The sequence below is a fragment of the Phragmites australis genome, chromosome 23 (assembly GCF_958298935.1).
Source record: "Phragmites australis chromosome 23, lpPhrAust1.1, whole genome shotgun sequence".
NCBI classification, from domain to species: Eukaryota; Viridiplantae; Streptophyta; class Magnoliopsida; order Poales; family Poaceae; genus Phragmites; species Phragmites australis.
The window spans coordinates 20,083,513-20,151,452 of record NC_084943.1 but is presented as its reverse complement, the minus strand read 5'-3'; the positions used below and the strand labels follow the sequence as shown (position 1 = coordinate 20,151,452).

At 44.5% G+C, this 67,940-nt stretch overlaps 4 protein-coding genes and 1 non-coding gene across 5 annotated transcripts; 1 reads left to right on the top strand and 4 right to left on the bottom strand.

Moving 5' to 3' along the window:
* Positions 1 to 8,911: 8,911 nt before the first annotated feature.
* LOC133906346 (metallothionein-like protein 4C) lies at positions 8,912 to 10,428 on the bottom strand. Its single transcript, XM_062348220.1, has 3 exons — positions 10,278 to 10,428; positions 9,791 to 9,871; positions 8,912 to 9,277 (listed from the first exon to the last, which is right to left on the bottom strand). Exons 1-3 carry the CDS (start codon positions 10,334 to 10,336, stop codon positions 9,181 to 9,183), a joined length of 237 nt encoding a protein of 78 aa, XP_062204204.1. The 5' UTR covers positions 10,337 to 10,428; the 3' UTR covers positions 8,912 to 9,180.
* A 15,376-nt stretch (positions 10,429 to 25,804) lies between these two features.
* On the bottom strand, positions 25,805 to 26,711 carry LOC133906348 (metallothionein-like protein 4C). The gene is made up of 3 exons (XM_062348222.1): positions 26,552 to 26,711; positions 26,265 to 26,345; positions 25,805 to 26,161 (listed from the first exon to the last, which is right to left on the bottom strand). Exons 1-3 carry the CDS (start codon positions 26,608 to 26,610, stop codon positions 26,065 to 26,067), a joined length of 237 nt encoding a protein of 78 aa, XP_062204206.1. The 5' UTR covers positions 26,611 to 26,711; the 3' UTR covers positions 25,805 to 26,064.
* Positions 26,712 to 41,386: 14,675 nt separating this feature from the next.
* Positions 41,387 to 46,570, bottom strand: LOC133906056 (uncharacterized). The gene is made up of 7 exons (XM_062347846.1): positions 46,454 to 46,570; positions 46,199 to 46,273; positions 46,015 to 46,089; positions 45,810 to 45,871; positions 42,371 to 42,539; positions 41,885 to 41,965; positions 41,387 to 41,764 (listed from the first exon to the last, which is right to left on the bottom strand). Exons 1-7 carry the CDS (start codon positions 46,501 to 46,503, stop codon positions 41,668 to 41,670), a joined length of 609 nt encoding a protein of 202 aa, XP_062203830.1. The 5' UTR covers positions 46,504 to 46,570; the 3' UTR covers positions 41,387 to 41,667.
* Positions 46,571 to 48,458: 1,888 nt separating this feature from the next.
* TRNAK-CUU (transfer RNA lysine (anticodon CUU)) lies at positions 48,459 to 48,531 on the bottom strand. The gene has a single exon. It is a non-coding gene; the product is annotated as a tRNA-Lys (tRNA).
* Positions 48,532 to 53,291: 4,760 nt separating this feature from the next.
* On the top strand, positions 53,292 to 58,468 carry LOC133905841 (protein spotted leaf 11). The gene is made up of 4 exons (XM_062347615.1): positions 53,292 to 53,686; positions 56,246 to 56,362; positions 56,452 to 56,886; positions 56,977 to 58,468. The coding sequence occupies exons 1-4, from the start codon at positions 53,393 to 53,395 to the stop codon at positions 58,168 to 58,170; spliced, it is 2,040 nt and encodes a 679-aa protein (XP_062203599.1). The 5' UTR covers positions 53,292 to 53,392; the 3' UTR covers positions 58,171 to 58,468.
* Positions 58,469 to 67,940: the final 9,472 nt, after the last annotated feature.

The window sequence follows — 67,940 nt, the reverse complement described above, 5'->3', positions numbered from 1 at the left end:
GTTTCACGCGTTGTGTAATTTGCGGTTGACCGCCCTAGCAAACCTAACCCCATCAGGCCGGGGAACTGTAGGTCATTTTGGAGCACCCCTCCCTCCCCGGGAGGAGCCTATTATGACCTGCCCAGCCTTGGACTGAACCTAGGTCGAGGTCGCCCGTGACCAGTGCTCTTCCTGCACCTGGTGGTCGTGGTGGTGTCTGAGGCCTTGTTGGGACCGAGCTACTCGAACCTTAGAGCACGTTCGTGGAACTCTTTGCCTGAGTTTTTATCTTCGTCCCCACCCAGCCACTTGGTCAGGCCCGGATGGCTAGCCGTTTGAGGCGGCCAGTGTGCGATTCCTAACTGGCGAATCGAGTTCCGTTGTTCGATTCTATGTGACTTGGACTGCCAAGTCGCACTACCTACGCTCGTATGGACCCTAATTGCAGTTGTGGCGGTGATCTCCTTAACGGGCTCGGGTTCGATCCATTTCGTGGACTTGTCGACTACCATGCGTAGGAAGTTAAAATTGCCTGGGGCTTTAGGGAATGGTCCTACGGTATCAAGCTCCTAGATAGTGAAAGGCCGAGAGAATGGTATGGTTTGCAGTGCCTGGGCTGGTAGGTTGGTATTTCGGTCGTGGTACTGGCATGACCCGCACCATTTCACCTGCTCGCAGGCATTGTAGAGGACAGTATGAGGTTCAACCTTCACGTATGCCTCCGAGGATGTTAGGGAACGCTGTGCTCCCCCATCCTGAGTGATGTATTTTAGTAAAGAGTCATTCCTCCCTTGGTGGCAGAGGTGTCCCTCTACCCATGAGGATTCTCATGGGCTGCCCGCGTGACCCTTTCTGCTGACATATTGTCATCAGGGTCTGCTTGATTCTGAAGGTAGTCTAAGATCTGATCCATCCAGTTCGTGCCTAAACTGAGTAGGGCGACCACATGATGGCCACCCGAGGTCGACGGCACCAAGGGAAGCATTGCCTCTAAAGGTGTTGCCTCTAGTGTTCCATTTCCCAGCGGAGCATCCCTTTCACGTTGGCCCGAGACCGTGGTGGGTGGTCGTATGAATATTTTTCTCAAAGACTCCGACCGGGGCGGGTTCGCAACAAGAGGCCAGACAAACCAGCCCATCGACCAAGGAAGTAGTCTTGGTGAGGGATGTGCGTGACTTCCTGGTCGACAGCGCGTCGCTCTAGCTTTCTTACTTCGGAGTAGTATGTCTCCATCGTCTGGTCCGAGCACTGGAAAACCCTTTGGCGTCAGGGTCACACCTAGTAGCGAGTCCCTCATCGCATAGGTGTGACACCCTCTGTGTGGGTGTTGCTTTCATTCCAGGTAAGAGGCCATCATACTCCACGATGTTATAATTAATTGGAAAAACATAATTGAACCATGTACCTGACGACGTAGGGTCTTGTGCTCGTTCTTGGTCGGTGGAAATCTATCTCGCATTAGGGACCAATACTGTGCCTGTGGCACCTTGAAATCCTGCAAGGTAGGACAAAGATTCCCCCTTCCTATCAATGGGTGGTCAGTAGCAGGGGAGGAGAGGATTACCTTTTTGAGGTCCTGGTCTCCAGTGGGGAGTGGTTGTTACCCATGTCAGCAAGAGGGACATCATCAGATTGAGTGTAGTAATGAACCTATTTGCTATAAATGCAAGAAGGCTCGACATATGGTGGCTGAATGTTGGGCTTTATATGTTAGGGAGAAGAAATTGAAAATGTATGGGTTTAGTATCCCTGAGGAGGGATTTTATTGTTTGAATATTCCTGAATCTCAAACTAAGGATTTTCATACTACTGGGGTAATTTCTGTTATCAAGGGTGAGCAAATAAGGAAAAATTAGAAGCTGAGCTTAAGAACCTTATTGATCCTAATTGGAAATGGAATGTTAGGATGATGGATAGGAAATAATTTCTTGTGGTTTTCCCTACAAAAGAATCTCTGGAAACATTTTCTAGGATCTCAATGGTTGAGTTGGCCTTGCATTCTCTGGTGGTCAAGATTTCCTAAAGTAATGTTGGTCCAAGTGTAACTAATGTTCCCAACTGCTTGGATTAAAATTTTTGGCATCCCTGTTTTTGCTAAAGAGGAGGAGTTGATCAAGGAGATCACCTCTCTTGTGGTAGAGCCTGTGGTGGTGGATGAGTTAAGTCTCTTGAAAGAAGGGCCAGTTAGAGTTAATGTGAACTGTAGGAACCCTTTGAAGATAAGGTCCACTATTGAGATTTTCTTCAACAAAATGGGCAAGGACATCACATTTGTGGTTGAAACCTTTGGTGGTAAAAAGCAGGAGGATGGGCCCTCCAAGCCTGACCCCAAAGACCAAGATGATGATGGAGAGGACAATGATATGGATGATCTCTCATCCAATGAGGATAATAATCCAAAGAGGGGATATAAGGGTGGATCTAAATCTGGGCAAGAAGTGACTTCTAAGGGAGGAAATGCTTCTAAAGGCAGGAAATGTCAGGATCTGGTGTCTACTGCTGAAAATATTTCATGTGAGGATGTGGTCCCTATTGCAGCTTATGATCCCAAGGAGGGAACTATATTGGCCTTTTTAGATTTTAAGAAACAAATTGTTGAGGGTGTTGTAGGCTTTCCTCTGAAGACTGACTCAAGTGAGAAATTGGAGTTTAGGAGTTTGTTGCAATAGGAGGGTGTGAATCTGGATATAGACATGGTGTCACAAAGTAATACAGGTAATCTTGAAAATAATCAGTAAGTTGTGGTTCTACCAGATTCTATTCTTGATAAAGGAGAGGTTAGTTCTGATAAGAATGTTCAAGCAAGGTTGCTTGATTGTCAGATTTTGGTTCACAACTTAGAGGGATCTTACCTTATGGAGGCTACAAAATGGCCTTATATGAATACTCAAGGTGAGAAGTTGTGGGTCTGGGAGATGGACACACTGCTGTTATATCTGAGGTGGAAACCCACAGCTTACAGAAATGTTCTACTCAGGATAGTAGTAAGATCATGAATGATTCAGATGATGGTTTGGTGGGTTTGGATTTGGAAGCTCAGATTGAGGATGCATTCGTTGATGAGACTAGTGAATTCAAGGATGATAAGGACCAAGGGTGGTCCATCCCTGTTGTCAAGAAGACCAGGAAAAAGGGCAAACATAATTTGGTTGCTACTAGATTTAGCTCAAGAGATCCTAGGGATGGTACCCCAATTCAAGAGAAGGCTATGGCAAGGATGAAGATCAGAAACCTGGAGGCTCAAGGTAATTCTTCCTCTTGTGATCCTTTCCCCCTTTTCCATTGAAGTAGGGAAGGGGGTGATTGATCTTTTTTGAATCAGGCCTTACTGACCAAGTGGTGAAGATCAACTTTTCCAATTGGACATAAACAAAAGCAACCAATAATATATATATAAACTTCCATAATATTTTCTCTATGGTGAAGTAATTTCATCTTATTATCCTCAATAATGCTTCTGATGAGCATATTAGATTAGTCGTTGATCAAGTAGATGTAGAAGTAGATGATATTAAGGATACTATTTCTGCTTTTAAAGCTGAAGAAATTGCTAGAGTTGCTATTGCTGAAGATAGTTATAAAGCTTACCTTCAATCTTTAGCTGACAAGGAGGTGAGAGTTGATGAAAATATTTTATCTGATTTGACCATGGAGGTTATTGATAACAGCAAAAGGGTTGTTTCTGAGGGTGATCAGACTGGTTACACAAGGAGTGTTCCAGATAGAGCCAAAAAGAAAGGGTTTGGTATTGTAGGGTTATTAAAATGAGATTTCTTTTCTAGAATGTTAAAGGGTTGGCTAAAAAGGCAAGAAAGGGTCAGGTTAAAGAAATTATCAAGCAAGAAAATTTGGATGGAATTGGGTTACAAGAAACTATGAAATCTGATTTTGATAGCAATGACCTATCTCAGTTGGTTTGGGGGGGGGGGCAGATTTTTCCCGGTGTTGGTTACCTTCCAGGGGTCTTTCTGGGGGTATATTGGTGGGTATCAAGGGGGAGATTCTTGACTTGAAGTTGAGGACCACTGGATTGGAGAATTATATGTTCAGGTAACCTTGAGAAATTGAATGTCAAATGTTAGATGGAGCATGGTAACAGTATATGATCCTGCAAACCATGAGTCATCTCAGGACTTTATTAATGAGTTATATGAGATTTGTGATAAGGAATCACTGCCTCTAGCAATAGGTGGTGATTTTAATCTAATTAGATCCAAGGAGGATATTAATACATGGCATATTAACCCTAGGCTGGTGGAATTGTTCAATGGTTTTATTGATTTTAACCATCTCATTGAATTGAAAAGGATAGGAGGGAGGTTTACTTGGACTAATAAACAGGAAAATTTGGTTATGGTGAACCTGGACAAAATTTTGGTTTCTTGTGAGTGGGAAATTACTTTTCCCCTCAGCACTGTGTCCAATCTGACCAGGGTTGGATCAGATCATACTTCTATTGTGTTGGATTTGGGGGTGAATCATATTCCTAGACATAAATATTTTTTTTCTTTGAGAAATAGTGGCAGCTGATTGAAGGTTTTAAAGATAAAGTTTTTCAAAAATAGGGTGAGTGGAAGGAGAGAATGCCTAATCAGATTTACTCCTTGGATAAGTGGCATGGGTGCTTGTCTAAGACTAGACAATTTCTTAAAGGTTGGCATTTGTCTCAGATTTGGGGTTAACAAAAAAAGGAGAAATGAAATCAATGTCCTTTTGAAGGATTTGGATCAAAAGGCAGAGCTTGGGTGTCTTAGTGTTGAAGAATGGGAATTTAGATATAAGTTAGAAGGCGAGATGGAACATTTATATCTCATGGATGAGATTTACTGGTAGCAGAGAGGGGATCAAGACTGGATTCTTCATGGGGACAGCAACGCTGGTTTTTTTTCTTATCATTGTGCTAATGGTAGAAGAAGGAAATACCATATTGTCTCTCTGGAACCTAAAAGTGGCCTGATATCAGAGCAGGGTGATTTGGAGAAACATGTTGTGGACTTCTACAAATCCCTGTTTGGTTCTAGTACAGAGAGACACATCCATATCAGAGATACATTTTGGGGATTGGAGCAGCAGATTCAAAGTCAAGATAGAGATTCCTTGATTAGAGAAATCACCGAGGATGAGATGAAGGGTGTAATGTTTAACATGAAGTCAAACACTACACCTGGTCCAAATGGTTTTGGGGTGACATTCTTCAGAAATTTCTGGGATATGATTAAAGGTGATATCATGGATATGGTGAGAGATTTTCAAATAGGGAGTCTTGATCTCAAGAGGCTGAATTATGGAGTTATTACTTTGCTTACTAAGGTTAAATAAGCAATTAAAATCAAACAATATAGGCCTATACGTTTGTTAAATATGGATTATAAGATGTTTACCAAGATGATGTCTGATAGAATCTGCCCCTTAGCTGATCATCAGATTAAGCAACAACAAACAACCTTCACCAAAGGGAGAAATATTTTAGAGGGTGGTGTAATTTTACATGAAGTGGTGCATGAGCTCAAGCTTAACAAAAAACAAGGTCTCATTCTAAAAATTGATTTTGAGAAGGCTTCTGATAAAGTTAAATGGAATTTCCTTCAGAAAGTGTTGGAGAGAAAAAGGCTTTCCAACATTATGGATTAAATGGGTTATGCAATCTGTCAAAGAGGGGCAGATTTGTATAAATGTTAATGGTCAAAGGAGTTCATATTTTAAGACTTATCAAGGTTAAGACAAGAGGATCGACTTTCACCGATCCTGTTCAATTTGGTGGTTGATATTCTTGGAGAACTGATTGATAAGGCAGTGGATAAAGGGTTGATCACTGGTGTGGTGGATCACTTAATACTAAGAGGAGTTTCTCACAAACAATACGATGATGATACTGTTATTATGGTTGATGGCAGTGACAAGTCAATCTTGAATTTGAAGATAATCCTTTATTGTTTTGAGTGGCTTTTAGGGCTAAAGATCAACTTTCACAAAAGTGAGGTGTATGTTTTTGGGTATGATCAAGATGGCAAGGAAAAAATTGCTAATATGCTGAATTGTAAGCTGGGTGTTTTTCCTTTTTGTTATCTGGGTATCCCCATCTCAGACCAACATGTTGGTGTGAGGGCTTTTGATTTAGTGAGCTCAAAGATGCATAAAAGGTTGGCACCTTGGAAAGGGAAGAATATGTCCTCTAGGGGACGATTGACCCTAATTAATACCAGCCTTAGTAGTCTCTCTATCTATAATATGGGTTTTTATCTCTTGCCGGTAGGGGTGCATGGCAAGATGGACTCTATTGGAGCAAAAAAAAATTTGGCAGGGTGCTAAGAATAAATCTAAATATCACATGATGAAATGGGAAGCAGTTTGTAGACCCAAGGTATTTAGTGGTCTGGGCATTGCCAATACTAAAAATCTGAATGATTGCCTGCTTGTGAAATGGATATGGAAAATCATTAGGAATAGTGAGGAAACTTGGTGTCAAATTATTAAAGCCAAGTATATGCCTGAGGGTATGTTCTTTAGCTCTAAGAGGAGAGGAGCTTCATAATTTTGGCAGGGTTTGCATAAAGTGAAGCATCTCTTTAAGTGGGGTGCTTATTATAAGGTCAATAGGGGGACAAGGTTGTCTTTTGGAAGGACATTCGGTAAGGAGATACTCCTCTTCATATCCAATATCCCGACTTATATAAGCTTTGTGATGATCCTGATATTTTAGTTTGGAATTGTGGTTTGGGTAACAACTGGAGGGTGCTGTTTAGAAGGACTTTGAACCAGAAGGAGCATGATAATTTTCAGAATTTGTATGAGAGGCTTCAAGAGGTGACCTTAAATGATACAAATGATGAGGTGCTCTGGGCCTTGGATAAGACTAGAATGTTCATAACTAGATCTTTATACGAGTTTATTACCTTTGGGGGTGCTATCAGCAAGGGGGCTTATGTGTTTTGGAAAAGCAAATTGCCTTTGAAGATTAAGACCTTCCTATGGCAGATTTATCATAATAGATTACTATCTGCTGTTACCTTGAAAAAAAGGGATTGGAAAGAAAGTGTTAATTGTGTTATCTATGGTCATTTGGAGACAGCTGATCACATTCTTTTTAATGTCCCTTAGCTATGTTTGCCTGGAGTTGTCTCAGGGAGTGTTTTGGTTGGAGGTCTCATCCCAAATCTATGGAAGAGTTCTTGTCTCTTTGGCTTGGTCAGAATTTTAAAGGTTCGGTAAAACTGGCTGTATTTCTTTTTCTAGGTTTAGCATGGGCAATTTGGAGAGCTCGTAATAGGATGGCGATAGAAAGGAAATTTCCTGCACTCCCCATTGATGTCATTTTCTCTAGGATTTCATACTTGCAGAAATGAAGGATTCTGCTTAAGTTGGAAGATAAGAAGACGGTGGAGACAGCGCTTTCCAGGATTCTGCAGTGGTCTTCAGCCTTCAAAGGGAATCAGTTGCTGGTATCTGATGTGGTGGAGATTTAAGCTTCGCCTTTCGAGCTCATATTAGTTATGTCTTCTGTGGTAGTCTGAGTTTACTTTTGGTTTTTCTTGCTCATGAGAGAGCTATTTTCTGTCCTTGTTAGGTTGATGGTTGTGGCTCTTTCCTGTTTTTCTGGTCTCTCCAGGTTTTCGTTTGGTTGTCTTTCTTAGTGAGCTCTGTGTGGTTGTTTGACTCTATATTGGCTTTCAATAAAAGCCGAGTGAATCTTGTTTCAAAAAAAGTCAACCCTCATTCCCCAAATCACTATCTATGGTATGTACGGTACTAGTGGTAATCTCCAAACAGAGACACCATAAGAGTACGTACAATAGGGTGCTTAGAGGAGGTATTTATGGAAAAAAAAAATCAGGGTTTTTTTTTTAGCCGCAGTAGCACAGGTGCTTAGGTGGAAGGCAATACAGTTATTTAAGTCCCGATGCTTATATTAGTGCTAACAAGATAGTTAATCATATTTAAGCACATGTAGTCTTTTTTTAATTGAAAATTATAATTTTTAAGTATTTGTAGCCTTTGTTTGTATTAAAAATTATAATTTTTATGTAGATGTTTAATACTCTTTTTTTTAAGCACTTAGCTATAAGCACTTAACATTATTCATGCCCTAAGAGCATGGACAATAGGGTGCTTATGAAAAAAAAATAGTTATCTTCTCAACTGCATTGTACCAGATGCTTACTAAAGCACCGCTATTTATATTAGTGCTACCAAGATAATTAATCATGTTTAAGCATATATAGTCTTTTTTTTATATTGAAAATTACATTTTTTATGTAGTTGCCTAACACTCTCTTTTTTAAAACACCTAGTAACAAAGATTAAATTTTGATTAACTTCACGTGAAGATTGAACGTGAATTAAACTCTATAGACCAGAGTAATGGAATTGGATCATAACCCAAACCCTATCAATTCTTGATCCAGAACCATCACCCGTACCTAAGGATACAAGTGAGTATTCAATAAATAGTTTTGAATCAGTGTTTAGTTTATTTTCTTCTTTAACTTAATTAGATAAGAGTAAATCTTTAGTTTTTTTTAAAAGTTTCGAATCGATCAAATGACCTATAAAATATAAAACTTACATTGATATCCTTATCAATGCCTTCCCTAGGTATTGTGCACACCTGCCGGTAGATAAGATCCACCGTGCGGGAATCATGAGACCCGGGATCGCCGGAGCCGTGGTCGTCAGCTGGGACGCGTGACGGACCACAAGTGTCAACCGTGTTATTTTTCATCGTCTCCACCGTGACACAGGCACACAGCGCAGTGCTCCCCTTGACCCATCCATGTGTCCACCACCATTGTCGGCTCGTCCTGCCGCCCTATAACCTCCCTCTAAGCAGGGCGACAGTGAATCCCCCTCCGTTAACCTTGTCGTCGCCGCGTTCACACACGTCAACCAAGAGAAACACTGATTTCAAGCACCTGAGCTCTAGGAGATGCGAAGAAGAAAAAAAAGCACAAATAAACCAGCTTATATATCACCTAACATCACACCATTACAGCACAGGAGACACTGATTGGATGAAACAGTAGCTTGGCAACCACATGATTCCCCAATCACAACATCAAACGCAGCTGATCACACAAGCCGCAAACTACAGCAGTGCAGGAAATAACATAGACGCTCTCATCCTCACACCGGATGGCTCTTTATTTACTGACACCCCCACACGCATACAGGCGTGCTACAGCATGCACACGGATCACCATGTCCTCAGCAGTTGCAGGGGTTGCACTTGCAGCCGGAGCCGCAGCTGCAGCCATGGCCAGCCTCGCCGGACTCGGCGGCCTTCTCGAACCCCTCAAGGGACCTGCGATAGAAGTAGGCGGGATTTCAGGCATGGATCTTGGCATAAAGCAGTTTAGGAATGGAGCTTGGAATGATAGAAGTATCCTGCTGCCGCCGCGCGCCTCGACAGCTGGCTCGTGTGGCCACTCTACTGGGCGGCGCAGGCCACAGTGTGTATTTTCCACACCTGCTGCAAACTGGCACCAGGATACTGGTTTGGGTGTCAGAGAAAATCTCAGAACGAGTGCTATGAACCTTTAGTCCTTGACAATAGCTGGCTCGATGCATTACTGGAGTAACTCTATACTTCAAATATTATTGTTGAGATGTTTCTCATATTTGTATTCAGTTGCACATTAGTTATTTGTTCATTGTATTGTCTTCTCAGGTCCTGCCTGTGCTCCCCAATATTGTTAATCTTCCTATGGATAAGTTTCAAACTGCCCTTTCACGAATCTTGCAGGTTAGTTTTGTCCTAGTATGACAATATGTGCATGTTTATGTGGATCTCGGATAAATTGGTGGAAGTTCATACCCCTTCTCAGGTGCAACACCGAGGACCACGGCCGCAGGGGAGGTGGCGGTGCTCTTCTCAGCCAAGTCAGGGTACATCTTTCTGCATCCAGCAAAAGCAGCATATAAGTTTCAGTAACTAGCTAGTGCTTGCGCTCTTTTGTCCTCGGCTACGAGGATGCGGTGTATTCTTTGGGACCTTTGTTCTGTTTTTCCGTCTTAATACAAAGATGCGTAGCTCTCCCGCGTATTCGAGAAAAAAAAGTAACTAAGAGAGATCATCTTTGCTCATATATTTCTCTAAAGAATTATACGTAGGTTTGCCTGAACATAAATCATCGGCAGTTACAGCTCCGAAGCAATGGGAGAGATCAGTTAAGTAGTCGCAAAGGCATGATTTTATCATGAAAACATGTTCAAATCACTCAAACAAGGTGTTATCTCTGAACAACTTATCTCAGTTTAGCTTGACATATTCATGATCAATGGGTTATGGCTGTCAAATGTACCCGCATCCGCCGCCGCAGCCGCAGCTCGAACCGCAGTTGCAACTTCCACCGCAAGACATCTTCTGAACTTTATTTCTCCTAAAGAACTCTTATGCAAAGAGAGAGGAAAGCTCGAGTTGATGAGCACAGAGCAATTGCCAAGCAGGGCACACATGTCCCTCCTATTTATAGAACTTGAGAGCAACCAAGCAACTGCATAACGTGTCACGGATTTACATGTCAAGATGCAATATAGGTCGGCTGAGAAAGTCATGGAAAATCCCAATACTCCAATGATGTCATTTTTAATGCGTTTTTCTCAGAGTGAGATAAAAGATTATGGTGGTGCTACGAAAACTGGAATGGAACGAAAATCCAATTAGTTGCCCGGTCAGTTTGGCTTTTGTAACAGAATTTATTTTTGCACTAGTTGCCTACTTCAAAAGTTGTGCTATTCTTTTATTTGAATCTGAATTAAATTCTTGTGCAAATGGGATCAGAATAAGTACTGTGCTGGTTCAAATCTTGCTTTCGCACCGTGATGCCAACTCTTTGCTTTAAAACAGATGCATTATTGCACAGATTTGAATCGAATACATAACATATGTTTTTCTTGCATGAATTGAATTCAAAATGTCTTGCACAACTTGCGTTGAATTTAGTAAAGTACTCAGCTGTTCAAAATCTCGCTTTCAGACCGTGATGCAAATCCTTGCTTAAATAGATGGCATTATTGCACATCCTCAAATCGAATACGTTTCTTGTAAGAGTTGAATTTAGATTTTCTGTACAACATGCATTGAATTTGATAAAATCTTTAGCTGTTCAGAATCTCTGTTTCAGACCGTGGTGCAACTCCTCCCTTAAATAGATGCATTATTGCACATATTCAAATTGAGTACTTTTCTTGTAAGAGTTCGATTCAAATTTCCTGCAGACATGCATCGGATTTGATCAAATCAAATCTTGCTTTTCAGATCGTGATGCCAACTAATTGCTATTCGAAAAAAAAAACACTCATGGCTTAAATTTATGCATTATGGCACATCTTCAAATTGAATACCTTCTTCTAATAGTTGAATTCAAATTTCCTGTACAGCATGCATTGAATGTGATAAAAAAAAATCCTTATCTGTTCAAATATTGATTTCAGACTCTGATGCAACTCATTGCTTAAATTGATGCCTCATTGCACAGCTTCAAATCGAATATGTTCCTTGTAAGAATTGTATTCAAATTTCTTGCACGAAATGCACTGAATTTGATCAAGTTCCCGGTAAAGTCAACCTCATACTAGTTCCATACCTAACGTAGACCACACTATTGTACAAAACTGGATTTAAAGAAATAAGTTCCGGTTTGAATAGACCATAGGTTTCTTTCGGTGAATAGAAGTACATGATTCAAGTTTCTTGCACGAATTGAATTCAAATTTGTTTAAGCCATTGACCAAACCAATGTTTATGCTTCAGCACCCACGGGTTGGCACAAGCCACAAACTTAAAGAAGTACATAGCCCGTATGAAAGTGAATTTGAAGAAGGCCCCTCCCCCAATTGAATTCAAACATGTAGCAAGAGCTGGATTGAGTTTGATTGATTTCTTTAATTCACATTCGAGCAAAGCAAAGCATTGCAACCGAAGATCCTAAGATCAGCAGACATGAGGTGAGTTTCCGATTGCCTAGCAGAGAAGCAGAAGTGGTGGAGTAGGAGGAAGAGATGGATGGACCCACCACCGCCAGCGTCTCTAACTCCGACCCGCCGACGTCGAACCACCTGCTGTTGCCTGTCGATGCTAGAGATGGGTCTCGTCCACGACGACTCACACTCATTCCCGGTGCGTTGGAGGAATCCAAAGGCGTCAACCTAGGGTTTCGGTGGACGGATCCGTCGGTTCACAGAGAAAAGTCATCTTCAAGCTCTTCACGTCAGGTGCGGGAGGATGATTGCGTTGTGTTGGGTGATGAAATTGGGAATTCACGGCTGCGTTTTGAGGTCCAGCGTGATGAGGATTTTAGGCGCATGGAACGCGAGATTCTTCACGCGCTTCGGAATCCGGCCCTCCCATTTGATTAAACCTTGTTGGATGATTGAGACGGAGAGGAGCGATTGTGCAAGGGTAATCCATGAGCAGTTATTTGTGCTTCCACCAAGGGACGTGGAGGAGGTTAAATTGGATAAGGCTGTGATTGAACTGGAAAATGCGATTGGGCGTATTCCAATCTCGGCACCACATTTTGATGGGGGTCTAGCTACGCGAGATGGTGTCCAGCAGTCTCCGGTGAGGAGTCCGGCATGGTTGCCGGAAAGCGGGAAGAGAAAGGGTGTTAGCTCTGATCCACAAGCAAATATGTCGAGGTTGCGCCAGGATGGGTCGCTGGTGGGCTATTTGTCTTCCAGGCCGTCGGCCCATTCTTGGGAAGGCATATACACACATTCTAGAAGACCACCACCAATGGAGGCATGGGTGTGGATATCCATATCGAGTGTGTTGAGAGGCCTAGGGTTTCCGGTGAGAGCGAGCGAGATCTGGTGATTTGGGGAGACTGCGCGTATGGTGTGGCGCATCGGCCCTCCTCCTCCACTCTCCCACTCTTTCGTGCAAGTGGTCCATGGAGAGGAGATGGCTAAGCGACCGGAGTAAAGCCAGGGCCGTGGTTGGGGAAAGCGACAATAAGAGGATGAATCGTGGATGGAGGAGGATGATCTTCTAGGCGGTGATTCCAATCAAGAGAGAGAGAGAGAGAGAGAGAGAGAGAGAGAGATCTACGCCTTGCAAGAGCGAAGGGGAACCCAGATTTATCTGCGTGAAGGCCAGCAATCGAGGAACCAAGGTGGTCGCTGGAGTTCTTCTCAAGAGTCAAGAAGGCAAGTTCTTGAATCAGCAGAGTGGGTGGGGCGGTAGGAATACACCTCAAGATACTTCTTGAGGGTAAATCCCTGATAATGATTTTGGGGTATGCTGGATAATGGGTGCGTGATCAGCGTCCTGGATGTGCCTATAGAATGTGTGCGTGTTTGCTACTCAATAACACTAGAGTTATCCAGGTTCAGCCCCTCATGAGGTAATAGCCCTAGATCCTATGTATTATTCTTCCTCCTCCCTTTTTTAAGAAGATATCCCCCCTTTATATACCAGGGGGAGAAGTCTTACAAGTGGACCCAGCCAGCAGGTCCATACATATCCTAAGAAACGATATAAGCAATCATTACAAGCCTACATTCATTGTGCCTGCCCTGGGTCCCTACGACAGCTGTCCTGTCGATCGGTCGCATCCCCATTTGTCGTGCCCGAAGTGCCCCGCTTGTCCTGTCTTGTTGCAGGCTTCCCCGCACACCTACTGCACCCCCTGTCACGCCTGCGCACCTGCCCCACAACAATTAATGTTTGCGGGATGGGATAAGGTAACTCTGCGCCGGCCATGCCGCCTCAGTTAGAGTGAACTGCCTGGGGAAGGAAAACGGCATGAGTAGTGATATTAAATGAGGTTTGACTAGCCTAGACGAGTATCTGCCCTGCAACTAGTAAGGACTGGTCGCGGAGAACCATGCGGAGGCAGGCCCTGGTTGTGGTCGCACTGGCGTCGACTGGTCGTGCGGAGGTCATGGGTCATAGAACGAAAGTGGGTACTACCCAAAGCTGACCGTTGCGGGCTATCCCGGCGGGGGACCCCTATATTTTTTACATCGACAGTAGCCCCCAAGCTCCCTCGTGGATGCGATGAGCTGAGCTGTTTTTTGTCATGTTGAGGTCGGGCCTAGTCGTACCACTCGGGCCCTAGCTGAACAAGAGCTTTGCCTTGGGAGTGGTCGGCGACATGGCCCACCATTGTGTCTGGCTTGGAAAACCTCATCCCGAGTGGAGGTTAAGCGTCAGAGAGAGAGAGAGAGAGAGAGAGATTGTGGGGGAGAGAAAACTTTGACGACTGTCGGTTCCAAGGCAGTAGAACCAAGCCAATCTTATAAATCGGAAGACAGAAACCGCAGAAACCCCTTCACACTCCAAGCTTCTGCGCCAAAGCCTATCACCTCCGACCACACCCCATCTTTCCTGCGAAAACCTCCGTTGAGCTCCCATGGCATCGCGCACCGGAAAGGAGCCTGACTTCCCCGAGTCAAAGTGCATCGTCGCGAAGCTGAAGCATATGTACGAGAATCGCCTGCTTCCACGCCGCATGTCTTTGGGATATCACCCTGGGAGGATGTCCCTGCTCACCGCCAGGGGGAGATTGTGCTCTTCGCCTCATTCTTCCTGGCAGGTCTCGTCCCCTCCTTCTCTGAGTTCTTCCTTGCTGTCATCTCCTTCTATGACATCTGCCACCTCCACCTCAACCCCAACTCCACCATCATGTTGAGAATCTTCGCTCACATGTGTGAGAACTTCATAGGGATCGAGCCATGCCTTGATCTCTTTCAGTTTTTCTACACGGTCCGGGTGTAGCCAGGGCCAGCCACTAGGAGCTGCGGTTGTCATCTCCATGACGGTGTCGCGAGCTCTTACCTGGAGATGAACCTCAAATCTCCGTGGCCGAGCTGGAGGGACGAATGGTTCTACCTCACGACCGATGACTCCCTGGACAACCTTCACGCGCCAGAGCTCTCCCAAGCCGATCGTCGAACTACTGCTCCTTGCCGGCCGAGTCAAGACGCTTGCTGAAGCCAGCATGTCGAGGTCAGATGTTGTCCGCGGCTTCATCAAGCGTCGGAGGTGTCCCTTGCGGCGGAGAGCCCACCCAGCATATCTGTATATCAGTAGTGATGATGACACCTGGGAGAGCTCCGCAGGTAACATCACAAGTCCTTCTTTCATTATCTGTTGGTCGAGCGATGTCTTATTCCCTTTGATCAGATCTTCCCGATGAGGTCATCAACCTGCGGGTAAGGAAACTGATGGTGGCGGTCGCCAGGAAGGGTGGCCCTCCGTGTGTCCCCCTGTGTGAGATCCCCCTACTGGCGAGGGCTCGGATGAAACTGGTATGTTTGGCATTTTTTCAAAATTTCCTGCTCGAGCCTTTTCCTAGGTCATGGTCTCATGGCTCAAAATATTTCCAGCATCTCCCCGAGGTAGATGTCCTGCGACCAATAATCGACGAGGTCAAGGAGGCCTTCCAGGAGATTGAACGTGAGGGCCGCCAGCCCTCACCATCGCCTATTGCTGCCTCGGACGCCCACCGACCTGGTCGCGACCCTAACCCATTAGGTCGGGGAAGCAACCAGTCTACTCGGGGTCAGGCGGCGATTGCGGGCAGCAGTTCCGTGAGTGGTGCCGGTCAGCAGGGGACCGACCCGCTAAGACCCGGCGCCCTGTGACCACTGGTGGACCCCTAGCGGAGCTGTCTTCCCCGACCGGTCGGTTCGACAGTTTTGTGAGGACCAGAGTTGTGCCTACCTCCCCGCTGCCGTGGTAAGTTTCTTTTGGGTAAGTACAGATGCTTTGGACTTCCGTTCCTTCCTGATCCAATAACTTTGTTGTTTGCCATAGGCCCGTGGTAGCTCCTGTGGCTCCAGTCGTGACCCCTCCGACGGCGCCCCCGCTGGACATCCCAACGCCTCTACCAGCCCTGGCTTTGCCCTCTGGGGCTTCGGCGGTGGTTCCGGTTCCTGTGGCGCCGGTTGAGGTGTCCGTGGTGGCCAATGACCTGCTTGCTCTGGTCAGCCGCCTCCCCACTTTTGTTCACAAGCTTGTCGAAGAGAAGGAAGCGGTGGCCAGTAGGTGTGCCAAGCTGGAAAAGCAGCTGGCCCAAGAAAGGGAGGCCGGGCACCTGCTGCAGCAAAGGTGTGGTGAGCTCCAACGGGAGAAGGCCGCGCTTACTGCCGAAAACTCCACGCTTTCTACTGTACACTCCCAGATCAAGGAGGACGAGTGTACCATGCTTCGCATTCTCTTCGATGCCTTCAAGGCGCTAGCAGATCCCCTGGTGAGCCTCGGGCTAGGATCCATCGAGCCCAAGAACAACCGCACTGTCCGGGCCTGGGCCTACGCCATCGGGGTCTTTGGCGGAAAACTTTTCTATGCTCCGAGCCACCCTGGAGATGAGGGGTGCCGAGGACGTGGCGTAGGCGGTGAGGTCAACTATGGAGTACATTTTTTGGTGCTACTGTAGTTGCGACCCCCATTTTAACCTGGACCTTATCCGGGTGGGAGCCGTGGTCGCCGGGCCCGAAGCTAAGGAGAGGCTGCAGTGGGAGTGTCAAGGAGCGATGGACCACATGACTTCTGTCTTTCGGGTGGAGGCCACAGAGGAGTAAAAAACTTGATTATAACTTTTGTCTTGTAATATATTCGAATGAGGCCTCTCATTTTTGTTCCCTGATGAGTTTGTGTTATTGTGGTCGTAGAGTTCCTGGAGTGTCCGAACCATCCATCTGTACCGAGCCCCCAATAATGTCGACCAGCCCCTGAGCTCTTGTCGATCCCTGATCCATCCTCCTAACGATCCCGCCAACCAACATATTTTGGAGGCGGTGGCTGAACGTGAGCTGGGGCTTGTGGTCGGGCAAGTGAGTACGCTGAGCAATTATCAAGGTGTGTTATTCCGATCATTTGAGACACGTGTTGGTCCTTGGTTACCCATGTAAGGCCCGACTAGCTGACTCCTATGTGGTTTATGACCTGTTTCTTGACTAGCCTGTCGGGAGGAGCTACTCGCGGTGTGGAGGGAACTAGAGTGAGTGACCTGAGAATGCGACCTGCAAAGAGAGGACTTCTGCAACTGCCTTCGCTGTTGTCGGAATGATCTGTTGGTGGCGCAGAAAGACCTAGAATAGCTGAGCAAGGAGAGCGATGAGCGGCGAGTGAAATTCTACGACCATCTTAGTCGGGCCTTTACCCCCTTTGACTCCATGCTCCGGTCTGCCGGTATTCAGGTTCGCCTGACACCTTGAAACACCGTGACTGGTCATATTAAGTGGCTTCTGGCGGCCTCCTAGGAGGCAGGAGGCCTCGAGCAAAGGATTCGCGAGGAAGTTAGCGGCCACCTTTTTGAGGTCGAGGTCTCTGGTGCCTACCTTGCCCTCGCCTACGTCCGCGCCCGTTTCCCTGATATGGACCTCTTGCCGGTAGTCGGTGCTGGTTTTGAAGGCACGCGGATGACCTCGGAGGAGCTTGACACCTGTGCTGATTCATTTTTGTATGTTGTTCGCTCCTGCCTTTGGACTGTCTGGTTCGACCTACTTAGGGGTATTTTTGGGTCCTAGGAGTATTGTCTAGAGGTCATCTAGGGCCAGTCTGGAGTCTCGTTTGAGTGGTCGCTTTGCAACGAAGGATACTTGTCTTTGTGTGGATTTTTTCTATGCTTGAGCAGTGACTAGCCTCAAAGTTCTCGTAATGCCCAGGGAGGATCGCGTTGACCCGCTTGCAAGCTAGGTCTCGTCACTAAGGATGACCTTTAGCCTGACAAGCCTTTCAGTGGTGACCAGTGCTTGACCCGAGTTAGGGCTTGTGGCATTGTGGTCATAAATCCTTGGGCGGCATCGCCCCAGCAGCGTGCAAGCGGTCAATTTTGGATCTCGTCCCATCAGTCATGAGCGAGTGGGCTAAACAGACCTGGCTACAAGAAAACAAAACACATATCCTAATCATTCTAGCCCCGATTGTCTGGTCGGTTAAAGAAGCTGCCGACCAGGCGGTCAAGTTCTTGAAATGGAAATGCTTACAATTTGGTGGGAGGTTGCGTTTGTCCATGAAGTCCTGCAACACAGAAATCTTGGTTTCTTGGATTTGAAAACACTTACAAGTCATGTCCACGTTTGTCCGGAAGGTCCTGCAAAATAGAAAAATCAGCTCATCGTCGAGCAGCCTTATACACAGAACCGGAGTTTCATGTGTTCTGTAATTTGCGGTCGACCGCCCTAGCAAACCTGACCCCATCAGGTCGGGGAACTATATGTCGTTTTGGAGCACCCCTCCCTCCCCGGGAGGAGCCTATTACAACCTGCCCAGCCTTGGGTTGAACCTAGGTCGAGGTCGCCCGTGACCACTGCTCTTCCTGCACCTGGTGGTCGTGGTGGCGCCTGAGGCCTTGTTGGGACCGAGCTGCTTGAACCTTAGAGCACGTTCCCAGAACTCTTCACCTGAGTTTTTATCTTCGTCCCCACCTAGCCACTTGGTTAGGCTCGGATAGCTGGCCATTCGAGGTGGCCAGTGTGCGATTCCTAAATGGCGAATTGAGTCATGTTGTCCAATTTTATGTGACATGGACTGCCAAGTCGCACTATCAACGCTCATATGGACCCTAATCGCAGTTGTGACGGTGACCTCCTTAACGGGCTCGAGTTCAATCAATTTCGTGGACTTGTCGACTACCATGCGTAGGAAGTTAAAATTGCCTGGGGCTTTAGGGAATGGTCCTACGGTGTCGAGCTCCCAGATAGTGAAAGGCCAAGAGAGTGGTATGGTTTGTAGTGACTGGGCTAGTAGGTTGGTATTTCGGCCGTGGTACTGGCACGACCCGCACCATTTTACCTGCTTGCAGGCATCCAGGAGGGCAGTATGAGGTTTGGCCTTCACGTATACCTCCGAGGATGTTAGGGAACGCTGTGCTCCCCCCCATCATGAGCAATGTATTTTAGTAAAGAGTCGTTTCTCCCTTGGTGGCAGAGGCGTCCCTCTACCCAGGAGGATTCTCGTGGTCTGCCCGCGTGACCCTTTCTGCGGACACATCGCCGTCAGGGTCTGCTTGATTCTGAAGGTAGTCCAAGATCTGATCCATCCAGGTCGTGCCCAAACTGAGCAGGGCGACCACATGATGGTCACCCGAGGTCGACGGCACCGAGGGAAGCGTTGCCTCCAAAGGTGTTGCCTCTAGTGTTCTATTTTCCAGCGGAGCATCCCTTCCACGTTGGCCCAAGATCGTGGTGGGTGGTCGTATGAATATTTTTCCTAAAGACTTCGACCGGGGTGGGTTCGCAAGAAGAGGCCAGACGGACCAGCCCACTGACCAAGGAAGTAGTCCTGGTGAGGGATGTGCGTGACTTCCTGGTCGACGGTGCGTCGCTCTAGCTTTCTTACTTCGGAGTAGTATGTCGCCATTGTCTGGTCCGAGCACTGGAAAACCCTTTGGTGTCAGGTTCACACCCAGTAGCGAGTCCCTCATAGCTAGTAGGTGTGACACCCTCCGTGTGGGTGCAGCTCGCGTTCCAGGTAAGCGGTCATCATACTCCACGAAGTTATAATTAATTGGAAAAACATAATTGAACCATGTACCTGACGACGTAGGGCCTTGTGCCCATTCGTGGTCGGTGGAAACCTATCTCGCATTAGGGACCAATACTGTGCCTGTGGCACCTTGAAATCCTACATGGTAGGACAAAGATTCCCCCTTCCTATCGATGGGTGGTCAGTACCTGGGGAGGAGAGGATTACCTTTCTTAGGTCCTGGTCTCCAGCGGGGAGTGGTTGTTACCCTTGTCAGAAATGCAAAGTGTGGACCCCTCGTTCGTCCTCGAGTTGAACCTGATCGAAGAAACAACACCCCTGATTAGTTTATGGGTACTCTTTTACCTGATCGGATCAAACATGGCCAATGGTATTGGTTTGCGCCACAGGGCTGAGTGTTGACCGTCCCGACGCGGTGAGCGCTCCTTCGAGTGGGGCTACCATTGATGAGGTTGGTTCCCCCTGGGACTTGCGGTCCGGGAGCCCCCGTCGTCGCCATGAATACGGATGCCTCTGCTGCTTTTTGTTGAACCCCGAGGCCTTCGGATCCCGGTCCAATATGCTGACTCTGGAACAAATTGGGTTTGTTTGGGTCGAATCCCATGGAGAACACCTCGCAGCGACTCGGATCCTCCAAGCCGGACTTGTCGGTCATTGGTGATTTGAGCATGGATAGCCCATAAGAAATTAATGGCACTTATCAGAACTCAAAAATGCACCCCTACTTGGCGTGCCAAATGTCGAGGGTAAACCCCTGACAATGATTCTGGGGTATGCTGGACAGTGGATGCGTGATCGGCGTCCCGAGTGTGCCTATGGAATGTGTGTGTGTTTGCTACTCAAGAACACCAGAGTTATCCAGGTTCAGGCCCCTCGTGAGGTAATAGCCCTACATCCTGTGTATTCTTCTTCTTCCTCCCTTTTTTATAGAAGATATCCCCCTTTATATACCAGGGGGAGAAGTCTTACAAGTGGTCCCAACCAGCAGACCCATACCTATCATAAGAAATGATATAAGCAATCATTGCAAACCTACATTCGCTGTGCCTGCCCTGGGTCCCTGCGGCACTCATCTCGTCCATCGGTCGCAACCCCATTTGCCGCGCCCGAAATGCTCGGCCTGCCTTGTCCTATTGCAGGCTTCCCACATGCATCTGTTGCGCCCCATGTCATGCCTGCGCGCTTGTCCCACAACAATTAATGTCTACTGGACGGGATAAGGTAACTTTGCGCTGGTCATGCGACCTCAACCGGAGTGGACTGCCTGGGAAAAAAATAGCATAGGTAGCGGCATTAAATGAGGTTTGAATGGCCTAGACAATTACCTGTCCCGCGACCAGTCCTTGCTGGTCACGGGGAACCCTACGGAGGCCCTAGTCGTGGTCGCGCTGGCGTCGACTGGTCGCACGAAGGTCATGGGTCAAAGAACAAAAGTGAGTACTGCCCAAAGCTGACCGTTGCGTGCCATCCCAGTGGGAGACCCCTATATTCTTTACATCGACAATGCTCATGGGGGAGCTCGGTTCCATAGGGTGGAGGATCCACAAAGGCAGGACTTCGTCGATGTGCGTCGTGATCCATCGAGAGGTAAAGCTTCTAAGCCCCAAAAACCTGAGATTATTATGTGTTTCTGCTATCAGCAAGAGGGACATCATCGGATTGAGTGTAGTAATGAACCTGTTTGCTATAAATGCAAGAAGGCTAGACATATGGTGACTGAATGTAGGGCTTTATATGCTAGGGAGAAGAAATTGAAAATTTATGGGTTTAGTATCCCTGAGCAGGGATTTTATTGTTTGAATATTCCTGAATCTCAAACTAAGGCTTTTCTTACTACTGGGGTAATTTCTATTATCAAGGGTGAGGCGAATAATGAAAATTAGAAGCTGAGCTTAAGAACCTTATTGATCCTAATTGGAAATGGAATGTTAGGATGATGGATAGGAAAGAATTTCTTGTGGTTTTCCCTACAAAGGAATCTCTGGAAACATTTTCTAGGCTCTCAATGGTTGAGTTGACCTTGCATTCTCTGGTGGTCAAGATTTCCAAAAGTAAAGTTGATCCAAGTGTAACTAATGTTCTTCAAACTGCTTGGATTAAAATTTTTGGCATCCCTGATTTTGCTAAAGAGGAGGAGTTGATCAAGGAGATCACCTCTCTTGTGGTAGAGCCTGTGGTAGTGGATGAGTTAAGTCTCTTGAAAGAAGGGCCAGTTAGAGTTAAGGTGAACTATAGGAACCCTTTCAAGATAAGGTCCACTATTGAGATTTTCTTCCACAAAATGGGCAAGGACATCACATTTGTGGCTGAAACCTTTGGTGGTAAAAGGCAGGAGGATGGGCCCTCCAAGCCTGACCCCAAAGACCAAGATGATGATGGAGAGGACAATGATTTGGATGATCTCTCATCCAATGAAGATAATAATCCAAAGAGGGGATATAAGGGTGGATCTAAATCTGGGCAAGAAGTGACTTCTAAGGTAGGAAATACTTCTAAAGGCAGGAAACGTCAGGATCTGGTGTCTACTGCTGAAAATGTTTCATGTGAGGAGGTGGTCCCTATTGCAGCTTGATCCCAAGGAGGGAACTATAATGGCCTTTTCTGATTTTAAGAAACAAATTGTTGAGGGTGTTGTAGGCTTTCCTCTGAAGACTGACTCAAGTGAGAAATTGGAGTTTATGAGTTTGTTGTAAAGGTGATATCATGGATATGGTGAGAGATTTTCAAATAGGGAGTCTTGATCTCAAGAGGCTGAATTATGGAGTTATTACTCGGCTTCCTAAGGTTAAGGAAGCAATTAACATCAAACAATATAGGCCTATATGTTTGTTAAATGTGGATTATAAGATGTTTACCAAGATGATGTCTGATAGAATCAGCCCCTTAGCTGATCATCTGATTAAGCAGCAACAAATAGCCTTAATCAATGGGAGAAATATTTTAGAGGGTGTTGTAATTTTATATGAAGTGGTGCATGAGCTCAAGCTTAACAAAAAACAAGGTCTCATTCTAAAAATTGATTTTTAGAAGGCTTATGATAAAATTAAATGGAATTTTCTTCAAAAAGTGTTGGAGAGAAAAAGGCTTTCCTACATTATGGATTAAATAGGTTATGCAATCTGTCAAAGAGATGCAGGTTTGTACAAATGTTAATGGTCAAAGGTGTTCATATTTTAAGACTTATTAAGGGTTAAGACAAGGGGATCCACTTTCACCCATCCTATTCAATTTGGTGGCTGATATTCTTGGAGAACTTATTGATAAGGCAGTGGATAAAGGGCTGATCACTGGTGTGGTGGATCACTTAATACCAAGAGGAGTTTCTCACAAACAATATGATGATGATACTGTTATTATGGTTGATGGTAGTGACAAGTCAATCTTGAATTTGAAGATAATCCTTCATTGTTTTGAGTGGCTTTCAGGGTTAAAGATCAACTTTCACAAAAGTGAGGTGTATGTTTTTGGCTATGATCAAGATGGCAAGGAAAAATTGCTAATATGCTGAATTGTAAGTTTGGTGTTTTTCCTTTTTGTTATCTGTGTATCCCCATCTCAGATCAACATCTTGGTGTGAGGGCTTTTGATTTAGTGAGCTCAAAGATGCATAAAAGGTTGGCACCTTGGAAAGGGAAGAATATGTCCTCTGGGGGCGATTGACCCTAATTAATACCAGCCTTAGTAGTCTCCCTATCTATAATATGGGTTTTTATCTCTTGCCGGCAGGGGTGCATGGCAAGATGGACTCTATTGGAGCAAAAAAAAATTTGGCAGGGTGCTAAGAATAAATCTAAATATCACATGATGAAATGGGAAGCGATTTGTAGACCCAAGGAGTTTGGTGGTCTGGGCATTGCCAATACTAAATATCTGAGTGATTGCCTGCTTGTGAAATTGATATGGAAAATCATTAGGAATAGTGAGAAAACTTGGTGTCAAATTCTTAAAGCCAAGTATATGCCTGAGGGTATGTTCTTTAGCTCTAAGAGGAGAGGAGCTTCATAATTTTGGCAGGGTTTGCATAAAGTGAAGCATCTCTTTAAGTGGGGTGCTTATTATAAGGTCAATAAGGGGGACAAGGTTGTCTTTTGGAAAGACATTTGGTTAGGAGATACTCCTCTTCATATCCAATATCCTGACTTATATAAGCTTTGTGATGATCCTGATATTTTAGTTGGGAATTGTGGTTTGGGTAACAACTGGAGGGTGTTGTTTAGAAGGACTTTGAACCAGAAGGAGCATGATGATTTACAGAATTTATATGAGAGGCTTCAAGAGGTGACCTTAAATGATACAGATGATGAGGTGCTCTGGGCCTTGGATAAGACTAGAATGTTCACAACCAGATCTTTATACATGTTTATTACCTTTGGTGGTGCTATCAGCAAGGGGGCTTATGTGTTTTGGAAGAGCAAATTGCCTTTGAAGATTAAGACCTTCCTATGGCAGATTTATCATAATAGATTACAATCGTTTGTTACCTTGAAAAAAAGGGGTTGGAAAGACATTTGGTTAGGAGATACTCCTCTTCATATGTTCTCCGTGGTCATTTGGAGACAACTGATCACATTCTTTTTAAATGTCCCTTAGCTATGTTTGCCTGGAGTTGTCTGAGGGAGTGTTTTGGTTGGAGGTCTCATCCCAAATCTATGGAAGAGTTCTTGTCTCTTTGGCTTGGTCAGAATATTAAAGGTTCGACAAAACTGGCTGTATTTCTTTTTGCAAGTTTAGCATGGGCAATTTGGAGGGCTCATAATAGGATGGTGATAGAAAGGAAATTTCCTGCACTCCCCATTGATATCATTTTCTCTATGATTTCATACTTGCAGAAATGAAGAATTTTGCTTAAGTTGGAAGATAAGAAGACGGTGGAGACAACACTTTCCAGGATTCTGCAGTGGTCTACAACCTTCAAAGGGAATCAGTTTCTGGTATCTGATGTGGTGGAGATTTAAGCTTCGCTTTTCGAGCTCATATTAGTTCTATTGTCTGTGGTGGTCTGAGTTTACTTTTGGTTTTTCTTGCTCATGAGAGAGCTATTTTCTGTCCTTGTTAGATTGATGGTTGTGGCTCTTTCCTGTTTTTCTGGTTTCCCCAGCTTTTCGTTTGGTTGTCTTCCTTAGTGAGCTCTGTGTAGTTATTTGACTCTATATTGGCTTTCAATAAAAGCCGAGTGAATCTTGTTTCAAAAAAAGTCAACCCTCCTTCACCAAATCACTATCTATGGTATGTACGGTACCAGTGGTAATCTGCAAACATAGGCACCATAAGAGTACATACAATAGGGTGTTTAGAGGAGGTATTTATGGAAAAAGGGTTGGGGTTTTTTTTTAGCTGCAGTAGCGCAGGTGCTTAGGTGGAAGGTAATACAGTTATTTAAGTCCCGCTGCTTATATTAGTGCTAACAAGATAGCTAATCATATTTAAGCACATGTAGTCTTTGTTTGTATTGAAAATTATAATTTTTAAGTGTTTGAAGTCTTTGTTTGCATTGAAAATTATAATTTTTATGTAGGTGTTTAGTACTCCTTTTTTTAAGCTCTTAACATTATTCATGCCCTTACAATAGGGTGCTTATGAAAAAAATAGTTATCTTCTCAACTGCACTGTACTTAAGCACCGCTATTTATATTAGTGCTAACAAGATAATTAATCATGTTTAAGCATATATAGTCTTTTTTTACATGGAAAATTACATTTTTTATGTAGTTGCCTAACACTCTTTTTTTAAAACACCTAGTAACAAAGATTAAATTTTGATTAACTTCGCGTGAAGATTGAACTTGAATTAAACTCTCTGGACCAGAGTAATGGAATCAGATCAAAACCCAAACCCTATTAATTCTTGATCCAGAACCATCACCCGTACCTAAGGATACAAGTGAGTATTCAATTAATAGTTTTGAATCAGTGTTTAGTTTATTCTCTTCTTTAACTTAATTAGATAAGAGTAATCTTTAGTTTTTTTTTAAGTTTTTTAATCGATCAAATGACCTCTAAAATATAAAACATACATTGATATCCTTATCAATGCCTTCCCTAGGTATTGTGCGCACCAGCCGGTAGAGGAGACCCACCGTGCAAGAATCACGAGACTCGGGATCACCGAAGCCGTGGTCGTCAGCGGAACACGTGACGGGCCACAAGTGTCAACCGTGTTATTTTTCATCATCTCCACCGTGACATAGGCACACAACGCAATGCTCCCTTGCGTCGTCCATGTATCCACCGTCACTGTCGGCTCGTCCTGCCGCCCTACAACCTCCCTCTAAGCCGGGCGACAGTGAATTCCCCTCCGCTAACCTTGTCGTCGCCGCATTCACACACGTCGACCAAGAGAAACACTGATTTCAAGCACGTGAGCTCTCGGAGATGCGAAGAAGAAAAAAATGCACAAACAAACCAGCTTATATATCACATAACATCACACCATTACAGTACAGGAGACACTGATTAGGTGAAACAGCAGCTTGACAGCCACATGATTCCCCAATCACAACATCACACGCAGCTGATCACACAAGCTGCAAACTACAGCAGTGTAGGAAATAACATAGACGCTCTCATCCTTACACCGGATGGCTCTTTATTTACTGACACCCCCACACACATACAGGCGTGCTACAGCATGCACACGGATCACCATGTCCTCAGCAGTTGCAGGGGTTGCACTTGCAGCCGGAGCCGCAGCTGCAGCCATGGCCAGCCTCGCCGGACTCGGCGGCCTTCTCGAACCCCTCGAGGGACCTGCGATAGAAGTAGGCGGGATTTCAGGCATGGATCTTGGCATAGAGCAGTTTAGGAATGGAGCTTGGAAGTGGATCTCGGATAAATTGGTGGAAGTTCATACCCCTTCTCAGGTGCAACGCCGAGGACCACGGCCGCCGGGGAGGTGGCGGTGCTCTTCTCAGCCAAGTCAGGGTACATCTTTCTGCATCCAGCAAAAGCAGCACATAAGTTTCAGTAACTAGAGAGGATCATCTCTGCTCATATATTTCTCTAAAGAATTACCCGGAAAGGCATGATTTTATCATGAAAACATGTTCAAATCACTCAAACAAGGTGCTATCTCTGAACAACTTCTCTCAGTTTAACTTGACATATTCATGATCAATGGGTTATGGCTGTCAAACGTACCCGCATCCGCCGCCGCAGCCGCAGCTCGAACCGCAGTTGCAACTTCCACCGCAAGACATCTTCTGAACTTTTATGTCTCCTGGAACCTCAAGAACTCTTATGCAAAGAGAGAGGAAAGCTTGAGTTGATGAGCACAGAGCAATTGCCAAGCAGGGCACACATGTCCCTCCTATTTATAGAGCTTGAGAGCAACCAAGCAACTGCATAACGTGTCACGCATTTGCATGTCAAGATGCAATATAGGTCGGCTGAGAAAGTCATGGAAAATCCCAATACTCCAATGATGTCATTTTCTGCGTTTTTCTCAGAGTGAGATAAAAGATTATGGTGGTGCTACGAAAACTGGAATGGAACGAAAGTCCAATTAGCTGCCCGGTCAGTTTGGCTTTTGTAACAAAACTTATTTTTGCACTAGTTGCCTACTTCAAAAGTTGTGCTATTCTTTTGTTTGAATCTGAATTAAATTCTTGTACCAATGGGATCAGAATAAGTACTGTGCTGGTTCAAATCTTGCTTTCGCACCGTGATGCCAACTCTTTGCTTTAAAACAGATGCATTATTGCACAGATTTGAATCGAATACAAAACATATGTTTCTTGCATGAATTGAATTCAAAACGTCTTGCACAACTTGCGTTGAATTTAGTAAAGTACTCAGCTGTTCAAAATCTCGCTTTCAGACCGTGATGCAAATCCTTGCTTAAATAGATGCATTATTGCACATCCTCAAATCGAATACATTTCTTGTAAGAGTTGAATTTAGATTTTCTGTACAACATGCATTGAATTTGATAAAATCTTTAGCTGTTCAGAATCTCTGTTTCAGACCGTGGTGCAACTCCTTTCTTAAATAGATGCATTATTGCACATATTCAAATTGAGTACTTTTCTTGTAAGAGTTGGATTCAAATTTCCTGCAGACATGCATTGGATTTGATCAAATCAAATATTGCTTTTCAGATCGTGATGCCAACTCATTGCTATTCGGAAAAAAAACTCATTGCTTAAATTTATGCATTATGGCACATCTTCAAATTGAATACCTTCTTCTAATAGTTGAATTCAAATTTCCTGTACAGCATGCATTGAATGTGATAAAAAAAATCCTTATCTGTTCAAATATTGCTTTCAGACCGTGATGCAACTCATTGCTTAAATTGATGCATCATTGCACAGCTTCAAATCGAATATGTTCCTTGTAAGAATTGTATTCAAATTTCTTGCACGAAATGCACTGAATTTGATCAAGTTCCCGGTAAAGTCAACCTCATACTAGTTCCATACCTAACGTAGACCACACTATTGTACAAAACTGGATTTAAAGAAATAAGTTCCGGTTTGAACAGACCATAGGTTTCTTTCGGTGAATAGAAGTACATGATTTAAGTTTCTTGCACGAATTGAATTCAAATTTGTTTAGGCCATTGATCAAACCAATGTTTATGCTTCAGCACCCACGGGTTTGCACAAGCCACAAACTTAAAGAAGTACATAGCCCGTATGAAAGTGAATTTGAAGAAGGCCCCTCCCCCAATTGAATTCAAACATGTAGCAAGAGCTGGATTGAGTTTGATTGATTTCTTTAATTCACATTCGAGCAAAGCAAAGCATTGCAACCGAAGATCCTAAGATCAGCAGACATGAGGTGAGTTTCTGGTTGCCTGGCAGAGAAGCAAAAGTGGTGGAGTAGGAGGAAGAGATGGATGGACCCACCACTGCCAGCGTCTCTAACTCTGACCCGCCGACGTCGAACCACCTGCCGTTGCGTGTCGATGCTGGAGATGGGCCTCATCCACGGCAACTCACGCTCATTCCCGGTGCGTTGGAGGAATCCAAAGGCGTCAACCTAGGGTTTCGGTGGACGGATTCGTCGGTTCACAGAGAAGAGTCATCTTCAAGCTCTTCACGTCAGGTGCGGGAGGATGATTGTGTTGTGTTGGGTGATGAAATTGGAATTCATGACTGTGTTTTGAGGTCCAGCGTGATGAGGATTTTAGGCGCATGGAGCGCGAGATTCTTCATGCGCTTCGGAATCCGCTCCTCCCATCTGATTAAACCACGTTGGATGATTGAGACGGAGAGGAGCGATTGTGCAAGGGCAATCCATGAGCAGTTGTTTGTGCTTCCACCAAGGGACGTGGAGGAGGTTGAATTGGATAAGGCTGTGATTGAACTGGAAAATGCGATTGGCCGTATTCCAATCTCGGCACCACATTTTGATGGGGGTCTAGCTATGTGAGATGGTGTCCAGTAGTCTCCGGCGAGGAGTCCGGCATGGTTGCTGGAAAGGGGGAAGAGAAAGGGTGTTAGCTCTGATCCACAAGCAAATCCGTCGAGGTTGCGCCAGGATGGGTCGTTGGTGGGCTATTTGTCTTCCAAGCCATCAGCCCTTCTTGGGAAGGCATATACACACATTCTAGAAGACCACCACCGACGAAGGCGTGGGTGTGGATATCTAGATCGAGTGCGTTGAGAGGCCTAGGGTTTCCGGTGAGAGCGAGCGAGATCCGACGATTTGGGGAGACTGAGCGTAAGGTGTGCCGCATCGTCCCTCCTCCTTCGCTCTCCCGCTCTTTCGTGCAAGTGTCCGTGGAGAGGAGATGACTCAGCGACCGGAGCAAAGCTAGGGTCGTGGTTGGGGAAAGCGACAACAAGGGGATGAATCGTGGATGGAGGAGGATGATCTTCTAGGCGGTGATTCCAATCAAGAGAGAGAGAGACAGAGAGAGAGACAGAGAGAGAGAGAGAGAGAGAGAGATCTATGCCCTGCAAGAGCGAAGGGTAACCCAGATTTATCCGTGTGAAGGCCAGCAATCGAGGGACCAAGGTGGTCGCTGGAGTTCTTCTCAAGAAGGCAAGTTCTTGAATCAGCAGAGTGGGTGGGGCAGTAGGAATACACCTCAAGATACTTCTCGAGGGTAAATCCCTGATAATGATTTCGGGGTATGCTGGACAGTGGGTGCGTGATCGGTGTCCCGGATGTGCCTATGGAATGCGTGTGTGTTTGCTACTCAACAACACTAGAGTTATCCAGGTTCAGCCCCTCCTGAGGTAATAGCCCTACATCATGTGTATTCTTCTTCCTCCTTCCTTTTTTATAGAAGATATCCCCCCTTTATATACCAGGGGGAGAAGTCTTACAAGTGGGCCCAACCAGCAGGCCCATACATATCCTAAGAAATGATATAAGCAATCATTACAAGCCTACATTTGTTGTGCCTGCCCTTGGTCCCTGCGGCGGCTGTCTCGTCGATTGGTCGCATCCCTGTTTGTCGTGCCTGAAGCGCTCGGCCTGCCCTATCCTGTCGCAGGCTTCCCCTCACGAGTACTGCACCCCCTGTTACGCCTGCGCACCTACCCCGCAACAATTAATATTTGCGGGACGGGATAAGGTAACTCTGCGCCGGCCATGCCACCTCAGCCGGAGTGGACTTCTTGGGGAAGGAAAACGGTGTGAGTAGCGATATTAAATGAGGTTTGACTGGCCTAGACGAGTATCTGCCCCGCAACCAGTAAGGACTGGTCGCGGAGAACCATGCGGAGGCCCTGGTCGTGGTCACGCTGGCATCGACTAGTCGCGAGGAGGTCATGGGTCAAAGAACGAAAGTGGGTACTACCCAAAGCTGACCGTTGCGGGCCATCCCGGCGGGGGACCCTTATATTCTTTACATCGACAGTAGCCTCCAAACTCCCTCGCGGATGCGATGAGCTAAGCTGTTTTTTGTCATGTTGAGGTCGGGCCTAGTCGTACCACTCGGTGGACAAGAGCTTTGCCCAGGGAGTGGTCGGTGACATGGCCCACCACCGTGTCTAGCTTGGAAAACCACATCCCAAGGGGAGGTTAACCGTCAGAGAGAGAGAGAGAGAGAGAGAGATTTTAGAGGAGAGAAAACTTTGACGGTCGCTGGTATCCGAGGCAGTGGGACCGATCCAATCTTATAAATCGGAAGACAGAAGCCCCGAAAACCCCTTCGCACTCCAAGCTTCTGCGCCAAAGCCCATCACCTCCAACCACACCCCATCTGGCTTTGCCCTCTGAGGCTTTGGCGGTGGCTCCGGTTCCTGTGGCACCGGTCATGGAGTCTGTGGCGGCCCCTGACCTGCTTGCTCTGGTCAGCCACCTCCCTGCTTCTGTTTGCAGGCTTGTCAAAGAGAAGGAAGCGGTGGCCAGTAGGTGTGCCAAGCTGGAAAAGCAACTGGCCCAAGAAAGGGAGGCCGGGCATCTGCTGCAGCAAAGGTGTGGTGAGCTCCAGCGGGATAAGGCCGCGCTTTCTGCCGAACACTCCGCGCTTTCTACTAAGCACTCCCAGCTCAAGGAGGACGAGCGCACCGCGCTCTGCATTCTCTAGGATGCCTTCAAGGCACTGGTGGATCCCCTGGGGAGCCTCGGGCTAGGATCCACCAAGCCCAAGAACAACCGCACTGTCCGGGCTTGGGCCTACGCCATCAGGGTCCTTGGCGGAAAAATTTTCTATGCTCCGAGCCACCCTGGCGATGAGGGGTGTTGAGGACGTGGCGTAGGCGGTGAGGTCAACTGCGGAGTACATTTTTTGGTGCTACTGCAGTCGTGACCCCCATTTTAACCTGGACCTTATCCTGGAGGGAGCCGTGGTCGCCGGGCCCGAAGCTAAGGAGAGGCTGCAGCGGGAGTGTCAAGGAGCGATGGACCACATGACTTCTGTCTTCCGGGTGGAGGCCACTGAGGTGTAAAAAACTTGATTGTAACTTTTGTCTTGTAATATATTCGAATGAAGCCTCTCATTTTTGTTCCCTGATGAGTTTGTGTTATTGTGGTCGTAGAGTTCCTGGAGTGTCTGAACCATTCGTCTGTACCGAGCCCCCACCTACGCCGCCCACCCCCGAGCTCTTGTCGAGCCCCGATCCATCCTCGTAATGATCCCACTGACTGACATATTTTGGAGGCGGTGGCCGAACATGAGCTGGGGCTTGTGGTCGAGCGAGTGAGTACGTCGAGCGATCGTCAAGGTATGTTATTCCGATCATTTGAGCCACGTGTTGGTCCTTGGTTACCCATGTAAGGCCTGACCAGCTGACTCCTATGTGGCTTACGACCTATTTCTTGACCAGCCTGCCAGGAGGAGCTACACGCGGTGCGGAGGGAACTAGAGCGGGTGACCCAGGAATACGTCCTACAAAGAGAGGACTTGTGGCGGTGATCTCCTTAACGGGCTCGGATTCGATCCATTTCACGGACTTGTCGACTACCATGCGTAGGAAATTAAAATTGTCTGGGGCTTTAGGGAACGGTCCTACGGTGTCGAGCACCCAGATAGTGAAAAGCCGAGAGAGTGGTATGGTTTGCTGTGTCTGGGCTAGTAGGTTGGTATTTCGGCCGTGGTACTGGCACGACCCGCACCGTTTCACCTGCTCGCAGGCATCTTGGAGGGCAGTATGAGGTTCGGCCTTCATGTATGCCTTCGAGGATGTTAGGGAACGTTGTGCTCCCCCCCCCCCCCCGCTCATCCTGAGCGATGTATATCAGTAAAGAGTCGCTCCCTTGGTGACAGAGGCGTCCCTCTACCCAGGAGGATTCTCGTGATCTACCCGCGTGACCCTTTCTGCTAACACATCGTTGTCAGGGTCTGCTTTATTCCGAAGGTAGTTCAAGATCTGATCCATCCAGGTCATGCCCAAACTGAGCAGGGCAACCACATGATGGCCACCTGAGGTCGACGACACTGAGGGAAGCGTTGCCTCCAAAGGTGTTGCCTCTAGTGTTCCATTTCCCAACGGAGCATCCCTTCCACATTGGCCCGAGACTGTGGTGGGTGATCGTATGAATATTTTTCCCAAAGACTCCGACCGGGGCGGGTTTGCAAGAAGAGGCCAGACGGACTAGCCCATCGACCAAGGATGTAGTCCTGGTGAGGGATGTGCGTGACTTCCTGGTCGACGGTGCGTCACTCTAGCTTTCTTACTTTGGAGTAGTATGTCACCATCGTCTGGTCCGAGCACTGGAAAACCCTTTGGCGTCATGGTCACACCTAGTAGCGAGTCCTCATCGCTAGTAGGTGTGACACCCTCCGTGTTGGTGTTTCTCGCATTCTAGGTAAGAGGCCATCATACTCCACAATGTTATTATTAATTGGAAAAATATAATTGAACCATGTACATGACGACACAGGGTCTTGTGCTCGTTCATGGTTGGTGGAAACCTATCTCGCTTTAGGGACCAATACTGTGCCTATGGCGCCTTGAAATCCTGCAAGGTAGGACAAAGATTCTCCCTTCCTATCGATGGGTGGTCAGTACCGGGGGAGGAGAGGATTACCTTTCTGAGGTCCTGGTCTCCAACGGGGAGTGGTTGTTACCCATGTCAGAAATGCAAAGTGTGGACCCCTCGTTCGTCCTCGGGTCGAACCTGATCGAAGAAACAACACCCTCGATTAGTTTCTAGGTACTCTTTTACCTGATCGGATCATACTTGGCCGATGGTATCGGTTTGTGCCACAAGGCTGGGTGTTGACCGTCCCAACACGATGAGTGCTCCTCTGGGTGGGGCTGCTGTTGATGAGGCTGGTTCCCCCCGGGACTTGCGGTCCGTGAGCCCCCATCGTCGCCTTGAATACAGATGCCTCTGCTGCTTTTTGTTGAACCCGAGGCCTTCGGATCCCGGTCCAATGTGCTGACTCTGGAACATATAGGGTTTGTTTGGGTCAAATCCCGTGAAGAACACCTCGCAGCGACTCGGATCCTCCGAGCCGGACTCGTCGGTCGTTGGTGATTCGAGCATGGATAGCCCATAAGAAATTAGCGGCACTTACTAGAACTCAAAAACGCACCCCCTACTTGCTGCACCAAATGTCAAGGGTAAACCCCTGACAATGATTCCGGAATATGCTGGACAGTGGATGCATGATCGGCGTCCCGAGTGTGCCTATGGAATGTGTGTGTGTTTGCTACTCAAGAACACCAGAGTTATCCAGGTTCAGGCCCCTCATGAGGTAATAGCCCTACATCATGTGTGTTCTTCTTCCTCCTCCTTTTTTACAAAAGATATCCCCCCTTTATATACCAGGGGGAGAAGTCTTACAAGTGATCCCAACCAGTAGACCCATACCTATCCTAAAAACTGATATAAGCAATCATTACAAGCCTATATTCACTGTGCCTGCCCTGGGTCCCTGCGGCAGTCATCCCGTCCATCGATCGCATCCCCGTTTGTCACGCCTTGTCCTGTTGCAGGCTTCCCACGCGCATCTGTTGCGCCTCCTGTCATGCCTGCGCGCCTGTCCCGCAACAATTAATCTCTACTGGACGGGATAACGTAACTCTGCGCCGGCCATGCCACCTCAACCGGAGTGGACTGCCTCAGGAAGAAAAATAGCATGAGTAGCGGCATTAAATGAGGTTTGAATGGCCTAGACATGTACCTGCCTCGTGACCAGTCCTTACTGGTCACGGGGAACCCTACGGAGGCCCTAGTCCTGGTCACGCTGGCGTCGACTGGTCGCGCGAAGGTCATGGGTCAAAGAACGAAAGTGGGTACTGCCCAAAGCTGACCATTGCGGGCCATCCTGGTGGGGGGACCCCTATATTCTTTACATCGACAATGCTCGTAGGGGAGCTCGGTTCCATAGGGTGGAGGATCCACAAAGGCAGGACTTCGTCGATATGTGTCGTGATCCATCGAGAGGTAAAGCTTCTAAGCCCCCAAAATCTGAGATTATTATGTGTTTTCGCTGTCAGCAAGAGGGACATCATCAGATTGAGTGTAGTAATGAACCTGTTTGCTATAAATGCAAAAAGTTTGGACATATGGTGGCTGAATGTAGGGCTTTATATGCTTGGGAGAAGAAATTGAAAATGTATGGGTTTAGTATCCCTGAGCAGGGATTTTATTGTTTGAATATTCCTGAATCTCAAACTAAGGCTTTTCTTACTACTGGGGTAATTTCTGTTATCAAGGGTGAGGCAAATAAAGAAAAATTAGAAGTTGAGCTTAAGAACCTTATTGATCCTAATTGGAAATGGAATGTTAGGATGATGGATAGGAAAGAATTTCTTGTGGTTTTCCCTACAAAAGAATCTCTGAAAACATTTTCTAGGCTCTCAATGTTTGAGTTGGCCTTGCATTCTCTGGTGGTCAAGATTTCCAAATGTAATGTTGATCCAAGTGTAACTGATGTTCTTCAAACTGCTTGGATTAAAATTTTTGGCATCCCTGATTTTGCTAAAGAGGAGGAATTGGTCAAGGAGATCACCTCTCTTATGGCAGAGCCTGTGGTAGTGGATGAGTTAAGTCTCTTGAAAAAGGGCCAGTTAGAGTTAAGGTGAACTGTAGGAACCCTTTGAAGATAAGGTCCACTATTGAGATTTTCTTCAACAAAATGGGCAAGGACATCACATTTGTGGTTGAAACCTTTGGTGGTAAAAGGCAGGAGAATGGGCCCTCCAAGCCTGACCCCAAAGACCAAGATGATGATGGAGAGGAGAATGATATGGATGATCTCTCATCCAATGAGGATAATAATCCAAAGAGGGGATATAAGGGTGGATCTAAATCTGGGCAAGAAGTGACTTCTAAGGGAGGAAATGCTTCTAAAGGCTGGAAATGTCAGGATCTGGTGTCTACTGCTGAAAATGTTTCATGTGAGGATGTGGTCCCTATTGCAGCTTATGATCCCAAGGAGGGAACTATATTGGCCTTTTTAGATTTTAAGAAACAAATTGTTGAGGGTGTTGTAGGCTTTCCTCTGAAGACTGACTCAAGTGAGAAATTGGAGTTTAGGAGTTTGTTGCAATAGGAGGGTGTGAATCTGGATATAGACATGGTGTCACAAAGTAATACAGGTGATCTTCAAAACAGTCAGTAGGTTGTGGTTCTGCTAGATGCTATTCTTGATATAGGAGAGGTTAGTTCTGATAAGAATGTTCAAGCAGGGTTTCCTGATTTTCAGATTTTGGTTCACAGCTTAGAGGGATCTTACCTTATGGAGGCTACAAAATGGCCTTCTATAAATACTCAAGGTGAGAAAGTTGTGGGTCTGGGAGATGGACACACTGCTGTTATATCTGGGGTGGAAACCCACAGCTTACAGAAATGTTCTACTCAGGATAGTAGTAAGATCATGAATGATTCAGATGATGGTTTGGTGGGTTTGGACTTGGAAGCTCGGTTTGAGGTTGCAGACGTTGATGAGACTGGTGAATTCAAGGATGATAAGGACCAAGGGTGGTCCATCCCTGTTGTCAAGAAGACCTAGAAAAAGGGCAAACATAATTTGGTTGCTACTAGATTTAGCTAAGAGCTCCTAGGGATGGTATCCCAATTCAAGAGAAGGCTATGGCAAGGATGAAGATCAAAAATCTAGAGGCTCAAGGCAATTCTTCCTCTTGCAATCCTTTTATTATCCTCAATAATGCTTCTGATGAGCATATTAGATCAATCGTTGATCAAGTAGATGTAGAAGTAGATGATATTAAGGACACTATTTCTATTTTTAAAGCTGGAGAAATTGCTAGAGCTGCTATTGCTGAAGATAGTTATAAACCTTACTTTCAATCTTCAGCTGACAAGGAGGTGAGAGTTGATGAAAATATTTTATCTGATATGACCATGGAGGTTATTGATAACAGCAAAAGGGTTGTTTCTAAGGGTGATCAGACTGGTTACACAAGGAGTGTTCCAAATAGAACCAAAAAGAAAGGGTTTGGTACTGTAGGGTTATTAAAATGAGATTCCTTTTCTAGAATGTTAGAGGGTTGGCTAAAAAGGCAAGAAGGGGTCTGGTTAAAGAAATTATCAAGCAAGAAAATTTGGATGGAATTGGGTTACAAGAAACTATGAAATCTGATTTTGATAGCAATGAGCTATCTCAGTTGGTTTGGGGGGTGGGGAAAAAAATTTCCCGGTGTTGGTTACCTTCCAGGGGTCTTTCTGGGGGTATGTTGGTGGGTATCAAGGGGGAGATTCTTGACTTGAAGTTGAGGACCACTGGATTGGAGAATTATGTGTTCAGGTAACCTTGAGAAATAGAATGTCAAATGTTAGATGGAGCATGGTAACAGTATATGATCCTACAAAGCATGAATCATCTCAGGACTTTATTAATGAGTTATAAGAGATTTGTGATAAGGAATCACTGCCTCTAGCTATAGGTGGTGATTTTAATCTAATTAGATCCAAGGAGGATATTAATACATGGCATATTAACCCTAGGCTGGTGGAATTGTTCAATGGTTTTATTGATTTTAACCATCTCATTGAATTGAAAAGGATATGAGGGAGGTTTACTTGGACTAATAAACAGGAAAATTTGGTTATGGTGAACCTGGACAAAATTTTGGTTTCTTGTGAGTGGGAAATTACTTTTCCCCTCAGCACTGTGTCCAGTCTGACCAGGGTTGGATCAGATCATACTTCTATTGTGTTGGATTTGGGGGTGAATCATATTCCTAGACATAAATATTTTTTTCTTTGAGAAATAGTGGCAGCTGATTGAAGGTTTTAAAGATAAAGTTTTTCAAAAATGGGGTGAGTGGAAGGAGAGAATGCCTAATCAGATTTACTCCTTGGATAAGTGGCATGGGTGCTTGTCTAAGACTAGACAATTTCTTAAAGGTTGGCATTTGTCTCTGATTGGGGTTAACAAAAAAAGGAGAAATGAAATCAATGTCCTTTTGAAGGATTTGGATCAAAAGGCAGAGCTTGGGTGTCTTAGTGTTGAAGAATGGGAATTTAGATATAAGTTAGAAGGCGAGATGGAACATTTATATCTCATGGATGAGATTTACTGGTAGCAGAGAGGGGATCAAGACTGGATTCTTCATGGGGACAGCAACGCTGGTTTTTTTTCTTATCATTGTGCTAATGGTAGAAGAAGGAAATACCATATTGTCTCTCTGGAACCTAAAAGTGGCCTGATATCAGAGCAGGGTGATTTGGAGAAACATGTTGTGGACTTCTACAAATCCCTGTTTGGTTCTAGTACAGAGAGACACATCCATATCAGAGATACATTTTGGGGATTGGAGCAGCAGATTCAAAGTCAAGATAGAGATTCCTTGATTCGAGAAATCACTGAGGATGAGATGAAGGGTGTAATGTTTAACATGAAGTCAAACACTGCACCTGATCCAAATGGTTTTGGGGTGACATTCTTCAGAAATTTCTGGGATATGATTAAAGGTGATATCATGGATATGGTGAGAGATTTTCAAATAGGGAGTCCTGATCTCAAGAGGCTGAATTATGGAGTTATTACTCTGCTTCCTAAGGTTAAAGAAGCAATTATCATCAAACAATATAGGCCTATATGTTTGTTAAATGTGGATTATAAGATGTTTACCAAGATGATGTCTGATAGAATCAGCCCCTGAGCTGATCATCTGATTAAGCAGCAACAAACAGCCTTCATCAAAGGGAGAAATATTTTAGAGGGTGTTGTAATTTTACATGAAGTGGTGCATGAGCTCAAGCTTAACAAAAAACAAGGTCTCATTCTGAAAATTGATTTTGAGAAGGCTTATGATAGAGTTAAAAGGAATTTCCTTTAGAAAGTGTTGGAGAGAAAAAGGCTTTCCTACATTATGGATTAAATGAGTTACGCAATATGTCAAAGAAGGGCATGTTTCTATAAATGTTAATGGTCAAAGGAGTTCATATTTTAATACTTATCAAGGGTTAAGACAAGGGGATCCACTTTCACCCATCCTGTTCAATTTGGTGGCTGATATTCTTGGAGAACAGGTTGATAAGGCAGTGGATAAAGGGCTGATCACTGGTGTGGTGGATCACTTAATACCAGGAGGAGTTTCTCAAAAACAATATGATGATGATACTGTTATTATGGTTGATGGCAGTGACAAGTCAATCTTGAATTTGAAGATAGTCCTTTATTGTTTTCAGTGGCTTTCAGGGCTAAAGATCAACTTTCACAAAAGTGAGGTGTATGTTTTTGGCAATGATCAAGATGGCAAGGAAAAAATGCTAATATGCTGAATTGTAGTTGGGTGTTTTTCCTTTTTGTTATTTGGATATCTCCATCTCAGATCAACATTTTGGTGTGGGGGCTTTTGATTTAGTGAGTTCAAAGATGCATAAAAGGTTGGCACCCTGGAAAGGGAAGAATATATCCTCTGGGGGACGATTGACCCTAATTAATACCAGCCTTAGTAGTCTCCCTATCTATAATATGGGTTTTTATCTCTTGCCGCCAGGGGTGAATAGCAAGATGGACTCTATTAGAGAAAAAAAAAATTGGCAAGGTGCTAAGAATAAATCTAAATATCACATGATGAAATGGGAAGCAGTTTGCAGACCCAAGGAGTTTGGTGGTCTGGGCATTGCCAATACTAAAAATCTGAACGATTGCCTGCTTGAGATGGATATGGAAAATCATTAGGAATAGTGAGGAAATTTGGTGTTAAATTCTTAAAGCCAAGTATATCCCTGAGGGTATGTTCTTTAGCTCTAAGAGGAGAGGAGCTTCATAATTTTGGCAGGGTTTGCATAAAGTGAAGCATCTCTTTAAGTGGGGTGCTTATTATAAGGTCAATAGGGGGACAATGTTGTCTTTTGGAAAGACATTTGGTTAGGAGATACTCTTCTTCATATCCAATATCCTGACTTATATAAGCTTTGTGATGATCCTGATATTTTAGTTTGGAATTATGGTTTGGGTAATAACTGGAGGGTGATGTTTAGAAGGACTTTGAACCAGAAGGAGCATGATGATTTACAGAATTTGTATGAGAGGCTTCAAGAGGTGACCTTAAATGAAACAAATGATGAGGTGCTATGGGCCTTGGATAAGACTAGAATGTTCAAATCTTTATACAGGTTTATTACCTTTGGGGGTGCTATCAACAAGGAGGCTTATGCATTTTGGAACAGCAAATTGCCTTTGAAGATTAAGACCTTCCTATGGTAGATTTATCATAATAGATTACAATCTGCTGTTACCTTGAAAAAAAGGGGTTGAAAAGAAAGTGTTAATTGTGTTCTCTGTGGTCATTTGGAGACATCTGATCACATTCATTTTAATGTCCCTTAGCTATGTTTGCCTGGAGTTGTCTCAGGGAGTGTTTTGGTTGGAGGTCTCATACCAAATCTGTGGAAGAGTTCTTGTCTCTTTGGCTTGGTCAGAATTTTAAAGGTTCGGCAAAACTGACTGTATTTCTTTTTGCAGGTTTAGCATGAGAAATTTGGAGAGCTTGTAATAGGATGACGATAGAAAGGAAATTTTGCTGCACTCCCCATTGATGTTATTTTCTCTAGGATTTCATACTTGCAGAAATGAAGGATTCTGCTTAAGTTGGAAGATAAGAAGACGGTGGAGATAGCGCTTTCCAGGATTCTGCAATGGTCTTCAGCCTTCAAAGGGAATCAGTTGCTGGTATCTGATATGGTGGAGATTTAAGCTTCGCCTTTCGAGCTCATATTAGTTCTGTCTTCTATGGTAGTCTGAGTTTACTTTTGGTTTTTCTTGCTCATGAGAGAGCTGTTTTCTGTCCTTGTTAGATTGATGGTTGTGGCTCTTTCCTGTTTTTCTGGTCTCCCCAGCTTTTCGTTTGCTTGTCTTTCTTAGTGAGCTCTGTGTGGTTGTTTGACTCTATATTGGCTTTCAATAAAAGCCGAGTGAATCCTGTTTCAAAAAAAATTCAACCCTCCTTCACCAAATCACTATCTATGGTATGTACGGTAGTGGTAATCTCCAAACAGAGGCACCATAAGAGTAGAGGAGGTATTTATGGAAAAAAAATCGGGGGTTTTTTTAGCTGTAGTAGCGCAGGTGCTTAGTGGAAGGTAATACGGTTATTTAAGTCCCACTGCTTATATTAGTACTAACAAGATAGTTAATTATATTTAAGCACATGTAGTCTTTGTTTATATTGAAAATTATAATTTTTAAGTATTTGTAGTCTTTGTTTGTATTAAAAATTATAATTTTTATGTAGATGTTTAATACTCTCTTTTTTAAGCACTTAGCTATAAGTACTTAACATTATTCATGCCCTAAGAGCATGTACAATAGGATGCTTATGAAAAAAATAGTTATCTTCTCAACTGCACTATACCAGATGCTTACTTAAGCACCGCTATTTATATTAGTGCTAACAAGATAATTAATCATGTTTAAGCATATATAGTCTTTTTTTACATTGAAAATTACATTTTTTTTATGTAGTTGCCTAACACTCTCTTTTTTAAAACACCTAGTAACAAAGATTAAATTTTGGTTAACTTCATGTGAAGATTGAACATGAATTAAACTCTCTGCACCAGAGTAATGGAATCAGATCATAAACCAAACCCTATCAATTCTTGACCCAGAACCATCACCCGTACCTAAGGATACAAGTTAGTATTCAATAAATAGTTTTGAATCAGTGTTTAGTTTATTTTCTTCTTCAACTTAATTAGATAAGAGTAAATCTTTAGTTTTTCTTAAGTTTTGAATCCATCAAATGACCTCTAAAATATAAAACTTACATTGATAACCTTATCAATGCCTTCCCTAGGTATTGTGCGCACTTGCCGGTAGAGGAGACCCACCGTGCGGGAATCACGAGACCCGGGATCGTCAGAGCCGTGGTCGTCAGCTGGGACGCGTGATGGGCCACAAGTGTCAAGCGTGTTATTTTTCACCATCTCCACCGTGACACAGGCACACAGTGCAGTGCTCCCTTGCCCCGTCCATGTGTCCACCATCACTGTCGGCTCGTCCTGCCGCCCTACAACCTCCCTCTAAGCCGGGTGACAATGAATCCCCCTCCGCTAACCTTGTTGTCACCGCGTTCACACACGTCAACCAAGAGAAACACTGATTTCAAGCACGTGAGCTCTAGGAGATGCGATGAAGAAAAAAAATGCGCAAACAAACCAGCTTATATATCACTTAACATCACACCATTACAGCACATGAGATACTGATTGGGTGAAACAGCAGCTTGGCAGCCACATGATTCCCTAATCACAACATCACAAGGTGTTGACACTTGATAGTAGATAGTACATCACACGCAGCTGATCACACAAGTCGCAAACTACAGCAGTGCAGGAAATAACATAGACGCTCTCATCCTCACACCGGATGGCTCTTTATTTACTGACACCCCCACACGTATACATGCACACGGATCACCATGTCCTCAGCAGTTGCAGGGGTTGCACTTGCAGCCGGAGCCGCAGCTGCAGCCATGGCCAGCCTCGCCGGACTCGGCGGCCTTCTCGAACCCCTCAAGGGACCTGCGATAGAAGTAGGCGGGATTTCAGGCATGGATCTTGGCATAAAGCAGTTTAGGAATGGAGCTTGGAATCTGTTTCAAGTTTGAAGTGGATCTCGGATAAATTGGTGGAAGTTCATACCCCTTCTCAGGTGCAACGCCGAGGAACACGGCTGCCGGGGAGGTGGTGGTGCTCTTCTCAGCCAAGTCAGGGTACATCTTTCTGCATCCAGCAAAAGCAGCATATAAGTTTCAGTAACTAGCTAGCGCTTGCGCTCTTTTGTCCTCGGTTACGAGGATGCGATGTATCCTTTCGCACCTTTGTTCCGTTTTCCCGTCTTAATACAAAAATGCGCAGCTCTCCTGTGTATTTGAGAAAAAAAATAACTAGAGAGGATCATCTCTGCTCATATATTTCTCTAAAGAATTATGCGTAGGTTTGCCTGAACATAAATCATCGGCAGTTACAGCTCCGAAGCAATGGGAGAGATCAGTTAAGTAGTCGCAAAGGCATGATTTTATCATGAAAACATGTTCAAATCGCTCAAACAAGGTGTTATCTTTGAACAACTTATCTCAGTTTAGCTTGACATATTCATGATCAATGGGTTATGGCTGTCAAACGTACCTGCATCCGCCGCCGCAGCCGCAGCTCGAACCGCAGTTGCAACTTCCACCGCAAGACATCTTCTGAACTTTTATGTCTCCTGGAACCTCAAGAACTCTTATGCAAAGAGAGAGGAAAGCTTGAGTTGATGAGCACAGAGCAATTGCCAAGCAGGGCACACATGTCCCTCCTATTTATAGAACTTGAGAGCAACCAAGCAACTGCATAACGTGTCACGCATTCGCATGTCAAGATGCAATATAGGTCGGCTGAGAAAGTCATGGAAAATCCCAATACTCCAATGATGTCATTTTTTTATGCGTTTTTCTCAGAGTGAGATAAAAGATTATGGTGGTGCTACGAAAACTGGAATGGAACGAAAATCCAATTAGTTGCCCGGTCAGTTTGGCTTTTGTAACAGAATTTATTTTTGCACTAGTTGCCTACTTCAAAAGTTGTGCTATTCTTTTGTTTGAATCTGAATTAAATTCTTGTACAAATGGGATCAGAATAAGTACTGTGCTGGTTCAAATCTTGCTTTCGCACCGTGATGCCAACTCTTTGCTTTAAAACAGATGCATTATTGCACAGATTTGAATCGAATCATAACATATGTTTCTTGCATGAATTGAATTCAAAACGTCTTGCACAACTTGCGTTGAATTTAGTAAAGTACTCAGCTGTTCAAAATCTCGCTTTCAGACCGTGATGCAAATCCTTGCTTAAATAGATTCATTATTGCACATCCTCAAATCGAATACGTTTCTTGTAAGAGTTAATTTAGATTTTCTGTACAACATGCATTGTATTTGACAAAATCTTTAGCTGTTCAGAATCTCTGTTTCAGACCGTGGTGCAACTCCTTGCTTAAATAGATGCATTATTGCACATATTCAAATTGAATACTTTTCTTGTTAGAGTTGGATTCAAATTTCCTGCAGACATGCATTGGATTTGATCAAATCAAATCTTGCTTTTCAGATCGTGATGCCAACTCATTGCTATTCGGAAAAAAAAACTCATTGCTTAAATTTATGCATTATGGCACATCTTCAGATTGAATACCTTCTTCTAATAGTTGAATTCAAATTTCCTGTACAGCATGCATTGAATGTGATAAAAAAAATCCTTATCTGTTCAAATATTGCTTTCAGACCGTGATGCAACTCATTGCTTAAATTGATGCATCGTTGCACAGCTTCAAATCGAATATGTTCCTTGTAAGAATTGTATTCAAATTTCTTGCACGAAATGCACTGAATTTGATCAAGTTCCCGGTAAAGTCAACCTCATACCAGTTCCATACCTAACGTAGACCACTATTGTACAAAACTGGATTTAAAGAAATAAGTTCCGGTTTGAACAGACCATAGGTTTCTTTCGGTGAATAGAAGTACATGATTCAAGTTTCTTGCACGAATTGAATTCAAATTTGTTTAAGCCATTGACCAAACCAATGTTTATGCTTCAGAACCCACGGGTTTGCACAAGCCACAAACTTAAAGAAATACATAGCTTGTACGAAAGTGAATTTGAAGAAGGCCCCTCCCCCAATTGAATTCAAACATGTAGCAAGAGCTGGATTGAGTTTGATTGATTTCTTTGGCAAAGTCAACCCTCCTTCGCCAAATCACTATCTATGGTATTGTACGTTACCAATGGTAATCTCTAAGCAGCAGCACCATAAGAGTAAGTACAATAGGATGCTTAGAGGAGGTATTTATGGAAAAAAATCGGGTTTTTTTACCGCGGTAGCACAGGTGCTTAGGTGGAAGGTAATACGGTTATTTAAGTCCCGCTGCTTATATTAGTGCTAACAAGATAGTTAATCATATTTAAGCACATGTAGTTTTTGTTTATATTAAAAATTATAACTTTAGAAAATTATAATTTTTATGTAGGTGTTTAACATTTTTTTTTAAGCACCTAGCTATAAGCACTTAATATTATTTATGCTCTAAGAGCATGTACAATAGGGTGCTTATGAAAAAAATGGTTTTCTCTCAACTGCAATTCGTCCAGTTGCTTCCCGCGGGTTTTCATGCTTACTTAAGCACCGCTATTTATATTAGTGCTAACAAGATAATTAATCATGTTTAAGCATAGGCAGTCTTTTTTTATAGTGAAAATTACAATTTTTATGTAGTTGTCTAACACTCTTTTTTTAAACACATAGTAACATAGATTAAATTTTAATTAACTTCACGTGAAGATTGAACTCGAATTAAACTCTTGGACCAAAGTAATGGAATCAGATCATAACCCAAACCCTATCAATTCTTGAACCAGAACCATGACCCGTACCTATGGATACAAGTAAGTATTAATGAATAGTTCTGAATCAGTGTTTAGTTTATTTTCTTCTTTAAGTTAATTAGATAAGAATAAATCTTTAGTTTATTTTTAAAATTTTGAATCAATCAAATGACCTATAAAATATAGAACTTACATTGCTATCCTTATCAATGCCTTCCCTAGGTATTGTGCGCACGTGCCGGGAGAGGAGACCCACCGTGCGGGAATCACAAGACCCGGGATCACCGGAGCCGTGGTCGTCGGCGGGGGCGCGTGACGGAAAAGGAAATTCTATGAGACCCTTCACCGAAAGATCTTTACGAGATCCTGATTCAAACTGTATTTCTCTGATCTAACGCTAAGTACGTGCAACTGAGAGGAATAAGGACATATGACATGCACAAAAGAATTTTTTTTATAAGATAGGCTCTTATAAAATTTCTTTCCACGTGACAGGCCAGAAGTGTCAACCGTGTTATTTTTTTGATTCGCGGAGGATTACCGCCACCCAATCTGCGATCAGAAGCCGTCCGATCAATTCTGCACGGACCTGGTTGGAGGTAGGATTACTTTTGCATGGGGACCCATTGAGTCTATAATATTTTTGTCCGGAGAACTAGAGATCGAGTAGGGAAGTGTGATAGTTTCGGAGCGGCCCTTCCCTTCTATCGTATTATGCTATGTACCCAAGCTGCTCTGTTCCCATACGCGAACGTACCATATCGCTGCCCGCCGTGGATGGCATTGGCGGCCAGTGAAACCACGGTGAACCGAAGCAGTCAGAGGAAAAGTCGCTGTTTCTTGGCATAAAAGACTCGTTTTCTTTCTTCTTCTGATTCTCATTTCTCAGTTGGAATCAACACTTATGATTTTGAGAGCATTAGTATCCAGATTTGTGAGACTATGCATGTTCATCTTCACGCCATAATCTGCTTCCTGAATGCGCAGTTGTGCACCTGCAAAAATTTAGAACTAGCAACTTGATTCCTAGTTGCCTTATTGGTTACACTTTTAAAATTACTTTTTAGTATTAATTTTCACCAAGTTCGTCTCAGCAGAAGAAGCAAGACCGAGGGAACATTCACAAGCAAACCAGTATATTAATCTCACTCCACAAATTTCACAGCAACACATGAAAACACAAGGATACTAGTAGCTTGGAAACCTAACATTTTCCTTTCCCAATCACAAGGCCACATGGTAGCCTGAATGGTTCTGATCAGTCCACTGGTTTCACAAGCCACAGTAGCACAGTAACAGGAGACCATCAAGCAGCCAAGCTCTGACATAGTATTGAGCCATTGCATCGATCGAATGGCTTCTTATTTACTACTAGTAGTCGGCCCCTTCAGCAGTTGCAGGGGCTGCACTTGCAGCCGGAGCCGCAGCTGCAGCCATGGCCGGCCTCACCGGACTCGGTGGCCTTCTCGGACGCTTTTACGCTTCTGGGAAGAACAGTAGATCAGTTTAAAATGAAATTTGGATGTGTTTTTGTTGAGTCAAGCGTAATTTGGAAAATATTTTGGGTGAAGGAGTCATGGTGAAAATTTATACCCCTTCTTAGTTGAAACACCAAGGACCAAGGTTCCTGGGGTGTCAGTGTTCTCTGCCAAGCCATGGTACATAACACTGTGCCCAGAAAAATGAATAGAATTGAAAGGTTTCAGTTTTTGCTGGACCAATAAATGGAAGAAAAATGAGCTTACTGTCACACCCTCTGTAGAATTGTGTTTGAGCATACTTTCATACTTCATATTGATAAATTGAAACATGTATGATTAAAGAACCAAAGATAAGTAGCAGATATACCCACAGCCGCAGCTCAAACCGCAGTAGCAGCTTCCGCCACAGCAAGACATCTTCTAGCTAGTAGCTGGAGTTCTTGTTACCTCAAGTGCTTCTCTGAAGATTGAAGATGAGCTTGAGGAGTGGGTTGCATTTGCCCAACAAGTTTGCCCCCTATTTATAGTAGTGTTGCTTCAATCCAATAGGCTGATTGGAATTTAGTTTTTTAAATAATTATATTGAAGTTTTGTAGACAAAAGTTACATATGTCTACTCAATCATGTGAGTATCAAACAGATAATCCAACAAGAAATTGTTCACTCTTCATGTATGATCTACGGAGAATCTGATGCGATGTTTTAATGTAAATATGAAAGCAAAAGAATGATATTGTGAGGCATCTTTTTCATGGTAGCAGTGATATCGTTTCAGTGTCGTTAGGAATGAAAAGATTTTTATCCTGCGATGAACTTACTTCGGGCGGTCTAAAAAGGAAAATGGCCATATTTTTTGCCTTTGAAAGAGTTTGATCTATCAAATAACTATGCAAGTTGGATTGCATCTTGAATCAAGTTCAAAGTTTATCTTGTTCCAATCTTATTTTACACCAAATCTTTATTCAAAGAAGATGAAGTACTGCACAAACTGAATTTGGATGAAGCTCTTGTATGGAGTTGATTATAGTAGATTAAGTATTGCACAATTTATTTTTAGTTTGTTCGCTTTTGATTGAATTTCAGTTCGGCGCCTTGACAGATGGCTCAAGTTGGCATTGTAAGGTTACATGAAGCTTTCTTTTTTTTTTCTCGAAAAAGTCCATGAAGCATTCTGTATGGCTTAATTTAAACATATAGAAACAGAGAGAATGTTGCTTTCAGTTTTAACGTTGTTTCCAGAACTCCTTTATAGTAACTATTGACATCAAATTCTTTTTTTTTTTTTTGCTAATGATGCATGTTAGGGAAGGTTTGTGTCGTGCTTTGCAAGAGACTAAATTTCCAATTTTTGTGATAAAAGTCCCATTTCTACCAGGTTAGGTTTCATATATGTGTTTCTTCATGATTTGTTCTCAGGAAAAAAAGTTCATTTTGCTTGCAGGGAAAGAAAGGCCTTCATGATTTAATTCAAAAACAAGCAAAAATTAATATGATTGCTTTCGGTTTGAACATTGTTTCCACGGCATCTTGTATAGTTTTAAGAAAATTGGGGTTTGCAGTTGGTCCAAGTTCGGACAGATTTTGTCCAAACTTGGGTGTACTTTTCCACACATCACATTGAGAAACATCAAAAGCAAGAGCCTCGTTTTGAATTCTTGTGATAAGGGCGTCCTTTCCATCACATCAAACATAGATATGTTTCCTTTTTCAAAATATAAAAGTTTCTTGCTCCTCACGGAGCTAACAATAAGAAATTTAGGGTGTAGTTTCTGATTCAAACAAAAAGAGGGTTCCTTTCAGTTCTGCATACCAAAACAAATTCATAAAATTTAGGACAGATTTTGTCAAAGTTAGGCGCGTTGTTTCAGAAATCGCAAGACGAGACAGCAAACACGACAGCCTAATTTTCATGCTTGTGAACGGAAGTCCTTGTTTCCACCATATTACATCTTGAAACATCGAACAAGGGGTTTGAGTTCCTTGCTCTCTCCGGAGCAGTAAGAAATTTAAGATGTGTTTTCCACAGCTGAATTCAAGTATACGGAGACAAAGCTCTAGTTGCTTTCAGTTCAACGTTGCTTCCACGGCTTGTACTATATTTTTTTCTATTTTCGATTTCATGAAAACATGGGTTATTTAAAATCTCCAAATTTAGATTACGTGAAGAGCTAGTTTGGAAGCATCTAACTATTTGTCTTTTGAGACTGAATTATTCAAAAAAGCTACTTGATTCAGGGAAAAGAAGAAAAAAGGAAGACAGATTAGTTGCATTTGAAATGAAAATTAAACTATGGAACCATGGAATTGGGTAACTGTGCAGCGGAAAGAGGTAGAAAATTTATTGAAGAGGAAGAAAAAACAAAAAAAAATATCGCCCACCGTGGGGCTCGAACCCACGACCACAAGGTTAAGAGCCTTGCGCTCTACCAACTGAGCTAGACGGGCTTTGCGTAAAAATTTCTGAATTTGTTATAAATACTAAAAGTGACGTGCTAACTCAATGGTACATCTTTCTACCAAAATAGTGTGCATGATAATACCGCACTAAACTGATCTCTTCAATATATTGTACCAATTCAAGAGACACTGCATAGTGGAAAAATGGGATCCTGTAACATCCTGATTCAAACATTGAACCTGAACTTCACATGACCCCTACAACATGTCAAATTGCTGAAAGTTCTGCCTAAAAAGGAAGCACCTTTACACACAAAAGCATCCGTTTGAAGCCACAATGATCCAGTGGAAGTAATAGGACATAACATCCTGCAGTCTTGCACCCCTCCTCTTCAGTTTTCCAGACATTGAACCCGAACTTCACAGAACCTCTACAACCTGTCAAATTACACAAAAGCACCTTTGCCTAGTAACTCAAGAAGATTGTGAGTACAGATTCATGTACAATATTTGATGAGATCCACCAAAAGGATATGCATATTCACTATTCACTTATATAGAAGAAACATAATACTTTTTGCGCTTCCAGAAATGTGCCTTTCACATATTCATGAACAGAGGATGAACACCAGAAATTTTAGGAGAGTCACGAGTTAGATATGTACCAGAATTGACTATCAAGAACTCATGCCAGTTTAGTTACAATTCGCAGGTATATGATACAACAAGTAGAAATCAAGCACATCAGAAAGGTTTGCCTGTCAGATGTTTTATTCAGGCATCTGCTACCTATTTCCTGTCTAGTCTCTACTTTCTGTTTCCAACAATATCTATGCATTGCTAACATCTACTAGTTCATTTTAGGGGACTAACATCTACCACATTTGATAACTGCCAGAATGGCAATTCTGGTAAAATGATCTTCACAGTAAGTGTAGCACAATGCTCCACCAATGATCCATATATTAGGGTACCTTTCTTCTTTTTTCGATAAAGGAAGTTTTTATTGAACTCAGATAATTACATCAAAGTGATACAATCGAATTAAGAACACTCCCAGTCTCTGTATAGCCAAGATACACACAACTCAAAAAGAAAAGAAAAAATATAAAAGGACCCCCCTTGGTATAGCAAAGAAAGACATCATGTACATGGGCAGGCTGCTAAGCACTGAATTTATCAATGTCAGTCACCCACCTGTTGAAAGGTGTTTTCCTTTCCAACTTCTAAGTCTCCTTTCCAACCGTTCCTCGACCCCTTTCCAATCAACATTCCTTAGTTTTCTAAAATTAATAGGAACGCCTAAGTATCACAAAGTGAATAGTTAGATGCTTCTTGGACGTCACCAAATCAAAACAATTCACTCTTATGAAAATTGATCTTAAGACCCGATAATTGCTCAAAAGCACAAAGCAATAGCTTCATATTGCGAGTTTTTTCAAGGTCATGATCCATAAAGAGTATCGTGTCATCGACATATTGTAGAATAAACATATCATCATCTATAAGATGAGGCACCACTCCACCTATTAGCCTGTCTGCTTTGGCCTTTTTGATAAGAAGAGCTAGCATGTTAGCAACAATATTGAACAACATTGTTAAAAGTGGGTCTCCCTGCCGGAGTCCTTTTTTCGTTTGAAAGAAAGTTCCGACGTCATCATTCACTTTGATTACTACACTACCTCCTAATACAAAAGTCTCAATCTAAGTGATCCACTTAGACGAGAATCCTTATATCCGAAGAGTCTGTAGTAGGAATGGTCATTTGACCTTGTCATAAGCTTTTTTAAAATCTACCTTAAAAATAACACCACACAATTTCTTTCTGTGCAATTCGTGAATGGTTTCATGTAAGATGACGACTTCCTTTAGGATATCTCATCCTCGCATGAAAACAGTTTGAGTTGGACTACATGGTCCGCAATAGAATTTATCTGATTTGTGGCCACCTTTGTGAAGATCTTAAAACTGACATTCAACAAACAAATAGGTCTATATTGCTGAATCCGGTTTGCCTCTTTGATTTTCGGCAGCAAAGTTATCATCCCAAAATTGAGGATAAATAATGGGAGTTCGCCCACATATAAATCCGGGAATAAATTCATCAAGTCAAACTTGATGACATCCCAGAACTCTTGGTAAAATTCTACCGGAAACCCATCAGAACTGAGCATTTTATTATGTTCCATATTGAACACAGCATCTCAAACTTCCTTCTCTGAAAATGGTGCCGTGAGGAAATGATTCTCCACCTCGAAGACCTGAGGGACATCCTCTTTCCTAGACTCATCAAGAGAGAAAGAATTGTCCTCAGACGGTCCAAACAAGACTTATAATCATTAGTTATGTAGGCCTTTAGAGCGATCTCGCCTTCTATTTTACCTTCCTCTTCATCTAGGTAAAATATCTGTTTCTTCCTATGTTTTTCATTGGCAACCATTTAGATGTACTTGGTGTTATTATCACCAATTAAGACATCCATCACCTTTGCCCGCTAGTACAACTTGAGTTCTTCTTCACGAAGAAGTCTGGCCAACTAATCTCTAGATTGAGCCAACCTCTCTCAACGAGGTCAGGCCGCATACTTCAGCGATAATATCCAATTCATCTATGGTGGACTGGAGGTTACACTATTCTTGTTTATACGTGCCACTGGGTTGGAGGTGAGGTGTGGGATGTGGGTCAAGCTGAAATGGGTGTGTGTTGGCTTACCTAGGAATGCAGAGGTGCGGGCGCCAATTCAAAATAGCCCAAAATTTTTGGTCGGAACCAAAATTTACCAGGCCCCACCGGTAAACACGAAAATTGGATTTATCGGCATCTTTGTCAGCGATAATTTTTTCATTGGTCCGAGCAGCACTTTGACAGCCTCCAAGTGTTCGGCCTCTGCCCTGACCTCCTCACCAACCGCCTCCACTTGGCATGATGTATGGTCGAAACAACAGTTTGGTGCAAAAAATTAAATTTTCAGATATACTTTTGAATAAGTTGTTGTGTAATACTCCTCCATTCAAAAATGTAAGACGTATTTTGTTTTGAAAAGTCATTAAAAGTAAACCTCACGATGCTCCAGGACCTTGAGCCATGGTGATACTCCGTCCATCCAGATCCGGTGAGGTGGCGTCATCTTGCCACAACATCGATCTTCAGCGAGGTCGCATCGCTTTCTTAAAACCTTGATTTTCTCTTCCTCTCTTTCTCCTTCTCTTCCCTCGAACATATATCCTGATATTTTTTCATGTGAGCTGATTATTTTGTTGAATCAATCAAAAGTTCTTGGAGTTGAAAGTTCTGTTGTGAATCCGTGGTTGTTCTTCCTGAATCCAAAGTTTGTGCTCGTGAGTTCTATGTTTTCCGCCAAAAATCAGAAGTTTTCCCCCAAAATCCAAAGTTCTCTCACCCAAATTGAAAGTTCCATAAGCTGAAAGTTTCTCTCCCAAATCGAAAGTTTTTCGGGATGGATCAAAAGTTTTCGGGCATTGAATCCAAAGTTCATTTAAATTCCCAACGTTCATATATATGGGCTTGGGCTTGGTCATCTAGGCCCAACTCATTTGGCTACAAAGCCCGTAACTACGTTGGCCTCATTTAAATTCCCGTTTCATAATTGTACAGCCCCAAAGGCCCAAACTCAAGAGCTCATCTTGAGCCCATTTCTTTCCTCGGTCGTCTCGTCTGCCTGTTCGCTTCGACTTGGAACTTTTGAAACCGCGTGCGTATATATGCTGTTCGTTTCCTTTCCTTGTGGTGAGATGAGAGTTTGTATTGTCAGATGATCACTAGTCACATCACATGTAATAGTTCATTTGTTTTAATTTAGCCATCCATCAAAAAGAATTCGAGAAATTTAGATGGCGATGAGGACGTCTGATCCGAGAGGCATGCACTTCTTGCCTGTCTACATGCATGGTTCCTAGTCACAGGCATGGAGGGCAAAATTCCACTTGGACTTGCGCACGAATGGGTTATGAAAAATATTTATTTATATTGAGATTCGTGTTAAAAAATTAGCTAAAAAAATTATTAGTAGATAAGATTAACATATAGATAAATATTAAATGAGAGATGAATATTCGATATTATTAATATATGCACAAGACATGAAATTGCATTTCCCTCACAAGCATGGATGGCCATCGATTGATGTACTCATAAGCAGCATGCATAGCCTATTGGTGTCCACCAATGCGTGTTTGGCACCACTTTATAGCGACACCCCAACCAACCCATTCAACCATGTGAAAACAAGAAGTAGTGCAGGTTATTGATTTATCTCCTTACCATTAAGATCAGCGTTTGTTCTAACTGCCATAGCATACATACTACGTAGTTGATCGCTTAGACGTTTATTTGTCGTGTTCTTACGAGAAAATTTTGGTGTCATATAATTTGATCTTATTGGTAGGCACAACGATTCCATGTTAACATGGATTAGCACCATTTTACGGTATGGATGAGCACCATTTTACTTACCGTATATCATCAACAATTAGATTATTATAGTAACTTATCAATCTTTGAATTTAAAATACGCTCGGCTACTCGGTAGACTCACCCATCACAAAAACGTTTTCATATTAGGACTATCGGTCCAGAATCATTCACAAACATCTTACACATGTTTCACTCTTGACTCTACATAATTCGCCATGACATAGCGGTCAGAGATCACCAGTTGGTTCGGTTGGTCGCCAGCACCAAACGGAGACGGAGGCGAAAATCTGCCGTGGAAGCGTGGGAAACGACGCGACCCAGCCCAAGCAAGACGCTGACCCAACCCCATGGCTCAGTAGCTCACGACGGAGCCAATAACACGCCTCCACCCGCCACTCTCGCCCGTATTTACCACCCTTGCCACTAGGAGTAGCTGCAGCCAGAGCCGACGCGGTCCGGTCCACGCGGCCTCGCCATGGCCGGCGACCGCAGGGGGGAGCCGCCCGTGGCGGCCGCGAAGGAGCGGGTGGCCGCGGCGGTGGAGGCGGTGGCGTCGGGCGGCTGGGAGTTCCGGAACGCGTACCGGCGCCAGCTGCTGGCGCTGTCCCGCCGGATTCGGCTCCTGGGTCCCTTCTCCGAGGAGCTCCGGGAGGCGCGCCGGGCGCCCGCAGATGAGGAGGAGGAGAGGGCGCTGGCGCCGCTCGCCGAGGCGCTGGAGAAGGCGCTGGAGCTGCTCCGGCTCGGCCGCGAGGGGAGCAGGATCTTCTTGGTACGCGCTTGTTACTGAGCTAGTTCTTGGTTTTTGCTAGATTCGTGATACTTAGCTGCCTTTGCGAGCAAATATGGAGTTGCGATTTGCTTTTTTTCCCGTCTTTTTGGGATGAAATGTTGCACCCTTAAGCTTTACTCACTTTGTACTAAATTAAACGCCTGAATATTAGATACTTGATTTTGATCTGCCTGTACTTTGTATTCTTGGTTATCCTGGCGGCAGCATCCGTTGTGTCACCTAGTGTATAGTTTTATGCGCCTGTTATTTCTGAAAAAGAATTGCTGTGGTTCTAGTTTTAGCTGCCTTGTCTATTCTCTGAGGGTGGCAAATGAGCAAATATCCCGCTCTTTTTTTAGATCGATTGTGTGACCTCTCATGTGTGCTGATGCTGATATGGATTGGCTAGGTAGATAGAATAGCAGGAAGAAACATGCTAGCCGCCCTCCTCTCGGAGGCTCCAACTGCTCTTTAGGTTTTTTCTTGTTTGATTACAATGGTCGATACGCCCTCCTTTATACAGGAGCCAGTCCTAATAGCCTAAACTAACAAATCTTATCTTTAACTAATCCCTGATCTTATCTATAACCCGGGCTACAGTACCGTGCAGCTACAATACCCATAGGTGAATAAGTAATTCCAGCCCATAACAAATTAACTAACAAACTATATCTCTATCTAATTTGATTCTCCTCCTGTCGAAGATATTCTCCATAACACTTCATCCCCCTCGACTTGCAGCTCGTCCTCGAGCTACTAGGTGGCTGCAGTGCGTACTCCGTGTCCCGCTCTTTAACCTTCTTCTTGTAGAACTCATCGATTGGAAGGCCTTGAAATATCTGCCATGCACCACCACAAGCAGAGCGGGCAGCATTGAGAGCATTGGCGAGATCGCTTGCTGTGATGCGTGTAGCCCCACGCCACTGGACCAACCCCACACTAGCAAGAGCTGGACCAACCCCACACTAGCAAGAGCTGCAACTTTGGATGAGGCAACCTCCGCACGGATCTCCGGGAAGGTAGCCTTGATGAAGATGCCGGCAGCAGCAGACTCAAGAGTGTCAATTTGCTCAACAGCAGCGACCTCCTGGCTCCTGTAGCTCCTCCCTGGAAGAAGCGATAACAGGTGGAGCGACGAGGGCTTCCAAGATGGTCTCTGATACCAAATGATATAGATTTGTTAGGTAGATGGAATAGCAGGAAGAAACAGCCTAGTCGCCCTTCTCTCGGAGGCTCTGACTGCTCTTTAGGTTTCTTCGTGCTTGATTACAATGACCGATGCGCCCTCCTTTATATAGGAGACAGCCCTAACAACCTAAACTAATAAATCTTATCTCTAAGACTTATCTCTAACCAATCCCTGATCTTATCTCTAACCTGGGCTACAGTACCGTGTAGCTACAGTACACTTGAGGTGTTTCAACCTTTGTTAGCATGAGTTGAATTTGTCATAGATTCCTGAACACGTTGTAGCTTTCTCATTTCTGTGACATAAATGCGTGGACTGATTCTTCTCTTGTTTCTGGTCAATTTTGGTTCTTAGTTTGCTTGTTGAAATGTTGACTGTCTATGTCTTAAAGCCTTCGTTGCATCTATGTCATTATTAGTTTCTTTCACCTACGAATCTAGCTATTCCATTAGACCATTTGTTGTTCCATGGGAAAAACTCTAGGTCTTGTTAAATTGGGACTAGTTGCTGAGCAATATTACCATTTCTTTACCTTTTTAAGTGTAGTATAGGATTTTAGTGGATAGTGTTCATACTTGTGAAATTTTCCTTTTGGTCAAACCTGTGATCTTTTGGGCTTGAGAAATTTTATGGTTTCAGTTAATTCTTCTCTCTACGAATATTTGCATCGTTAATCCTGTATTATGTTAAAGTTGCAACCTTTACCTCTTCTTTTGTATCATAATTTTAACCTTATGAGACCTTAAGCACAAAGTACCTGGAGTGGATGCTGCCCGACCAGGGGGAGCAAGGCTAGTGGACCACATCTGTGGCTATGAGTCTTATTGTTTGACTGATGGAGCATGGGAATTTGTTTTCCTTTGTTGACAATTGATTTCCAACACAATTTCTTCTACGCAAGTATTGACTTAAGGGTTTTCCTTACTAAAATTTGTCCTGAGATGTTTTCTTTTAGTTTGAACTTGAAGATTATTGGATTGCATGGTGTAAAATATGGATTATTTCCTGACTATGTGCTGTACCATTGCTTTTAGATTCTATTTTAACGAATATTAAAAGCACAGTGAGAAGATAGACAAAGTATAGTTTATTTATTCTATCTGCTTATTGGACCGCAAATTTCTTGAATCATTTATCTTACAACTTGAAACATTTATTTACAATGCCTATTTATGTTATTGCCATTTTGTTGCCAATATCTAGTTTCTTGTTGACCTTGAAATAGCCTGTGACAAATTGTATAGTTCATCTTCTCAAGAGCATGCTTTTCAGAACACTACTTACTCTTCTGTTGTCACCTCACCTTCCAAATTCCAACCAGTTACTTGGTTAAATTTCCTTTCTGTTTTCTTTTCGTGTGTGCTTTGCAGGTCCTTCAGAGGGATAATGTAATGAAGAAGTTTCAAGAAGTAATTGCTCAGCTGGAGCAAGCTTTGAGTGATTTTCCATACAATAAATTGGATATATCAGATGAAGTTAGAGAGCAGGTAACGTTAATACCACAATTGAAAAGAATCATTTGCTATTGTTGTTAAGCACTTAAATGCAGGAGATACTTAGCAAAATCACTCTCCAGGTTGAGCTAGTGCTTGCACAGCTCAGAAGAGCAAAAGAACGGGTTGATATGCCTGATGATGAGTTCTATAATGACCTACTGTCTCTGTATAACAAGAGCTACGACCCAAGTGCTGAACTGGCTATCCTTGAAAGATTGTCAGAAAAGTTATACCTGATGACCATCACCGATCTCACACAAGAATCTCTTGCTTTGCATGAGATGGTGGCATCCGGTGGTGGTCAGGACCCAGGAGAACACATTGAGAAAATGTCGATGCTACTGAAGAAGATCAAGGACTTTGTGCAAACCCAAAACCCTGAGATGGGCCCGCCAATTGCTTCCAAGCTAATGGATTCCAACGGGGACCCAAGACCTGTAACCATTCCTGATGAGTTCCGGTGTCCAATTTCTCTTGAGCTGATGAAAGATCCTGTTATCGTTGCTACTGGCCAGGTGGCTATATCTAATTCAGTTCTTTCATACATAAAATACAATGCAACTTCAATAGATATTCTAAGGTGTGCTTTATTTTTCAATTTATAGACATATGAGCGGGCGTGCATCGAGAAATGGCTAGGTTCTGGGCATCACACTTGTCCAACTACACAACAGAGGATGGCAAACACGACATTGACACCAAACTACGTTCTTAGAAGTCTTATCGCCCAGTGGTGTGAAGTCAATGGGATGGAGCCACCCAAGCGCTCGTCGCAGCCTAACAAGCCTACATCCGCATGCTCTTCGAGCGAACGTGCTAACATCGATGCTCTTCTGTTCAAGTTATGCTCTCCAGATCCTGAGGAGCAGAGGTCAGCTGCTGCAGAGCTTCGCCTTCTAGCAAAGCGGAATGCAAGCAACCGGATCTGCATTGCTGAGGCCGGTGCCATCCCCTTGCTATTGAGTCTACTGTCGTCATCTGACCTGCGGACTCAAGAACATGCTGTTACTGCACTTCTGAACCTCTCCATACATGAGGATAACAAGGCAAGCATCATATCCTCTGGTGCTGTGCCGAGCATAGTTCATGTTCTGAAGAATGGCAGCATGGAGGCACGGGAGAATGCTGCAGCCACGCTTTTTAGCCTCTCAGTGATCGATGAATACAAAGTAACAATCGGGGGAACAGGGGCTATCCCTGCCCTTGTAGTTTTGCTAAGTGAGGGCAGCCAGCGGGGGAAGAAGGACGCTGCAGCAGCTCTATTCAACTTGTGCATTTACCAAGGGAACAAGGGCCGTGCGATACGAGCTGGCCTTGTGCCGCTCATCATGGGGCTGGTGACAAACCCCACGGGAGCTCTCATGGACGAGGCTATGGCAATACTCTCAATACTGTCCAGCCACCCTGAGGGGAAGGCAGCCATTGGGGCAGCAGAGCCTGTTCCTGTGCTTGTGGAGATGATCGGAAGTGGGTCGCCGAGAAATAGAGAGAATGCTGCAGCTGTGATGTTGCATCTTTGCAGTGGTGAGTATCAGCTTAAGCATTTGGCTCGTGCACAGGAGTGCGGGGTCATGGTCCCTTTGCGGGAGCTGGCACTGAACGGCACGGAAAGGGGGAAGAGGAAGGCGGTGCAGCTGCTCGAGCGGATGAGCAGATTCCTGGTTCAGCAACAAGAGGAACAGGAAGCCCAGCTGCAGGCATCGGCACAGGCCCTCCCTCAGGCCCCCGAACAGATCCAAGAGACTGATACCCCTGAACAATTGGATAGTCCTGCGCCTCAGTACCCTGTAGGGCCATAGTCGCATGATGATGATATGTCATCGCCACAAGGTTGAGCCAGTAGTATCCGACTCACCTTGCTTCCGAATCCTATCAGGTTCGCAATTCAAATGGGTGATGATCCGTCTGCCTTCTTCATTGCTTGTATGCTGAAGCTCCCATTACTCCATCTGTTTCTGTTGCTGAGATGTGTACAGTGTATTAAATATGCAGCTCCAAATGTCATGTAGCAACATAATTAATCCAAGGCTTCGTTATGTACATTTTCACCGTGATAACTTATATAAAAGAGAAGTTGTAGTAGCGGATTTAATCCTAGATCTTGTTGCTTGCTACTGCATATTGCTGCTAGTTTCGAGTTTCAGAATTCTTATAGGAACCCCACATGCATTTGTGATTCCAACACTGGCAGTACATGGTACTATGGTCTACGGCAGTGCTAGCTGCATTGTAAGCGGAATGTCATCTCGTGCCCTACTTGCAAGCATCTCCCGTGACGTTTCCAATATAGAGAGCACTATGAAAGCCTACTTGCAAGCATCTCCCGTGACGTTTCCAATATAGAGAGCACTATGAAAGCGTGGGACAATCGGCAATACACGCAACGATTTATTGATCTGTGTAATCCATACATGTAAATACTTGAGCCTACCATACCTCATCACCGGTTTATAGAAACATCACTCGGGAGATCAGGGAGGTTAGAGCCAAGCGTGGAAGGCGAATCCGTGATGGACGGCAAGGCCTACATATGCATGCAGGGAAAGTGTGGGCGACAGGTGCATGGAGGCTGAAGGCATGGGCGCGGGTATCGTGGGTAGTTGTGCCACTAACACCCCCGTGCAGATGGAGCTGTGGCTTGCTGCACGTTCAGGCTGGAACGAAAGTCGGTGAAGATGGACGCAGGCATCCCTTTGGTGAAGATGTCGACATACTGAGATGTGGTAGGTAAGTGCAGGACGCGGACCTCGCCAAGCCCGATGCGCTCACAAACAAAGTGGAGATCAATCTCGATGTGCTTAGTCTGTTGATGCTGCACTGGATTGGTGGAGAGGTAGACGATGTTAATGTTGTCGTAGTAGGCGACCGTGGCTCGATGGGGAGGAAGATGTAACTCGAGGAGTTGCCGGAGCCAACAAACTTTTGCAACAACACGATACTCAGCCTCAGCACTCGAACGTGAGACGGTGAGCAGGCATGGAACTTATGCTTATAGATCCACTTGCTAGTGACAACGTTTGTGTTGGGCGGACGGGGGACGAGATCCCATGTGTTGTTGGAGCAAAGGGCGGAGTACTCCTCCTCCATGGCCTCTCTCCAATGGGGATCAGAGAGCACAACACGGTATGAGCAAGGCACGGGAGAGAGTGCCGTTGCATGGAGGTCGAAGTGCTGCTTCGGCTGTCGGAAGCCGAGTTTGCCGCGAGTAGTCATGCCATTGTTGTTGACGACTGGTGTAGCAGGCACGGTAGAGGCCGTAATGACCCCCGATAGAGGAGCTACGCTGGGTTGGGTAGCCAGAGAGAGTGGCCCGATAGGGGCGAGCGCCGCCCCCATCCGCGTAGGAGGTCTAGGAGTGGATGCCGCAGCGCGGCCCAGCCGCTCAGGGAGGCTAGTGGAATGCCTAGCAGGCCCAACAGAGGGGGCCACGTCCGCAGGCTCAGCAGCGGCCCCAACACTCGCTGGCAAGGAGGCCGTGTGCGAAGGGCTACTGGGCTCACTGGACGTGGCTGGCGACGAGGTGGTCGAGGTGCACTTAGGTGATCCAATAGGAAGAGGCATGTCTACACAATCAATCTCCAAAATATCAAGATTAGTAGCCTCAGTGTTAACCGTTGGTAAAAGGGCAAACGAAAACGAGTGCTCCTCAAAGACAATGTGCCGGGAAACAATGAGACGGTTAGTGGAGATTTCAAGGCAGCGGTATCCCTTGTGCTCAGAAGAGTAGCCTAAGAGGACACACAAAGAGGAGCATGGGGATAGTTTATGAGGAGTAGTAGTAGAAAGATTGGGGTAGCAAGTGCAACCAAAAACTCTGAGGTGATCATAAGATGGGTGTGTGCCATGAAGAGCAAAATACGGTGTCCGGAAGCTCAGGGTTTTGGTTGGGTGTCGGTTTAAAAGGTAGGTGGCAGTGTGTAAGGCTTTTACCTAATAGGCTGTGGGAAGGCTGTCTTGAAAGAGAAGGGATCACATGATATTGTTTGTAGTGCGGATGATGCGTTTGGCGTAGTTGTTTTGGGAAGAAGTATAGGGACATGACATGCGAAGGTGGACACCATTGAAGAGGAAGAAGCGGGAGGCGGAATTGTCGAACTCGCGTCTGTTATCACACTGAACAGTCTTGATGGTGGTAGAAAACTAGGTGCGAACATAAGAAAAAAAAGTTAGAAAGCATAGTAAACGTGTCAGACTTAGGATGCAAGGGAAAAGTCCACAAAAGTGAGAGCAATCATCAAGAATGACCAAGTAATATTTGTAGCCTAGTGCACTGACAATGGGAGAGGTCCAAAGATCACAATGAATAAGATCAAAATTTGCAGTTGCTCAAGAGCTAGAAGAAGAAAAGGGCAATCTAGTGTGGCGGCTGAGTTGACAAGCATGACAGATGGACTCGGTGTCTCCTTTATTTAGAGGTATACCATAACTAGAAAGGTGAGAAAGGGCCTCACTACCGAGGTGGCCGAGGCGACAGTGCCAAAGCGTGGTGCTGGAGGTGTGGGCGACAAGAGCTTCAGGCACACACGGGCTGGGGTAAAAGGGGTAGAGGTGTCTGGAGCTATTGCACCTGATGATCATGTTCTTGGATTGAAGATCCTTCACAGAGAAACCAAAATGGTCAAACTTGACAGAACAAGAGTTATCAATAGTAAATTGTCGTACTGAAATAAGATTTTTAATAAGTTGGGGAGTGACTAAGACATTACGAAGATGAAAGTTAGATGTAGGAGTAACAAGGCTAGCAGCACCAGTGTGGGTGACAGGGAGTAAGTGACCATTGCCAGCAACAATATAAGAGGGAGTATGGTGGCTAGGGGGTGGGCAACAGAGAGAATACAGACATCAGAAGTCATATGAGAAGTAGCACCCGTATCCATATACCATTCGCCCGACGGTGGAGGCTGGAATGTCGCTGTGTTGAAGGCGTTGACCAAAGCCTGTTGATCCCAGTGTGCTGAGCCACCAAGAGGAGTCCAAGCCGGAGAAGAAGACAAGAAGACACGCTAATGGCAGGTGGCGCTAGAGGCTGCAGTGGGAGATGACCCATGACACCAGCGAACGGGGCCCCTAGACGAGGGTCCAATAAGCCAGGGGCGGGCATGCTAGAGCATGGGCCGGACCACATCTTTATGGTCCCATCCTAGGGATTGTAAGGCGAAGGCCACGACGTCACGGGGGCGGAGGAGACCTGGCTGTTGTTAAAGGAGAAGCCTTGGCCGCCACCATCACCAGACAAACGGTTGTTGCTGTCGTCGTGCTGCCCACCGCGACGACGACCGCGATGATTGTTGTTCCCGTCAGAGGAGCTACCACCACTTGCCTTCCCATTGGAGGAGCCCCCACTAGAGCCGTTCTCGGCGCCACCACCGTGGCCGGCCGAGGTACGAGTGGCGGAGACGAACACCGTGGGCTACTGCTGCTTTGTAGGGCGCTTGGAGTGGTTGATTTCTTCGAGCAGGAGCTGGGAGCGTGCTTTGACAAAGGTAGGGAAAGGGCGCTGCATGGGGAGGAAGGTGGCCATGTGGGAGTATTGTTCATTGAGTCCACGAAGGACGGTGAGTACCAACGTCTGATCGCTGATGGTCTCGCCGAGATTGGCAAGGGCGTCAGCCATCCCTTTGACACGGCGACAATAGTCGGAGATTGAGAGGGCGCCTTGGCAGAATGTGCGGAACTCCGCCTCCAAGTGCAACGCACGGCTTTCCATGTTGCTGAGAAATTGATGCTCGAGCCCCTGCCAGACGACGCGCGCGGTGACCGCGGCGCCCATGACGAGTTCAAGGAGCTCGGCGGATATGGTGTCGTAGAGCCAGGAGAGGACTACACAGTCCATACGGACCCAGTCCGGGCGCCCGGGGTCCAGGGCGTCGACCAGCACGTGGTCTGTGAGGGTATATTTGTCGAGCACCACGAGCATCAAGCCGCGCCACTTGGAGTAGTTGGAGGCTGCCAAGTCGAGGGTGATAGGGACGAGCGCCTTGACGTTGAGGACAACCACCACTTGAGCATGGAGAGCAGCGATGGCATCTGGAGCCAAGGAGGACGACCCAAGCTCGGGCGTAGCAAGGGCGGAGGCGTCGGCTATAGCGTACGAAGGTGCAACAGGCGTGGTCGCTGCAGCACCAACCGAGGCTGGAGGAGTAGCAAAGAGAGCCGAGCGCACGGTAGCGGTCGCGGTCGAGGCAACGGCGTAACGGGCGACGACGGCGAGAGGGGAGGCCGCGACATCGGTCCTGTTAGGCGCGAGCACAAGGAAAGCGTGTATTGCGGCGGCCGCAGCCTCAGCGACAGCGTCGACGGGCGAGACCATTGGAAGGAGGACAACAACTAGGCTCGCCGAGGAAGAGAAAGGCGGAAGTGTGCAAGAGATCCTGCCTCTAGTACCATGAAAGCGTGAGACAATCGGCAATACACACAATGATTTATTGATATGTGTAATCCATACATGTATATACTCGAGTCTGCCATATCTCATCATCGGTTTATGGAAACATCACCCGAGAGATCAGGGAGGCGAGAGCCAAGCGTGGAAGACCAATCTATGATGGACGACAAGGTCTACAGACGCATGCAGAGAAAGTGCGGGCGACAGGTGCATAGAGGCGGAAGGCATGGGCGCGGCAGGCAGTTGTGCCGCTAACACACTATATAGGGTTCATGCTCCATAGGGTCAAAAGTACTGCTGGTGCTGGCACCTAGATTTCTACATGTCACACTCAGAATTTCTGACACAAGCAAACACGCTCACAAAGACGTCGAGCATAGGCTGTCACATTACAGCATCTGAAGAGATGCAAAACTTGAAGCTGAAGCTGCAGCTGTTGCTTTACAAGACTGGACTAGATCGCCTGTTTCAGATTCAGGGATCGAGCACATGAAAGAGAAGAAGAAGATGAAGAAGGAAATAAAAAAACAAATGAATTGTTCGGTTGCACTTTTTGTTTTGTCGCGAGCAGGCATCTCCCTGTCTGACAACCGCAGTCATCGGCCGGTACGCATCAGGGTTCGTGCTCCCTGCAACAGCCCTGCCATCCATAGGCTTCTGTTTGGTCTCGATGTACTGTTGCCTTCTTTTTTGACTGGTTTATTGTGTATTTTATGGGAAAGGGAGATTGGGGAGCCTAGAACTCGAGGCTTAGGAAATTAAATTGGTAATGCTAGATCACTAGATCTTACAACTATTTCAGAGTTTCAGAGATCTGTAAATTCCGGCGGTGTCGCCGCGTTACCCAGAGCTATTACATAATTTAAACATGGGGTGTACATCTACTGTTGTTACGAGATGATCTGTTTCGTGTGAAATTCGCGTGAACTCCTCGATAAAACTCCTGCACTCCAGGGCCTAAAATGAAGTGCAAAACAGTGTTATCCATGCTTTGATCAGAGTGAATCTTGGTGACACAAACCTAGCTACCAGCACTGCAAGTACCCAAAGGCAGTACCACGATTACAAAGCATGTGCGCCTGAGTTAGCAAACTTCCAGCCTATAGCTTTTGTCAGCACATTGTCTCTTACAGCAGCTCATCTGCTAGCTGATGTTCACTGGGGCAGTTTTTCAGATAGCTCTAAGCACGAAGCAAACATCACTTTAGCACCTCTCTCTTTTCCAGAGACATATTGTCTATAACTATTGGAGCATACTTTTTAAAATTTATACGGTTCCCATTATTTATAGAGAACCTTTACAGTACACCATGATACTAGATGGTGGAGAGTATCATTGTTGTGATCCAACCGTTCATTTTAGTATGTATTATTGTAATTATCTTGATACCCTTAGGGGTAATTACGTCATTGACTGGCCGGACTTCGGACCTTCACCATCCATCAAGATCGATCGACGGAGGGTGAAAACCCTAATAAATGAAATGAACAGAATAAGTGAAAGCTTATCCGAAGAATAAACTAATATTTTGACCTTTCCTAATTAAACATATAATTTACAAGTTTATCATGGTTTTTTGTTTCCAATCCTACCCTTATGATACCCATGATACTCTTTAATGATACCCATGATACTGATGAGCGATAGAGTATCATTGGGCCAATCTAAACCACCGGATAAGAAAAATAGACGACATGCACTCATTTAGGTGTACTGTAAAAGTCCTCTATTTATAATTCTCTTTACCTCGTAGAGCAGAGATACTAAGATAAGACCCGCTTCATAAGCTAACTCCAGAGCTGCCCTGAGTGAGCAAGCATCAGCTAGCAGATTTGCTGCTGTAAGAGACAATGTGCTGACAAAAGCCAACTCAGGCGTGGAGCTGCCCTCAGCTCCATTGCGAGGAAAGACAGAAACAATGGAGGAGCAGATGCTATCATTGTGTGTGATCTGTGTAGGTGGATAGGTGTGGGCCCATGGGAGCAGGGGCTGGCCTCTTTCTCTTTCTTTGATGTGATATTTTGCATAGGCTGGAGGTTGGGGGTGCTGCTTTATTCCCTAGAGGACCTCATGAGAAGAGATGACAGGCAGACTGCATTGGAGTTAGCAAAAGCAGATCTCTCAAAGAGCCCCAGATTCCCTCTAATGGTGACTGCAGATACATCATTCACCGTACATTACACTAAGTTTAAACCAAATCTTTTCTGGTAAATCTGGTGCCTTCAAATTTGTCACATTTCTGGTGAATTTTGCGCAACCACTATGGGCAACAAGTATACTTATATCAGTGTATGTTATGAACATGATATGTAAAATGCACCTATATGGTAGAGCCTCACACCTCATATATAGCTGAAAGCTGATTTCAATCAATGATGTTAGAGCTGTATAAAAAATTTCTTTTTGCGTCACTTTGCATGTACCAAACATGGCTCAATTTAAAGCAAGTGAAGTGATGAGGATTCTGTTAAGACATCTCTGCCTGTCTACACCTTTGCAATACTACCAATTAAGGTCCAGTCTAGTATACATCTGTCGGTCAGTGACTAGCCACCTGATGATTGGTGTGATCGAGGCTGTGAGCTAGCAAATGGATCCGATCGATGCCATAATCATTTGCTACGATCGGAAAGCAATACTAATTCCTCGCCTGATCGAGTGCCAGGAATTTCATGTCACCTCCTCTATCGGCCATTGCAATTTTATTTTTTATCTCAACTGTTTAATGTCCATGTCCTTCAATATAATTCTCTTTTGTCTTAAAAAAATCTTCTCTACGTATATGCATCTTATTTACTACTAATTCATATGGTATTTTCAAGGACGTCTTTTGAAGTTCCGATCAGTTTCGTCGTCTGCTGCAAGCACACTGACATGAAACTGCCTTTAGACTGGTAGTTTATGTGCAGTTTTTTTCTTTCTTTTTTACATTCTAGAGGCTGCATGAAAATGATCTCTTGCTAGATCTGATCAAATGGACGTACATATACCATGCATTTACATAAGTGTGAATATATATATACCAGCATCATCTGAAGAGCGAGACATGCAAATCTTAGCGGCACATTCTTCCCTACATAAAGTGCATCCATCTCTCTCTCTCTCTCTCTCTCTCTCTCTCTGGCTAATTTGTGTAGATGCAGGTCTGATCGCTGATGAATTGTTTAATCTGATCTGATCGAGATCATAGCCATCATCACCAACATCAAGAAAGGATCGCAGGGGACATAAATAACTACACAGCGAAGATCACGAGGAACAGGCCGGAGATGTAGCAGTTTATTGGTTGGGATCTTTGGAATAAACATTTTCCGCTAATTAACCATGTGATCGATCGACTGTTTTTAGTACTTGCAGTTGGGACAGATTAATTGTGTAGGCAACAACAGCTAGCTCAGAGTCGTACCATATGTAACACAGTCAGATCGATCATTGGAGGTTCTACTACTATGATATGGCTGGGTATGTGGGGCGTACTCACCCTCACTAACGAGGCTCTGAGCAACTAGTTACGTCAATTAGACTCTTTATTCATTGATCTCCCTTAACAGACGTACGCCACAGCCCATTTTATATGCCGGTGCCGGATTACAATATCTTTAACTCCTAACCAACCGAATCTCCTAGCTTAACAAAACCGATTTGAACTACTAAGCAATCTCTATCTCTAAGCTAACAATCTAACTAATACTTATCTAACTTAACTCTACTGCACTGCCCATCCGTAACCAGTCCTGATGAAGAATCCCGCCACGCCAACTAACGCCAGAGTCCTGCGCCTGTACCGTCGCACAGAAGAGTCTATAACATTTCCGCTCTACTGGCAAAGCAGCTCGTGCTCGAGCTGAAACTCCGAATACTGCTGCACAAAATTGTCCAAGGGTTCCCACGTAGCATCCGCAATGCTCCCGCTAAACCACTTAACCAAAAGCTCCCACGCGATCCACGATTGAGTCGCAAACGAACGATCTTAGCTGGCTCTGACAAGACACGGCCATGCTTGACATGAGGCAAATGAACGATCTCTGTTGGTGTATCACCATGATATTTCTTCAAGAAGACCACGTGGAATACGCCATGAATACTAGATTGAGGCGGTAGACGCAAACGATACGCCACAGTATCAATGCGTTCGACGATTTGAAACAGACCATAAAACTGTGGAGCAAGTTTGCCCGCTGACTTCTATGTGATTGATGCTGTCATCCGATGCTGAAGCCGTAGCCACACCCAATCACCCTCGGAGAACTGCATGTCGCTGTGGCGATCATCATACTGCTACTTCATGTAATCTTGAGCTTGAAGCAGCCTTTCACAAATTTCAACGAGGAAAACATCTTTGTCCTGTAGCTACTTGTCAATTGTCGTCACCCGTGCCAGACCCGGTTGGTATGCAACCAACTCCGACAGTAGGCGACCATACACCACTTGAAAGGGTGTGGCCTTCAACGAAGTTTGAAACGAAGTATTGAAGCAGTATTCCGCCCACGGCAACTAGCGAATGTGAAATATCAGATCACAATGGTTTGATGAAATCACATCACAATCATCTCAATGCGCAGGATATCATATATATATAGCATGTGCCGGATAGCACTGTTCCTTGTACTTCAAGGTAGGAAACAAGAAACCAAAAATCATGGAGATTACAAACAAATTTGTTACAGGTGGAGATATACCTATACATATATCTAGATCGTTAACCATAATCAGGTTGTTTGACAGCCCCCCTCAATCTCAACGGGTTAGCAACTAGATTGAGATTGAATCTGAAATCTCTATATGCGCTGGCTGATAAAGGTTTTGTCAGACCGTCTGCTACTTGATCCTTTGATGATACAAACCAAATCTCAAGTGTCCTGTTAGCCACTCTCTCTCGAACAAAATGAAAGTCAACTTCAATATGTTTGGTTCTTGCATGGAAGACCGGATTTGCTGAAAATATGTCACACCTAGATTATCACACCAGAGAACTGGGGCATGAGCCTGATGGATACCCAATTCTTTCAGTAACGACTGTATCCACATTAGTTCAGCAGTAGCATTTGCTAGAGCCTTGTACTTAGATTCAGTACTCGACCTTGAGACTGTTGGTTGTTTCCTAGAGCTCCAAGATACCAAATTTGATCCAAAAAAGACAGTAAAACCTCCAATGGATCGACGATCATCGGAGCACCTAGCCC

Bases quoted from the DNA above. Each gene is read 5' to 3' on its own strand.
- LOC133906346 (XM_062348220.1), bottom strand. From the start codon at position 10,336: ATGTCTTGCGGTGGAAGTTGCAACTGCGGTTCGAGCTGCGGCTGCGGC. The intron at 9,872-10,277 runs GTACATTTGACA...TGCTGGATGCAG, and splicing joins GGCTGCGGCGGCGGATGCGG to AAAGATGTACCCTGACTTGG. The intron at 9,278-9,790 runs GTATGAACTTCC...CTTCTATCGCAG, and splicing joins GGTGTTGCACCTGAGAAGGG to GTCCCTTGAGGGGTTCGAGA.
- LOC133906348 (XM_062348222.1), bottom strand. From the start codon at position 26,610: ATGTCTTGCGGTGGAAGTTGCAACTGCGGTTCGAGCTGCGGCTGCGGC. The intron at 26,346-26,551 runs GTACGTTTGACA...TGCTGGATGCAG, and splicing joins GGCTGCGGCGGCGGATGCGG to AAAGATGTACCCTGACTTGG. The intron at 26,162-26,264 runs GTATGAACTTCC...CTTCTATCGCAG, and splicing joins GGCGTTGCACCTGAGAAGGG to GTCCCTCGAGGGGTTCGAGA.
- LOC133906056 (XM_062347846.1), bottom strand. From the start codon at position 46,503: ATGTCTTGCTGTGGCGGAAGCTGCTACTGCGGTTTGAGCTGCGGCTGT. The intron at 46,274-46,453 runs GTATATCTGCTA...TTCTGGGCACAG, and splicing joins GGTTTGAGCTGCGGCTGTGG to TGTTATGTACCATGGCTTGG. The intron at 41,765-41,884 runs GTATGAACTTCC...CTTCTATCGCAG, and splicing joins GGCGTTGCACCTGAGAAGGG to GTCCCTTGAGGGGTTCGAGA.
- LOC133905841 (XM_062347615.1), top strand. From the start codon at position 53,393: ATGGCCGGCGACCGCAGGGGGGAGCCGCCCGTGGCGGCCGCGAAGGAG. The intron at 56,363-56,451 runs GTAACGTTAATA...ATCACTCTCCAG, and splicing joins CAGATGAAGTTAGAGAGCAG to GTTGAGCTAGTGCTTGCACA. The intron at 56,887-56,976 runs GTGGCTATATCT...TTCAATTTATAG, and splicing joins TTATCGTTGCTACTGGCCAG to ACATATGAGCGGGCGTGCAT.